General features: G+C 38.4%; 1 protein-coding gene across 1 annotated transcript; it reads right to left on the reverse strand.

Moving 5' to 3' along the window:
* Positions 1-22,001: 22,001 nt before the first annotated feature.
* FAM199X (family with sequence similarity 199, X-linked) lies at positions 22,002-52,201 on the reverse strand. The gene is made up of 6 exons (XM_008704534.2): positions 51,705-52,201; positions 42,574-42,793; positions 33,211-33,360; positions 32,807-32,968; positions 29,560-29,826; positions 22,002-28,253 (listed from the first exon to the last, which is right to left on the reverse strand). The coding sequence occupies exons 1-6, from the start codon at positions 51,899-51,901 to the stop codon at positions 28,083-28,085; spliced, it is 1,167 nt and encodes a 388-aa protein (XP_008702756.1). The 5' UTR covers positions 51,902-52,201; the 3' UTR covers positions 22,002-28,082.
* Between the last annotated feature and the right edge of the window lie 19,888 nt (positions 52,202-72,089).

Here is a 72,089-nt window from a genome sequence, read left to right on the forward strand (position 1 = left end):
GCAGCAACATGGACAGGACTGGAGGACATTATGCTAAGTGAAATAAGTCAAGCAGAGAAAGACAATTCTCATATGGTTTCACTCATTTATGGAATATAAGAAATAGCAGGAAGATCAGTAGGAGAAGGAAGGGAAGATTGATGGTGGGGTAAACAGAAGGAGGAATGAACCATGAGAGACTGTGGACTTTGGGAATCAAACTGAGGGGTTCAGAGGGGATGGAAGTGGGGGATTGGGATAGGCCGGTGATGGGTATAAAGGAGAGCACGTATTGCATGGTGCACTGGGTGTTATACGCAAGTAGTGAATCATGGAACACTACATCAAAAAGTAAGGATATACTGTATGGTGACTAACATAACATAATAAAAAATTATTATTAATAAAAAAAAAGAATAGGATCTACTGGATACCAAACCCTGAATTGGCGATGCTGTATTTGTACTCTGCTCTGACATGAAGCAATCTAAAGGATTAGGAAATACTCTGTATTCTACATGTATTATGAGGTGCATCACAAGTGTATTATGATGTAGTGTTAAGAGCAAGGGCTTTAAGAATTGGAGACACCTAAATTTGAATCACAGCTTGAGTACCTCCCTGGGGTATGATCTTGAACAGGTTACTGCACCCCTCTGAGCTTCAGCTGCCTCATCTATAAAATGAGGATGGCATTAGCACTGAGGTAATGATGATGTAGTAAAGATTAAGCAAGCCAACAAAGGTAATCTGCCACTGCAGAGAACAAAAATACCAGCTTTAGAATAAGATAGATCTGGGTGCAAAACTAGCCCATCAATCTAGTAGCTGTGTGACCTTGGGCAGGATACTTCACCTTTCTAAGTAGTGGTTTTCGTATGTGTAAAATGGGAAAGATAATATTTACCACTCATTCTTTCAACAAATATGTATTTTTTAAAGATTTTTATTTCTTTATTTCAGAGAGATTGAGCACACAAGCGGGGGCGGGGATGCGAGGCAAGGAGCAGAGGGAGAGAGGAACTCAAGCAGACTCAGTGCGGAGCACAGAGTCCCACGCAGGGCTTGATCTCATGACCCATGAGATCACGACCTGAGCTGAAACCAAGAGTTGGGTGCTTAACCAACTGTGCCACCCAGGCACACTTCAACAAATATGTATTAAATGCCTGTGGTACTAGTTGCTCCACTCAGTCTGAACATCAAAAAATCAATAATATTTGCCCTTAAGGGGCTTACAACTTTGTAATAAGAGACAAAAAACACATAAGAGGGGCGCCTGGGTGGCACAACGGTTAAGCGTCTGCCTTCAGCTCAGGGCATGATCCCGGCATTCTGGGATCGAGCCCCACATCAGGCTCTTCCACTATGAGCCTGCTTCTTCCTCTCCCACTCCCCCTGCTTGTGTTCCCTCTCTCGCTGGCTGTCTCTATCTCTGTCGAATAAATAAATAAAATCTTAAAAAAAAAACACATAAGAATAATATATTATTATAAGTATTATGTTACAGTAAGGACCCAAATAAAGGAGTCTACAATTCTATGTGGAGGAGTTAGGAAAGACTTCATAGAGGAGATGAGCAAGTTGTGAGAGTTGAATAAGATATGTTCTACAGCATCAAAATGAACAATGAATGTGAGTAGGTTAGAAATGGAAAATGATGTATAGAGATTTAATTTTTTATTATGAGGTATAACACATACAGAAAAGCACACAGGAAGTAAATGTACAGCTCAATGTATTTTCACAAAGCCACTATAAACGTAAAAATACCACACAGGTCAAGAAATAGTACCCGGACGCTCCTCCATGCCCTCTCCCTATTACTACTTCCTCCTTCTCCAAAGGCTACCATCACCTTCACTTTTTTTTAAATAAAGATTTGATATACTTATTTGACAGAGAGAGCACAAGCAAGGGGAGTGTCAGGCAGAGGGAGAGGGAGAAGCAGGTTCCCCGCTGAGAAGAGAACCCAATGCAGGGCTCCATCCCAGGACCCTGGGATCACGACCTGAGCTGAAGGCAGACGCTTAACCCACTGAGCCACCCAGGTGCCCCCCATCACCTTCTCTTTTAACAGCAGATTCTTTTTGCCTGTTTTTGAACTTCATGTAAACAGAACCATACAATAGGTGCTCTTTTTGTGTCTAATTCTTTTGTTCCACATTGTAAATGTGAGATTGATCCATGTAGTTATGTGCCTATGACATGCTATAGTATACTATTATCTGAAGATAACACATTTGTAATTTTTCCATTCTGCTGTCAATGAAGATTTAGACTGTGTTCAATTGGGGATGTTGCAAATAATGTGGCTCTGAATATTCTTGGTGCACATATGCAAATATATCTGTTGGTATATACCTACAGGTAAAGTTGCTGTATCACAGGGCATGTATATGTTCACCCTAAATAGATAATGCCAAGCTCTTCTCTAAAATAGTGGCACCAAAATACCCTTTCACAAGCAGTGTGTGGGAGTTCCTTTTGCTCCACATCCTTCACCAACACTTAGTTTTGTCAGTTTTTTAGTTTTACCTATTTGGAAGTGTACATAGTGTATCTCATCATTTTAATTTACACTTTCCTAATTACAGATGAAGTAGAGCACCTTTTCATATGCTCATGGACCATGTGGAGATCTTGTGAAGCACCTGTTCAAGCCTCTTGCTCAATTTCTAAAGTCTTCTTTCTAAATTCTGAGTTTTGCCACTCATCTCCTTTAACATATTAAGGACGGTTATTTTTTAAAAGATTTTATTTTTAAGTAATCTCTATACCCAGAGTGGGGCTTGAACTCACAACCCCTAGATCAAGAGTCTCATGTTCCACGACTGAGCCAGACAGGTGCCCCAAGGATAGTTATTTTAAAGTCTGTGCTTGGTAATTCCATTTTTGAGTATTTGTGAGGCTGTTTCTATTGTCTGTTGCTTTTCTTGGTTTATGTTCACAATATTTTGTTTTCTCTTATACGTGGTTATTTTTCAATGAATGGTAAACACCATATGAACAATTACAAAAGAAAATTTGAGACCTAGAAGTTGTCCTACCAAGAGAGCCTTCTTGCAAGTGGCTAGAGTCTCTAGCCACCTGGTACTATCTTAATCCAATTTCAGGGACTGAGATTATTGGAACCTGTGCTTCAAATCGGGCAAAGGTCAGTCTATTTCTAGTTTTCTGTTATTCGTAGGATGTAGCCTTTTGAAGTGCCTGTTTTGGTAAGAGTTTTGGGTGGAGTTGCCAGGCCCTCTTCTGCTTGGTGAGCCCTGGACTGCAACTTTTGTACCCCCTTGTCCCTTGAAGTTATTAAAGCACTGCTTGGCTTCTCAGTCATTCGGCAGTATTTTCTGGAATCAACAGAAGCCTTATAGGAAAAACTGCCCCCAAATGCCAGACTTACCTCTCTGAGTTTCTGCCCTTTCTTGGCCCTTTAGATCTTGACTTCCAAAATTCTTCATTGCTTTGAAGCAAGAATATTACACACACGCGCGTGCACACGCATACACATACACACTTTTCATAATTTTCCTCAGTGGAAGGATTGTTCTAGTTCCTCATTGCCAGAGCAGAAATCCTGCTTAAAACTTTTTAAAAAATATTATCTCAAATAGTCCCCCACAATAATCAGATGATTTTCTCAGCATCACACAGCTAAAAAGTAGGAGAAACAACAATACTAACCCAGTCTCTCTGATTCCAGGGTATAAATAACAAAACAAAGGGCAATGTAGCAGCCTGCATGGTACACGATTAGAACTGACTAGTTAGTTTTATTAGTTTCATTCCATCCCTAAACATTTGGTGCTAATTCAAGTATCATAGGAAAAGATGAAAATCTCTAAATGAGTTATATATTTGAGAAAGAAATCCATCAAGATAAGGGTGGCTAATATATATATAAATCTTGGAAGAAATAAGTCAAGGTAACAATTCTACACAGTAAAGAATGCATTTGTCCCCCCTTTCTGTTCTCATTACCATTACCTTAGTTGAGACTGTAATTGTCACTTACCTGGATCTCTCCCTGTAAGTTCTATTCTGCAGCAGAAGATAAGGATGATCCGTCTCTTTAAAGCACTAATGGGATCACCACCCTGCTTAAGAACCTTCAAACAGGCTCTAGTATTTCCTTTGACCCCCACATCTCCTCCAACTAACCCCCATTTCTCTGCTCCCTTTCACAGTTAAGTGTCTCAAAACAGTTGTCTCTACACTGGCTATCTTTATTTCTTTACTTCCCATTCTCTCTCTTTTCTTTTTTTAATTTTTTTATTATATTATGTTAGTCACCATACAGTACATCCCTGGTTTCTGAGGTAAAGTTCGATGATTCATTAGTTGCGTATAACACCCAGTGCACCATGCAATACGTGCCCTCCTTACTACCCATCACCAGTCTATCCCATTCCCCCACCCCTCTCCCCTCTGAAGCCCTCAGTTTGTTTCTCAGAGTCCATAGTCTCTCATGTTTCATTCCCCCTTCTGATTACCCCCCTTTCTTTATACCCATTTTGTTCTAGTTTCTGCTCCTGAACATTAAAAAAAATCCTACTTATTTTTTAGGCCACCAGTGATCTCCATGTTGCCAAATTCAGTGGTCCATTTTCCTACCTCATCTTGGTCTCAGCAACATTCCACATGGTCGTCCACTGTCTGTTTGTAGAAACACTATACTAGAGTCCTCTTCTGACTTCTCTTCCTCTCCCCAACATCTAAATGTTAGTTTCTCAAGCCTTGGTTGTAAGAAACAGCTCTCTATATTCTTTCCCTATATGATTCCATCTAGTCCTAGCTTGAAATACTACCTAAATATTATTTCCCAAATTCCCGTCATCAACCAGACCATTTCTGAACTTTAGCTTCATTTATCTAACATTTTACTTGATATTTCCACTTAGATACCTCAAATTCAACATGTCAAAAGCAAAACTTTTTTTTAAATAGACATTTGATAATTTTTTAAAGATTTTATTTATTTATTTGACAGAGAGAGAGAGTACAAGCAGGGGGAGCAACAGAGGGAGAGGGAGAAGTAGACTTCCCGCCAAGCAGGGAGCCCGATGTAGGGCTCGATCCCAGGACCCTGGGATCATGACCTGAACTGAGCAGACTCTTAACCAACTGAGCCACCCAGGCACCCCAAAAGCAAAACTTTTGATTGTTACACTACTCGATTCCTCTCCAGTTTTCATCTCAGAAAATGTCATCTTTCCCTTTCTACCACTATCATTCTAGCCCAAACTACCATCATTTCTCACCTAGACTATACCAGTTGCTTTCTGGCAGGTATCCCTGCTTTTATCTTTACGTTTCTATAATACAGTCTACACAGAACAACCAGAATAAACCTTTAAAAGCCTAAATAACAACATAGAACTGCCCTTCTTAAATCCCTCCTCCTTCTACACACACAAAGTGTTTACATGTAGTATGAGGAATAGAAATTGTAAGACATCCCTAGCAAAAGTATTTATGCATATTTGTCTTACTCTTCCTGAAAGATGGCTAACTTATAAAACTTCAAAGACTCCATTGTGCCTTGCATATTACTAAATATATACTAAGTCAGGGGTCTGCGAACATTTTCTGTAAAGGGCTATTTGTTGGGCTTTATAGCCAATATAGTCTTATCATAACTACTCATCTTTGCCACTAGTATAAAAGCAGCCATGAACAAGAAATAAATGTATGTGATTAAGTTCCAATAAAACTTTATTTACAAAAGCAGGTGACAGACTCAATTTGGCCTGTGGGGCATGGTTTGCTGAGCCTTGTACTGTGTCCTAAATCTCATCCTGACACCATCAAAGAGAAATGGATACTGTGGTAGACATGAAAGCACACCACTCAAATCTCCCTTTCAGAGAGAATCTGCCTCAAGGACTGCAATTATCTGACAGGCTCCAGTTGCAGGATCCTTTAGAGCCTGCTGTTTTTGAATTGAGGCTATGTGCGTCCCAGGCAGCTTTCAGCCTATGACTGAGCACGTTATGGCCAGCACAGGATAATCTTTGCAGAACTCCCCATTCAGCTGGCCAAGATTTTTTCAAAGTTGCACTGCAATCTGAGACTCTTCCTCCCCAATCTTCCTTCCTTCCCTCTGTTCTTTCACAGATGTCAGACCTGCATCCTAGTTTAGATAAGTGATGTGACAGCAGCGTGCACCTCAGTAGTAGCAATGGCGGTGGTGAGAAGTGGTCAGATTTGTCTGGACAAATTTTGCAGGTAGAGCCAACAGAGTTCACAGATAGATTGAGTTGTAAGTTGTGAGCTAAAGAAAGGTCTCAGGGATGATGTCATAGATGATTCTGTCCAGTATATCTTTGTTTTCTAGTTCATCTATTTCTGTTATTTTATTATTACTTGCCTACTATGCTCTTTAGTGTTATTCTGTAGCTCTGTCTCTGAATTCTTTTTTGTCTTTTTCTCTTTTTTACTGAAGTAAAATTAACATACATTAGTTTCAGGTGTACAATATAATGATTCAACAATTCTATACATTACTCAGTGTTCATCAGGATAAGTGTACTCTTTATCCCCTTTATCTATTTCACCCATTCCCCTGCCCACCTCCCTGGAACCTCTTGCACATTGAAGGAAACAATCAACAAAATAAAAAGGCAACTAATGAATGGTAGAAGATATTTTCAAATGGTATCTCCAATGAGGGGTTAATCCCCAAAATATATAAAGAATTTATACAACTTAACACCAAAAAATAATCTAATTAAAAATGGGCAGAGAACCTGAATAGATGTTTTTCCAAAGACATAATAGATGGCCTAAGACCCATGAAAGATGCTCAACATCACTAATCATCAGGGAAATGCAAATCAAAACCACAATGAAATAATCACCCAAACACCTGTCAGAATGGCTAAAATCAAAAACAAGAAATAACAGGTGTTGACAAGGATGTTGAGAAAAAGGAACTCTGATGCACTGTTGGTAGGAATGCAAATGGTGCAGCCACTGTGGAAAATAGTATGGCAGTTCCTCTAAAAATTAAAAATTGAATTACCATATGACCCAGTAATTCCACTACTGGGTATTTATCCAAAGGAAACAAATACACTAATTCCAGAAGACATATGCAGCCCTATGTTTATTGCAGCATTATATAAAATAATCAAGATATTGAAGCAACCCAAGCATCCATTGATAGAGGAATGGATAAATAAGAATTGGTATATATATATATATATGACAATGTATATAGATGAATGGTTAAAGAAGAATTGGCATATATATATATAATGGAATATTACTCCACCGTAAAAAATGAATGAGATCTTGCCATTTGCAAGAACACGGATGGACCTAGAGGATATAATGCTTAAGTAAGAGAAAGAGAAATACCATATGATTTCACTCATGTGGAATTTAAGAAACAAAACAATGAAAAAAGAGATAAAAAGATTCTGTCTGTGAATTTTTGTACACTTAATGAATTAAGTTTTAAGTGTTTCTTCTTTTTTAATATAACCATTAAAAGCTATAAATTTCCCATGAGTAATAATTACCTTCATACCATGAGTCTTTTTTTTTTTTTTTTTAGAGACAGCCAGCGAGAGAGGGAACACAAGCAGGGGGAGTGGGAGAGGAAGAAGCAGGCTCCTAGTGGAGGAGCCTGATGTGGGGCTCGATCCCATAACGCAGGGATCACGCCCTGAGCCGAAGGCAGACGCTTAACCGCTGTGCCACCCAGGCGCCCCCATACCATGAGTGTTGATACATAGCATTAACATGTGGAAGGATAGATGGAGAATTTAAATTTTTTTGAAGATTTTATTTATTTATTTGATAGAATGAGAGAGAGAGCACAAGCAGGGGTAGGGGCAGAGGGAGAGGGAGAAGCAGACTCCCTGCTGAGCAGGGAGCCCAATGTGGGGCTTGATCCCAAGACCCTAGGATCATGACCTGAGCTGAAGGCAGATGCTTAACCAACTGAGCCACCCAGGCATCCCCAAGAATTTGAAACTGTTCACTGAAAAACATATTTCTTTCAAAAATTTAGGAAAAGTTAGGTGTCAAACTCCTTTGTTACAAATGATGATGTTTTAAATTTTATAATAATGTATTTACTCAATCCAAATTATTTTGGTAGGTTTTTAACTGGTCATACTCCCTGTGGAAATAAATCTTTTTCAATAACTGTCTTATTTAGATATACTCATAGTACACTGATGACAAGGCAATTTTCTGAATGTACACGAGATAAATGGAGTTAATACCACTAAGCAAACATGACATTCTTGTTGTACTGTGATCATAGATGAGTCATCAAGTAAAATGATTAATGACAAATCAATGTTACTAGGCTCTCTGAGTGACTATTATTCCCCCACAAGGCAGTTAGAAGCTCTAAATTTATTAGCTAATATTTTTATTCTGGCTATCAGCAGACACAAGCATCTGAGTATTCAGAAAATTTGTGTGAAATTACCTAAAACAATAACTACCTTATATTTTGGCTTTTTTTTTTACCACTCAGGGTATTGTACAAATATATAAAATGAAATCAATTACAGGTGAATTTTGGTTAATATAATACCAAGAGAATTAGTCATGAATCATCTTCATTTCATCAGCTTGTACATGGCTTTGCTTTATTTTACAATGACTAGAACTTGTAACCTTAATAAGTAGCATTATCACAATCTAAATCATTTTGAAAGGAATAAGGATTTACGAAGAAACAAACAGTATTTGTGCTGTCGATAAATACTCTCTTAAAACAGGAGAAAATGAAGAATACTGGTGCTTAGATTTTTAAAATAACTCTGTTTGAATGAAATCTCCATTAATCTCAGATTAACAAAGCTATTATTAATATGAAATTAACAAAGTTCTTCACACATGTGCAAGAAAACATGGAGTTGTAAAAATGAAGATGAGAACCAGTGGGGAAAACAAATAAACCTCCCTAATTGTAAGGCAGAATAGCATACAAGCAAAATGAAGTTACAATAAACATTTTAGTAGTGCTTAGAAAAAGCAATACACCCTACTTGGGAGGAATTATGGTTGACTTAAAATGCACTAGAACTAGGACTTCAGAAATGCCTGAATGTGACCTATACTAGCCCATAATGAAGTTTTAACCAGTCTATAGCAAAATGACAATGTAGAAAAGGTTTTCATAAAGCTTCTTTAGATATTTCCTTCCTACTTTCTTGGCATTAAAAATAGCTTTCCTTTGGGGCACCTGGGTGGCTCAGTCAGTCAGACGGCCGGCTCTTGATCTCAGCTCATGTCTTGATCTCCGGGTCGTGAGTTCAAGCCCTGCATTAGGCTCCATCCTGGGCCTGGAGCCTACATTAAAAAAAAATAATGGCTTTCCATTAAAAAAATAATAGATTTCCTTTAATGAAATGCATCTTGTTCTCTTTTTTAAAAAAAGATTTTATTTATTTATTTATTTATTTATTTATTTATTTATTTATTTATGTGGGAGAGAGAGAAAGTATGAATTGGGGAGGGGCAGAGGGAGAGGGAGAAGCAGGCTCCCTGCTGAGCAGGGAACCCACATGGGGCTCCATCCCAGGACCCTGAGATCATGACCTGAGCCAAAGGCAGACGTTTAACTGACTGAGCCACCCAGGCACCCCTTGGTCTCCTCTTTTGTGAGACTTTGAAAATCAAAGCAAAAGAATGCAAGCGATGTAAGGGCAGAGACTGTGCCTGCTTATTTACCACTTATCCTTTAGTGCTTAACACAGAGCATAGCATATAGTAGGCATCCAGCAAATATTATTGAATAAATGAATGAGGAAGGAGTGTCTGAGGATGAGAAGGATGCAACAGGAAGTTATATCATTGCACATTAAGTAAGTAATGTATTAGTTATCTATTGCTGCTTAACAAATTACCCCAAAATTTATCAGCTGAAAACAACACATTTATTATCTCCCCATTTCTGTGGGCAGTAATCTGGGCATGACTTAGCTGGATGCTTGAGCTCAGCCTTGGATCTGTCACAAGGCTGCAGTCATCTCAAGGCTCCACTGGGAAGGAACCCCTTCCCAGCTCACTCACAGTTGTTGACAGAATTCAGTTCCCCATGGGCTGTTATACAAAGGCCTCAGTCCCTCTGTTCCTTGCCTGTGGGCCTCTTCACAGAGCATGTCACAGCCTGGCATCTTGCTTCATCAGAGTGAGCAACCGAGAGGACAAGAGTTCGAGACAGACGTCACAGTCTTTTGTAATGTAATCACAGGAGTGACATCCCATCACTTTCGCTCTATTCGATCAGAAACAAGTCTCTAGGTCCATCCTGCACCCAAGGGAAAGGAATTAAAGAAGTGAATCACCACAACCTTTGGAGGCCACATCAGAAGATGACTACCACAAATGCTGAGTAGACTGGTTGGTTTGAGTGTAAGGCAAATGGAAAAATGCACGGAAGATTAAGCTGAAAAGTAGACTGGGGTCAGGCAGACCATGGGGGCTCTTGAAACGTCCTAAGTTTTCTGCATTTTGTTCTGACACTCGCTACTCAAAATGTAGTTCATGGATCAGCGGTGTTCATATCACCTGGGGACCTGCTAGAAATACAAAAACTTGAGCCTCTACCCCAGACCAGTTGAATCAGAATCTGCATTTAAACAAGACCCTATGTACATTAAAGTTTAAAAAGTGCTGCTCTGGTTGCTGAGGAGACAACCGCTTTGGTGAAAAGATTGGACATGAAAAGAAAAGGAGGAGGAATGAATCAAAGATGAAAAACAAGGAGAGACTGAGAAACTGTCACAGACCAGAGGAGGCTAAGGAGACATGATGATGAAATACAATAAGGAATCTTGGACTGGATTCTGGAATAGAAAAAAGGGCATTAGTGGTAAAATTAGTGAAATCTGAATAAAGAATAAGTTAGGAAATCCGAATAAATCTGCAGTTAATAGTAATGTGACAATATTAATTTCTTAGGTTTGACAAATGTACCATAGTTATGAAAGACATAACATTAGAGGACTAAGTAACAAGTACACTGGAACTCTCTATACTATCTTTACAATTTTTCTATAAACCTAGCATTATTTCAAAATTCATTGTTTATTACAAAACAATAGATGCCCTGGCCTCACCTCTGAGATTGATTTGTCTGGGTGAGTAAGGAAGGTAGAAATGGTTAAGGGCCATTATTTTCTAGAAGTTCCCCCAGATAATTCTGATGTTCAGCCAGAGTACAGAATCATTACTCTATACTAGTGGTTCTCAAACTTAAGTGTGTATCAGAATCCTCTGGGGGAGCTTGTTAAAACACAGATTGCCAGGCTTCACCCCCGGAGTTTCTGATCCCATAGGTCTGGGGTGGGGCCTTGAAATTTGCACCTCTTACAAGTTCTCAGGTGATGCTGATTTTGCTGGTGTGGGGTCCACACTTTAACCCACTGCTCTATACCAAAATCTTAAGGTGTTTTTCCTTAAACACTGTGAAAAAATAGCATGATATGAAGCAGTATAGATATAGTGGGAAAAGCACTAGTCTACAGCTCAAGAGATTTGGATTCTAGTCCTTAATGTGTCATCATTCAGCTATAGGACCTGAATGAATCACTTCACTTCTCTTGGCCTCAAGCTTCTCACTTGCAAAATAAAGAGACCGGTTTAATGACCATTCTGTCAAAAAGTCTATACCTCTTTCAAGTTTTCAGATTACCATCTAATTCTGTTATCTAAGATTTGATGAACAAGTCTATGAAATCTAACCTGATATTTCTAAAACATCAGTGGAAGATTTTTCTCTAGAATGCAAATTATGATTATGAGAAAATGACTATTTAATCAACAAGCCAGAGCTAATACATCCAAATTAATAACATCCCCATTCCATGTTATCACCATACACCTAATCCAATGATGCTGTCATTGCCCAAAATATTTCTAGAACTCTTTTCTTTAATATACATCAAAGCCCTAGTTTTTAGGCCACATGAGAAAAACCAGTCCTTACTTTTAAAATCATACCTCATTGACCAAATGGAGCAATTTCCAGGTTTTTCACACACAATAAACCACCAGATAGTGTCCCAAATGACTCTTGGTTATTTCCAAAAACCAAAATTGCCTTAAAAGGACAGAATCTTAGCCATTAAAGGGAAGAAAACTCATTTGAGAACTTGATAAAAGATATGGAGCCCTCCTCAGAAAAATGCATTGGCATGTAAAAAAGAATTGCCAACAATTTTTTTAAAAGATTTTATTTATTTGCTAGAGAGAGAGACAGCCAGTGAGGGAGGGAACACAAGCAGGGGGAGTGGGAGAGGAAGAAGCAGGCTCCAGTGGAGCAGGGAGCCCGATGCGGGTCTCAATCCCAGGACCCTAGGATCATGACCCCAGCCGAAGGCAGACAGAGCCACCCAGGCGCCCCAGAATTTCCAACAATTTTAATCCTGACACCAAATGAGAAACTCCTGATCTAGGGAGATAAAGATTTACCAGTATCAAGAAAAGCCAAATGTTCAGAAAAGACTTGGAAGGAAACATTTGGAGGCAATTACTATGAAGGAAACAAATACACAATAGGAAAAGCACTGGACTTTTCCAGTATGAATAAGGCACATCAAGATTTGAATTCTGATTTGGCCATGTCACTAACCAGTTTTGGACAAAGAAGTCACTTTCTATTTGGTGTAAATTTCCTCATTTGCAAAAAAAGAGATAAGAGAAAAAGGGATTGAGCTACATCAATGGTTTTCCGTGTGTTCATTGGACCAGAAGCATTAGCATCACCTAGGAACTCATTAAAAATGCAAATTCTCAGGCCCACTTGAGACTTACTGAATCAGAAACTCTGGGAATGGGGCCTGGCAATCTGTGTTTTAACAAGCCTTCCAGGGGATTCGGATGAGCACTCAAGTTTAAGAACCACCAAGCTAAATGATCTCCAAAGTCCCTTCAAGCTCTGAAATTCTACAATTTGGAAAGTCTAAACTTCAGTAAATTAAAATGGAAAACCAAAACCAATAGCCTCAGTCACAGCGATTAAAAAAGATATTTTTAATATCTAAGGGGTAAAATAAGAATATATCTAAGGGGTAAAATAAGAATCTCTATTTTTCCTTATGTCCCCCAGAGCATCCTTGCAAAACTCTTAATAAATAAATAGTGGGGGGGGGGGAGATGGAGGAAGAGTAGGGGACCTTGTTTCATCTGGTCCCTCGAATTTAGCTAGATATCTATCAAATCATTCTGAACACCTGTGATTTCAACGAGAGATGTAAGAAAAGAATTGCTGGAATTCTACAAATAGAAAAAAAAGAAAAAGAAAAAAGAAAATCGATGACCACTTTTTGCAAGGTAGGAGGTGCAGAGAAGTGAATCTAAGGGGATATATCGGAAGATAAACGGGGGGGGGGGGTCTGCCTAAGCTAGCTACTGGAAAATGATATAGCCCCGGAGGGCAAAATCAGAACTTTTACAAGTCTGCTCCAGTGAGAATGTCCCTTCCTGAAAGGTGCTCCGGTGGCAAAGCAGGGCAGAATCTTAGGTGGGACAGTGTGGTCTCAGGATCCCCAGGGTCACAGAAAAAAGGGGGTGCCTGAGATGGCAGAGTTCCCAAGCATTGGAGAGGGGGAACCGACTATAGTAAGTGAGCTGGGAGGGGCTCTCATCTTGGTTTGCCATAAACCAGGAATCCTGGCACAATGGGTGACTGTTCTCCATGTGGGGGCCCCACAAAGGGCAGAAACATGGCAACCCTCCTCCCTCCCCCAGGAGGGGCCCCGCGGTTGCACACCACAGAAGTCTTCAGAGTTTGGCTCACACACAAGTGAAGATTGCTTTTCCCTGAGGGTTTACCGAAGAGAGGGGGCCTGTGATCTTTCAGCTCTGGGGCTGGAAATGGGGGTGCCACCATTTTTATTTTCATCCTCTGATGTGGTGCAGAAAGCCTTCAGGGAACAAAAGCCACATAGAGCAATCCCAAGCAGCTTACACTGAGTCCGGCCCCCTGGCAAAGGGCAGTGTAACTCTGCCCAGGCAAAGACCCCTGACAATCAGGGCAGCAGGCCCCTCCCCCAGAAGACCAGCAGGAACACAAGGGGAATACCACGTTTACCAAGCACACAGAACTGCAAAACTCCAGTGCTAGGGGAAAATAGTATATAAAAATCAAACTTCTTTTCATGATTCTTTTATCTTTCGGTTGAAAATCTTCCTCTTCTTTTTTTCTTTTTTTCCTTTTCAACTAGTTTCTTATTTTATCAACTCTTTAAGTCTTTTTTTAACTTTCATTTTTACTTTTACATTTTATAGATATATTCTTCATTTTTGGCTTCCTTTCACTGTATTCAATTGTATTTTTGTATATATATAAGTTTTTCTTTCTTTACAATTGTGGGATCAAGTGTCTTCTAACAAACAGACCAAAATACACCCAGGACCAAGTGAATCACCCTGTTCTACCAGTTTGATTATATTCTTTTTTCCATTTTTTTTTCTGTAGGTGGCAGGTTTTATTTTTTTAATTTTCTTTTGTTATGTCCAACTAGCCAACATATAATACATCATTAGTTTTTGATGTAGTGTTCAACAATTCATTAGTTGTGTATAATACCCACTGCCCATCACCACGTGTGCCCTCCTTCATACCTGGCTACCATTTCCTCCCATCCCCCTCCCTTCTGTAACACTCAGTTTGGTTCCTAGAGCCCAGGGTGTCTCATGGTTTGTCTCCCCCTCTGATTTCTTCCCCTTCAGTTTTCCCTCCCTTCCCCTGGGGTCCTCCACTCTATTGCTTATGTTCCACATGTAAGTGAAACCATATGATAATTATCTTTCTCTGATTGACTTATTTCACTTAGCATAATCCCCTCCAGTTGCATCCATGTCAAAGCAAATGTTGAGTATTCATCCTTTCTGATGGCTGAGTAATAGTCCGTTGTACATATATACCACATCTTCTTTATCCATTCATCAGTTGAAGGGCATCTCAGCTCCTTCCATAGTTTGGCTATTGTGGACATTGCTGCTACGAATATTGGGGTACATGTGCCACTTTTTTTCTTTTTTGGTTTCTGATCTCTTCTATTTGTCTAGTGTATATTTCACTGGGGTCGTGGTTGATAGTTTTATGTTTTATTTCTTTTTTTATTCTATTGTTTATTCTTTTCTGAAAAATGACTAGAAAGAGGAATTCACCACAGAGGAAAGAACCAGAGGTAATATTCTGCCATAGATTTAATCAATATGGATATAAGTAAAATGTCGGACCTGGAATTCAGAAAATAAATATACTAGCTGGGCTTGCAAAAAGCATAAAAGACACTAGAGAATCCCTTAGTAAAAATAAAAGAACTAAAATCTAATCAGGCCAAAATTAAAAATGCATTAACTGAGATGCAGTCTAAAATGAGTACTCTAAAAGCTAGGGTAAATGAGGCAGAAGAGAGTCAGTGACATAGAAGATAAAATGTTGGAAAGTAAAGAAGCTGAGGAAGAGAGAAAAACAACTAAGGGATCATGATGGGAGGCTTTAAGAAATCAGCGATACCATGATGTGAAATAATATTAGATTGACTAGGATCCCAGAGGAAGAGGAAAGAGAGAGAGGGACAGAAGGTATATTTGAGCAAATCATAGCTGAGAACTGCACTAATCTGTGGAAGGAAACAAGCATTCAAGTCCACGAGGCACAGAGAACCCCCATCAAAATCAACAAGATCAACACCCTGACATATAATAGTGAAGCTTGCAAATTCAGAGATAAAGAGAAAATCCTAAAAGCAGCTCAAGACAAGAAGTCCTTAACCTAAAAGGGTAGAAACATTATACTGGCAGCAGACCTATCCACAGAAACATGGCAAGCCAGAAATGGCTGGCATGATATATTCAGCATAGTAAATGAGAAAAACATGCAGCGAAGAATATTTTTTCCAGCTAGGATGTTATTCAAAATGGAAGGAGAGATAAAGAGATTCCGGGACAAACAGAAACTTAAGGAATTTGTGATCACTAAACCAGCCCTGCAAGAAATATTAAAGGGGACCCGGGAAGCGAAGAGAGACCCCAAAAGTAACATAGACCAGAAAGGAACAGAGACAATATACAGAAACAGTGACTTTACAGGTAATACAATGGCACTAAATTCATATGTTTCATTAGTTACTCTGAATGTAAATGGGCTTAAATGATCTAATCAAAAGACACAGGGTATCAGACTGGATAAAAAAGCAAGACCCATCCATATGCTGTCTACAAGAGACTCATTTTAGACCCAAAGACACCTCCAGATTGAAAGTGAGGGATGGAGAACCATGTATCATGTTAAGGGACATAAAAAAAAAGCTAGAGTAGCAATCCTTATATCTGACAAATTAGATTTTAAACCAAGGACTGTAGTAAGAGATGAAGAGGGACATTATATAATACTTAAAGGGCTTATCCAACAAGATCTAACAATTGTAAATATTTATGCTCCTAACTTGGGAGCAGCCAGTTATATAAACCAATTAATAACAAAATTTAAGAGACACATTGATAATATTACAATAATAGGAGGGGACTTTAACACCCCACCCACAGCAATGGACAGACCATCTAAGCAGAAGATCAACAAGGGAACAAGGGCTTTGAATGACACACTGGACCAGATGGACTTCATAGATATATACAGAGTATTCCATCCTAAAGCAACAGACTACACATTCTTCTTGAGTGCATATGGAATGCATTCCAGAATAGATCGCTTACTGGGTCACAAATCAGGTCTCAACCAGTACCAAAAGACTGGGATTATTCCCTGCGTATTTTCAGACCACAATGCTTTGAAATTGGAACTCAATCATAAGAGGAAATTTGGAAGGAATTCAAATACTTGGAGGCTAAACAGCATCCTACTAAAGAATGAATGGGTCAACCATGAAATTAAAGAAGAATTTTTAAAAAGTCATGAAAACAAATGAAAATGAAAACACAACTGTTCAAAACGTTTGGGATGCAGCAAAGGTGGTCCTAAGAGGGAAGTACAGAGCAATACAAGCTTTTCTCAAGAAACTAGAAAAGTCTCAAATACACAAGCGAACCTTACACTTAAAGGAGCTGGAGAAAGAACAGCAAATAGAGCCTAAACTAAACAGGATATGAGAACTAATAAAGATTAGAGCAGAAATCAATGAAATGGAAACCAAAGAACACTAGAACAGATCAATGAAACTAGAAGCTGGTTCTCTGAAAGAATTAATAAGATCGATAAACCCCTAGCCAGGCTTATCAAAAAGAAACGAGAAAGGACCCAAATTAATAAAATCATGAATGAAAAGGGAGAGATTATGACTGACACCAAGGAAATACAATTTTAAGAACATATTATGAGCAACTATATGCCAACAAATTAAGCGACCTGGAAGGAATGGATGCATTCCTTGAAACTTACAAACTACCAAAACTGAAACAGGGAGAAATAGAAAACCTGAACAGACCCATAACCAGCAAGGAAATTGAAGCAGTAGTCAAAAACCTTCCAACAAACAAGCGTGCAGGGCCGGATGGCTTCCCAGAAGAATCCTACCAAACATTTAAAGAAGAACTAATATCTATTCTTCTGAAGCTGTTTCAGAAAATAGAAATGGAAGGAACACTTCCAAACTCATTCCATGAGGCCAGCATTACCTTGATCCCAAAACCAGACAAAGATCCCACCAAAAAGGAGAATTACAGACCAATATCCCTGATGAACATGGATGCCAAAATTCTCACCAAGATACTATCCAATAGGACCCAACAGTACATTGAAAGGATTATTCACCATGACCAGGTGAGATTTATTCCTGGGCTGTAAGGGTGGTTCAACATCCACAAATCAATCAACGTGATACATCACATTAACAAAAGAAAGGACAAGAACCATATGATTCTCTTGATTGATGCAGAGAAAGCATTTGACAAAGTACAGCATCCTTTCTTGATTAAAACTCTTCACAGTGTAGGGATAGAGAGAACATACCTCAATATCATAAAAGCCACATATGAAAAGCCCACAGGGAATATCATTCTTAATGGGGAAAAACTGAGAGCTTTCCCCCTAAGATCAAGAACATGACAGGGATGTCCACTCTCACCACTGTTGTTCAACATAGTAGTAGAAGTCCTAGCCTCAGCAATCAGACAACAAAAAGAAATAAAAGGCATTCAAATTGGCAAAGAAGTCAAACTCTCATTCTTCACAGATGACATGATACCCTGTGGAAAACCCAAGACTCCACCCTAAAATCACTAGAACTCACACAGGAATTCAGCCACATGGCAGGTTATAATCAATGCACAGAAATTGGCTGCACTTCTATACATTAACAATGAGATAGAAGAAAGAGAAATTAAGGAACTGATCCCATTTACAACTGCACAAAAAAAAAAAAAAAAAAAAACAGAAGATACCTAGATATAAACATAACCAAAGAGGTAAAGGATCTGTACTCTAAAAACTACAGAACACTCATGAAGGAAATTGAGGAAGACACAAAGAAATGGAAAAACATCCCATGTTCTTGGATTGGAAGACTAAATATTGTTAAAACATCTACGCTACCCAGAGCAATCTACACATTCAATGAAATCCCTATCAAAATACCATCGATATTTTTCACAGAGCTGGAACAAATAATCCTAAACTTTTCAGGGAACCAGAAGACCCCAAATAGCCAGAGGAATGTTAAAAAAGACAACCAAAGCTGGGGGCATCACAATGTCAAACTTCAAGCTATTATTACAAAGCTATAATCATCAAGACAGTATGGTACTGGCACAAAAACAGACACATAAATCAATGGAACAGAATAGAGAACCCAGAAATGGACCCTCAACTCTATGGTCAACTGATCTTCAACAAAGCAGGAAGGACTACCCAATGGAAAAAAGACAGTCTCTTCAACAAATGGTGTTGGGAAAATTGAACAGCCACATGTAGAAGAATGAAACTGGACCATTGTCTTATACCATACACAAAGATAAATTCAATATGGATGAAAGTCCTAAATGTGAGACAGGAATCTATCAAAATTCTAGAAGAGAACAGAGGCAGCAACCTCTTTAATCTTGGCTGCAGCAACTTCTTGCTAGACACGTCTCCAAAGGCAAGGGAAACAAAAGCAAAAATGAACTATTGGGACTTCAGCAAGATAAAAGGCTTCTGCACAGCAAAGGAAATAATCAACAAACTAAAAGACAACCTACAGAATGGGAGAAGATATTTGCAAATGACATATCAGATAAAGGGCTAGTATCCAAGATCTATAAAGAACTTATCAAACTCAACACCCAAAAAAACAAAAATCCAGTCAAGAAATGGGCAGAAGACATATACAGACATCTCTCCAAAGACGTACAAATGGCCAACAGACACATGAAAAATGCTCAACACCACTTGTCATCAGGAAAATACAAATCAAAACCACAGTAAGATACCACCTCACATCAGTCAGAGTGGCAACAATTAACAACTCAGGAAACAACAGATGTTGGCAAAGATGTGGAGAAAGAGAAACCCTCTTACACTGCTGGTGGGAATGAAAACTGGTACAGCCACTCTGGAAAACAGGATGGAGTTTCCTCAAAAAGTTAAAAATAGAGCTTCCCTACAATCGAACAACTGCACTACCAGGTATTTACCCCAGATACAAATGCAGTGATACGAAGGGGCACATGTACCCCAATGTTTATAGCAGCAATGTCCACAATAGCCAAACTATCAAAGAGCCAAGACGTCCATCAACAGATGAATGGATAAAGATGTGGTATGGGTGTCTGGGTGTTTCAGTCAGTTAAGCATCTGCCTTCAGCTCAGTTCATGATCCCAGGTCCTGGGATCGAGTCCCACATCAGGCTCCCTGCTTCTCCCTCTGCCCCCACCCCCCAGCTTGTGCTCTTTCAAAAATAAAATAAAAAGGTGTGAGATATATATATATATACATATATATATATGATGGAATATTACTCGAACATTAGAAAGAATGAATACTTACTATTTACATCGACATAGATGTTACTGGAGGGTATTATGCTGAGCGAAGTAAGTCAATCAGATAAAGACAATTATATGGTTTCACTCATAAGTGGAATATAAGAAACAGTGCAGAGGATCATAGGGGAAGGGAAGGAAAACTGAATGGGAAGAAATCAGAGAGGGAGACAAACCACGAGAGACTCTTGGGAAACAAACTGAGGGTTGCTGGATGGGAGGTGGGTGGAGGGATGGAGTAATTGTGTGATGGGCATCAAGGAGGGTACGTGATATGATGAGCACTGGGTTATATATGCAACTGATGAATTACTGAACTCTACATCTGAAACTAATAATGTACTATATGTTGGCTAATTGAATTTAAATAAAAAATAAGATTTATTAAATTAAAAAAAATTTTAATTAAAAAAATAAAAAATAGTGGGTATTTAGATCTTTACCATGTGTGCCAATTTTGGCTAACAAAGAGCATTCTTGAACTCAAAGGTAGGTGAGACAGAAAATAAGTGTTCAACTCATCTTTAACAGTTATTTTCCCTTCCTTCCTGCTACCCAAATTATTTCACGGCTTAACAAAATAGTAAGGAAAACAGCTGGATTTTCTTTTTATCTAAAAGCAATAGATATCTCACTTTCAATAAAAATGTGCTCAAGACATACTATCAGGACTTACCCAAACAATAATAAAAATTATTCTTATACCTTAGTACTAATAAAATGCAGAATGATTTTGAAATTAAAAAGACTAATGGTTATGGTTTTGATTTCAAGCAACTAAACCAGGTATTTGATATTAAGGAATTATTTTTATTTATGGAGGTATATGGTCATATTTATATATAAAATAGCAGTGTTATTTTAAAAATCTGATACTGAAACATTTAAAAATGAAATATCACCTAGGGTTAGCCTGAGTATCACTGGGAGTTCAGGTAAGGTGTCTGGGGGTGGAGGTTAAAGAAACAAGATAGGCCACGAGAGAAGAGTGGAAGTAGATATGGATATGAGGGGATTCATTTTACTGTGTTACTTGACAATCTTTAAAGACAAACCTGAAAATATATAAATTCAGTTATCTGTTGTTTTTAAAAGAAAAAAGCATATAATGAAATCCTGGCAACTGAATGAACTGAAATGTTAAAAATGTTATTTACCCATTACAAAAGGAAATAACATTGCACCTAAATCTAGTATCCATCAACCTATTACTAGGAAACACAGATAATGTAATATAAAAAATGCCACTTAACCATGAGATTCAAACTTATTGGGAGAGGGCAGAGGATTGTCAGTCCCAGGTAACAGTGCCCCTATTAAGGCTCTCACATCACAAGAATAAAGAAACACTCCAAGCAGTTTTGAAAAGATTTCTTTTAAGAAATCTTATTCACAGTCAAGTGAAATACTCAGTATTGGAGAAATTTCTCCATTAAACCACCAAGTCCCAACTTTGATAGTGGCTTTAATAAAGTAGAAAAATGAAACCCAGCTTGCTCCCCCCTCTCACACCAATCACCTACAACAGTTAACTGTGGGCAGCAGTTTTGAATCACTGATTACTGTTCACTGGTAAGATGATGACAGTGGTCACTACATAAACCATCAAATCTCTAGATTGTACTGTCCAGAACGTCCTGTGATGGTGGAGGTGTTCTGTATCCCAGGGTTTCCAATATAGTAGCCTTTTGCCATATGCAGCTACTGGACACTTGATGTATTGCTAATGGGACCAAGGAACTAAATTTTAAATTTTATTTAATTCATTTAAATAGCCACATGTGGCTAGTGGCTACCACAGCAGATAGTACAATTTTAAAGTACCTAAGAGAGGGGCACCTGGGTGGCTCAGTCGTTGAGTGTTTGCCTTCGGCTCAGGGCATGATCCCGGAGTCCTGGGATCAAGCCCCACATCGGGCTCCCTGCTCCACTGGGAGTTTGCTTCTTCCTCCCCCACTCTCCCTGCTTGTGTTCCCTCTCTCGCTGGCTGTCTCTCTGTCAAATAAATAAATAAAATCTTAAAAAAAAATAAAGTACCTAAGAGAAGAAAAACACATACACAAGTTTCACTTAATAGCTAACTCAAATTTATTAAAAATTGAAGATCACAGAAAAGCATGAATAAGATTTGCTTTATTAAACAAGCTCAATTAACTTACCTTCCACTAATCAATGAAAGTATTTAGTATCACAAAAGGAATTTTGAAAATGAGGTTGATTTCAACCTCTGAAATTAAAAACAAAAGAAAAGCAGCCAAGACATTTTCAGAAGAGCAACCACAGACCTCCCTCTAGTGGCAAGAGATAAAGTTTCTGTTGAAAGTTGAATTGCTTTTGAAACTATATAAAACTGCTCACAGACATTTATATAACCTAAAAAGAATCTAGATTAATATATAAGGAAAACAGACATAATTTTTTGTAAACAAAAGTTAGACCTAATTTTCACTTACTATGAATGCTAATCTCTAAGAATCTGATCTCTCCAGAAAAAATGATTTGCCAACGACATTTGGGAAATTGCAGCTTTCAACAAAACAAAAGTTTACGGAGCCTTACCCAAACTGTGAGCAAAACAGAGGAGACCTAATTCTTCTCTGTTGATAAACGTTCTGGGATGGAACATGTAAAGGAGTGAGTAGCACTCACTAGTAGTAAGCAGCAGTGGGGTTTGTAAAAACTCACCATACATCAAAAGAAACAAAAATATTACAAGAGATTTTAATATGCAAAACAACACTGTTCCGTCTGATAGTCAGCTTCAAAAGACAGCTCTGCCACATTGCCAGTTTTAATTACAACCATACATACACATTTAGATTTAACTACAGAACTACTACTTTCAAGTACAAGAAGGAACTCAAAATAGAAACGACTTGTGTTACAGCCATTGTCTTTTCCTTACAGCTTTCAGGAAAAACAGCTTTTATATACACTGTAGTAAGTACAGAATGTACAGAAGACAGTTATATATACAAAAGTGCATTAATATAGCAATACATTTAGCAGAAATACAGGAAAAAAATCCTGGTTAACAATCTGATACGTTACAGTATTTAAGACTACTTGAAGATTCTCCAAACCAGTCAGTCAACTTCCTACTTGCTTTGGTTATGATATTGATGCTACATAACTAACGTTTGAAAAAAAGTGAAATTTTTAACCAACCGTGAAATGAAATGTTTTACATATACTTGTGTTTATCTTTAATAGCTTTTGACAATAGTCCTATTAAACTCCCAACACAAAGATTTAGAGTGGATGAGAACTATACCTAAAGCAGAATACTCAAGGAGGAAATTAAATTGATCCCCTACAGGAACAGACATAGTCTTATCCATTCCTAAAAGCCTCAGCTAGATAACCTAACCCCAAAGTCCAAACTTAAATCCAATTGGTCAGCTACTATCGAAGAGCAAGCAGCTCCAGAAAACAAGCCATGGCTTCAGGCCACTGTTCCTTAGAACAAGTCAGAGTAGGTAATGTTAACTTGTCATTTATACATATTAATTCTACAACTACCTTTATATAGTCAAAATGCATATGTATAATTAGAGCAATTCTCTTTTCTACCCCTATCCCTCACCACAAAAAGAACACAGATTTCCACAGATGACCACAAAGATGTAATAAACTTGACAATAAAGAAAAAATACTATATTGAAATCAGAGAAGACTAAACCAGTTTTTCAGAGTTCAGTAGGAATGTCAAATTAAAAATTAACTTACCATCATGTGGTCTAGATTAAAACATGAATAACTTTAATTTAAAATAAAATTGTGAGGGGGGCTTAAAATAAATAATTTCAATATTAGAAAAATATGAAAATAAAATTTTAGTGAGTCAACTCAGATCTGCAGCTATAGCATGCAACTTCTGCACTCTATTAATAGCCAGTAAATTAGAAGAATTTTCAGAGTTCCTTCTAAGCCTTTGGAATAAGTAAATTATTTTCCAAATGAGAATTAAGCTAGAATTCTAAGGAGCTCTGTTCCAGATACAGAGATGCCTACGTCTAAATATCTCTCAGATGTTTCTCACCCATTTAGCATAATTTCATTGTAAAGATAGAATTTATCTTACTTTGTCAGACTTAAAATGAATCCAAAGTTACCACAATACATGTGTATACAAATACTTATTTTCTAACTAATAGTCCTTTTAAGGATTAGAGTTACCTCTAAGTTTAGATATGTTGAATGTCAGTGTGCTCAACATCAATACCATATTTGAATACAACTGGGAATTTTCCTATCAACGGTCTCAAAATATAAACTGACTTTAAGTAACCCCCTCCCAATTCTAAGCAAGTATTTCTTGAAGACAGAAGAGCTAAAAGGTAATTTGTTAAAGGGGAGGGGAGTGTTCTACCTATTACACAAATGAATGCAAAGAATCCCTAAAATTATAGCAAGAGAATCAAGCTGCTATATAATCTCTGTTCTTGAAGTACTTTTGTCTTGAAAATTATCTTCCCAGATACTAAGAATTACCTGGCTTTAAAAAAGCATTCTGGCTTATGACCTTTTTCAGGGGAAAAATGAGAGAATACCTTAAGCTCTACGTTCAATAACTTTCAGTGTTCTTCAATGACCTAGCTGGGCCAAAAATAAAGTTATGTAATGAAATTTAAGATCTGAAAGGTCATTGTTTTGTTATATACTATTACCACTGATTGGTTCAATTTAATGTTTTTGCTTAGTGATATCCAGCAGCATGGGGATTTTATAAAACAAATTACAATATTATTTTTGAGTTTGAAAAAGCCTGATATTGAGAAAAAGTACAGAGTTCACCTTTAAGGCACATGAGGCTATAAAGTAAGCCATGAACAAAAATCTCTGCTAGAGAATCTGGAAACAAAATTTCTATATTTGTCATGTACTAACATTTTTGGCTTAAATATGAAGATATTTGATAAATTTCACAATTTTTAAAGCTCATCAGAATCTGGATACCTTTATACAGTAGTCTCTAGGAATTTTTCCTTTAAGAGGGAATTAGCACTTTTAGGAGCTAAATAAAATGAGATGTCCACCCAATCCATAGTCATTAAATTACAAGTCAGTTTTTGGGATTAATTCAGCAATATCTATCTACAGTTAACCCAAAGGGCTAAGGAAATGTACAAAACTGCCCCAGCCTAAGAAAAAATGAGACAAGTCTCTCTCATGAAAAAAGTGTTATTTTATTCTACGTTCTTGTTAGGGCAGAATGAATTAGCCCTTTATAGTCCACTAAACATTATACTACATTGCCTTACTTTAATTCATTATAAAACTGTAGAAAAAAACATGCCATTTTGTTTAACTCCAAGTTCATACCTGTGGTGAGGACTGACAGACTTCTACAGGAGCTCTTTTTTTCCAGTTTTATTGAGATACAATTAAACATACATACAAGATCTCTAATAAAATGTTTTTCGAAAAATCTGAGGGAACGTTATCATGCCTGAAGTTAATGAAGCTTATGCTTAAAGGGGGGGCAGAAACTTATTTGCTCCAGTGTCAATTCTCTACAGATGACAACTGACACTGGAGCAAATAAGTCTCACATTTTTATTAATTGGTTAGTTTAGATGTATATTTAAAAAGAAAAAATATTGAGTTGGATTCGTCTTAAACTCAGAGATATACCAGACTGAATAAATTATTACTTATTCCAAGAAAGAAAGAATTTCAACTTGAATTATCTACATGAGATATTAAAGCAGAAAAAACACAGTGCAGCACATTAACAAAAACAAGAGAACTTTTTGTCTTTTACTGCTGGGTTTTTTTTTTTTTTTACGGGGGGAGAGATGGAGAAAGACTTTGAAATCTCCCTCTTCCACATCACAAGCAAACCCAAGTTGTTTTAATTTTTTTCTTTTAATCAGAGGAATTACTTTCAATCTCCTCTAAAACAACTTTATGGTCAATCTCTAATTTATAGTACTGTAAAGACAGTGCATCCAGATTTACACAAAATTTCATGGCATACTTTACTATAAACACTCAAATCTTTATAAACTTTTAAAATTGGCTTTGTGGTGCTTTGGTAAACTTGTTTAATAGTGACTTAAGTTAAATCTAAGGTAATAAAACTATGTGACTGTTGGGAGAATGGAAAAATTGGTCTTAGTATATCATGACCCTGTTATATCATGATCCTTTTACTGGTCATTGTCAATTGTTTCCAAGTATTTAACAGATAAATGCTGCTCTATGGTCTCCAAAAGTGGCCTGTTTCCCTGGAAGAGTAGGTAAAGAGAACAGACAAGTCATTCTCTGAGATTTTGCTTTTGCTAAGAGCAGGCAGAAAATTCGGCTGTATTTGCTCTTCTCTCCTTTTACTGCTCCTATACTTGGAAGGGAAAACACAATGAGGTTGACCCTTTCCACCTTCCTCAAAGTATTCTGGGGTCTAACCCCAAGCTCTCTTTGGGTCTTCTAAGGCTGGTTAGGAGCATCAAAGAAAGGGTAAGAGGAAAGTCAGAGGGAGTACTCCGACTGCTAACTATATACACATACTTTCATTTTAGTAAAATTTTTAAGTATGAATTTAGTAGTCTTCAAAATCTACCATACCACAGACCTCAGCAAAGCTGCAATACATCAATTTTTATCTTCAGTTTCAATTCTTTAACCTTCAAGGAACTAAAGTAAAATCAAGTTTTCAAAACACATGATTGTAAGCAAAGGTTAAAAGCCTTTGTATCAACTGAGAATTAAGAATTTAAGTCCATCTCTTTCTTAATGAGTCACTTGATATGATAAAGTTAAAAAAAGTAAAAATCCTATCAACCTCTGACTCTAGAGTTTAAAAAAATATTGATTACAACTCCTTCTACAGAATCATGATTACCTCCCAAGTTATCCACAATAAAAACAAAATTACAAAGTCAGAAAGCAGCTTGATTGTCAGTAGTATCAGTTCCCATCTTCTTTAACCCATATGAATGTTTAAAGACGTGGGGTAGAAGAAGAGGAATCACACTACATCTAATGTTCATGATAACAAACTCTCCATGAAAACATTTAAAGAAACTCCATGATTTCACATCTAAAATTAGATTTCTATTAATAGCCAACAAGCTACGGATTTTTCCTATATCTCACTGCTCTGCATATTTCTAGTGATTTATAGAGAAGTTTAGGAGAACTGTAAGGGTTTTCTTTAGTTAACTTTGAACATTAACCTGTTCACATGCCAGAAGCTGTTATACCAAATATTTAAAAATTAGAGCTGTGCTGGAAAAAAAATGACCTACAAAAAGAACTTAAGACACAGTTTCTGCCTTTGAAACAGTTTCACAGCCTAAAATTTCAAAAAGCAGTGGAAAAGCAGAATTGGTTGTTTTGCTTAATTGCTTTCTCCATTTGAATATTAATCAATATAGCATCAAGTCTAAAGTTCAGCTACTAGTACCATTATTTCCTCAGTAGTCATCACTTACAAAGGATTCTGAATTTACATAAAGTGAAAAACAAACCTAACAGGAAAGACATTAGGGCCTGTTATCACACCTTTAAGTTAATAACAAATGAAAACAAAACTAAACCTAATGAAGGCACTATTGTAAACAGCAATCCACAACCCACCCCCACAACCTCAAAAAAAAGATTTTCACTAGGAATTGAGAATGATACTATGGCCCTTTAGAAAAAGCAAACTAAGGAACTGTAACATTAAAAAGGAAACTGAATTATGATCACTACGTATGTACCTATACTGACATAATAAACTACTTGTCAGCAGTACCTTGAAATCCTCTAAACCGTAAAAGTACTAGTTCCTGAAAAAGCCCACTTAAACCACCGTAAAGTCTAAACAGTCAAAACATTTACTAAATCAGTGGTTCTTAAAACGCGAGCTGTGTGCAGCAGAATAACCTGGTGCTTGTTAAAACACAATGCTGGGCCCCTCCCCCAGGGTTTCTGATTCACTGCATCTGGAACGGGGCCTGATAGTATGCAATTCTAACAACTTCTCAGGTGATGCTGAAGCTGCTGGTCTGGGGACCACCTGCTGAGAACCACTGGCCTAAATTATTAATGATACATCAGCACAGCCCTAACCAAAAGTTTGGTCAAGATGCATGTAAACAAATAAAAGGATAGAATACTTAAAAGCTTAGAAAGAACGCTGATAAATTCACCCTTATTACATCAAAACATCTACATCTGCTTCGTGGTCTTCCTCAGTCACTTTCAAGGATAGCACTTCTTCATTAAGGAAGAGCCCACTGAGCCTCTCCTTCCGAGCCTGCCTTTGCTCTTTCAGCTGCCTCTTGCGTAAAGCCTTTTGTTGTAACTTCCGCTGCTTGGATCGCTTCTGTCAAAATAAAAATTTCTAAATCAGTAAGGTTCAGTTCTGGTATATCCACCCCAGAATATTTTATGGATTAAGTTCTGTATTTTCAGAGTTTTTGGAGATGTTCAAATTCCTCTGCAGTATGATCCTGGTTCCAGTAAGTGAGCCACTGGCTTAGACTTGAAAATGATTCTTCAAGATTCTATTTTTATGGTATTTGACCAGTGACTCTTAGGAAGAACTGAAACCTGATCATTTTGACTAATCAATATCCATTGATTATGGATAATCAATCATTTCAAAGCTTTTTTTTTAACCAAATTAAGGTACATTGGTGTCATTGCGGAGTGAACACATAATACTGAATACCAATGTAGAGAACATGGCCAAAATCTCTAATGCTTATGCTTTTAAGGTGTCTTTCATCCAAAAGCACTAGCAATTTTACAATGGCTGGGAAAGAATCATGTCTTCTCCATATTAGGCAAATACCATCTTACAAGCCCATTAGAAACCCAGTGGGTACTCCATTCCTTGTCACTGGTGAACTGATGCAAAAAAGGAATGACCACATATCCAGAGGAATCCCCTGGCAACCAAGAAAGCTGGCTATGTTTCTGCTACTTTGTTAAGAGCCAGGGAAGGAATCACTGTGTATCTTCTAGTCACCCACTGGGTTCCCAAAGAGTTATAGAGATACCCTTTTCATCCTTAAGTTGGCTCCAAACTGTCACCACCGCAAGGAACCGAACTTACCTAAGCATCACAAAACCATTCTAAAAACACTTCCACCTCCCTATTTTTTTATGTGCCCAAAAGTATTACAAAGAATTCTTCAACTGTGAATAGACAGAAATTAGAGAAGGTGTTATTATATTTTTAAAAGATCTAAGAACATTCAAGATCAAAACATTAAGAAAACATTTAATACACACACACACACACACACACACACAAACACACAGAAAAGACATGCAGAATATTCTCAGGAGCTAATAGACAGCAACATCAGCAACATAGTGAGATCCGCTCAGCTGCAGTCAATACTGCAATCTTGAGACTCACTATTTCCATCAATTTATCTTACTTAAAACAGACACAAAAATCAGATAAAATTGAATGTGATATGGCTGTGGGTCAAAACGGTATTTCAAAGCACTCAGCCTAAAGGGCTTTACTCAACAGCAGAATGTCCTGCTTGTTCAATTAAAGCCAAAACCCACAGGCATCTAGAGAGCAAGATAATTTTAACTCTTCAAGAAATTTATATGAAGGAGTACTAATGTTAATATTGAAAGGTAAGTTTTGTATTGATTAGACATTTTACTTTTGAATCCCGAATCCGCTCTGCTGCACTTGCAGACAAGTTGCTGTCACTGTGTGCTCGACTCATGTTGGCACTGGAGTTTGAAGCAGAGTTTCCAACACTGGACCCACTGCTGCTTGCAGAACTGACCATGCTGGCACTGCTGCTGCTGGCACTGGCACTGGCCCCGCTCACTCCACTGGTGCTTGCACAACTAAAGTTGCTTCTCTTCCAGGCCTCTCTTGCGGGCCGTTGGCGAGGGCTATGCTCCTTGATATAGTTTCTGACCTTGGAACACACAGACAAAAACCGCTCAGTGTTGTTCCTTGACATTCTTCCTCAAAACACTGGCAAAAAGAATATTGTACATAATGTAAGACATTATCAAAAGTGCTACAGATATACTTGTCATCAGGGAAATGCAAATCAAAACTACAATGAGGGGTGCCTGGGTGGCTTAGTCGATTAAGTGTCTGCCTTCGGCTCAGGTCATGATCCTGGAGTCTTGGGATTGAGCCCCATGTTGGGCTCTCTGCTCAGCGGGGAGTCTGCTTCTCCCTCTGCTCCTCCCCCATGCTCATGTTCTCTCTCCTTTGCTCAGTCTCTCCCTCAAATAAATAAAAATCTTAAAAAAAACTACAATGAGGTACCACCTCACACCTGTCAGAATGGCTAAAAGCAGCAACACAAGAAACACCAAGTGTTGGCAAGGATGGGAAGGAAGGGGAACCCTCCTGCACTGTTGGTGGGAATGCAAACTGATGCAGCCACTCTGGAAAACACTACAGAGGCTCCGCAAAAAGCTGAAAATAGAGCTACCCCACAATTCAGCAACGGCGCTACTAGGTATTTACCCAAAGATAGAAAAATACTAATTCGAAGAGATACATGCTCCCCTCATGTTTATAGCAGCATTATCAACAACAGCCAAATTATGGAAAGAGCCCAAATGTCCATCAACTGACGAACAGATAAAGAAGATGGGGTATGTATATATATAATAGAATATTATTCAGTCATAAAAAAGAATGAAATCTTGCCATTTGCAATGATGTGGATGGAGCTAGAGAGTATTATGCTAAGCTAAATAAGTCACCCAGTCAGAGGAAGACAAACACCACATGATTTCACTCATATGTGGACTTTAAGAAACAAAACAAATGAGCACAGGGAATAAAAGAGTGAGAGAGACAAACCAAGAAACAGACCCTTATCTACAGAGAATACACTGATGGTTACCAGAGGGGAGGAGGGTGAGGGGATGGGTTAAACAGGTGACAGAGATTAAGGAGGACACTTGTGAGAAGCACCAGGCATTGTACCTAAGTGCTGAATCACTAAATCGTATACCTGAAACTAATATTACACTATATGTTAACTAACTAGAATTTAAATAAAAACTTTAAAAAAAGGTTGTATTGGATCCCGGGATAAAACAAGACATTAGTTGAAAAACTGGTGTAACCTGAATACAGTCTGTAGATTATTTAATAGTACTGTATCTATGTTAATTTCTTGCTTTTGATGAATGTACCAAAAAAAGAACTTGGGACTGTAATAGATGCTTAACAAATAGTGAGAATAAAAGACAGTAATTATAAAGAAATAAAAATAACATTTACTGAATACATATTTGTGAACTTGGATTATAATCTAGGTTGATTTGTTTGGCTCTTTCTTGAGTTGTAGGCTTTGTGAAGACAAGGATCATTTTTAAACTGTTTTGTATCTTAATATTTAATAAACACTTAATATTGTTAAATAAATAAATAAAAAAAGAAAGTGCTACAGATGTATGTAAGTAGACTACAAGGATGAAAGAAAACTCTAAATGTAGAAACAAGTACCAGAAAAATTGACAATGTTCAAAATTCTAGAATATATATTATGGAGCTATATTTTAAAAACATATAAAATATAATCAGCAAATGGAAAGCTACAGGCCTCCAATCGCTTCTTGGCCTTTTGGCTAAGATCATGTGTGGAAAGCTACAGGCCNAATTTAGGATTATAAGAAAATAACACTCAAGGGCGCCTGGGTGGCATAGTCAGTTAAATGTCCAACTCTTGGTTTCAGCTCAGTTCGTATCAATCTCAGGGTCATGAGATCGAGCCCCAAGCTGGGCTCTGCACTGAGTGTGCAGTCTGCTGGTTTCTCTTTCTCCTTCTTCCACTGCCCCTCCCACTGATTGCTCTCTCTCTCTCTCAAACAAATAAATAAATCTTAAATAAAAAAGAAAACACTCAGAGAAATTAACAATAAAATAAATCAGATTAGGCATTTTTTAAAGGTCTCCATAGGATTTAAGTAAATTGCTGATTCTATCTAAGATTAGGGTGTTTCTTAAATCTTAGCTAGGGACCCATGGTACCTGTTTTCAAATGCAAGGTACAATTTCATTACTAATGAAAAATGAGCTGGAATGTAGAAAATTATAGTATGTCTGTTGAGAGAAATACTGAAATTAAAAAAATTTTATAAGAGATGATAAATGCAAAAAAAACTTTTAAAAAATGAAGAGAGAACATAAGTATTCATTCAAATATGTACCCCCAAAAAAGAGCAGTATGGACTCTTTAAAAGGTACTAGAAATGTGTATTTCAGAATAGAAGGAAAATTACATTTTACCCTAGCCAGGCTCAATTACTCCACAAGACTACTCAAATCCCCCAATTCAGATGTTCACTCAAATATAGATAGCCCTCAATAATCATTATTTTGATTCTGTCGATCATTCTTTTTTAAGGTGGGTTAGAATAAATAAACAGCATAACCACCCCTTAAGTGGTAAAATAAAGTTGCAAAGCCTACACAACTAAGCAGGAGGTTCTAGATCCACATGATCCCAGAAAGGCAGTGCCAGGTGAGACGCACCTAAAACCTTACAACCATGTGCTCTCAAATACTGCCATCATTTTTTCTTTTTTTTTTTAAGATTTTATTTATTTATTTGACAGAGATAGAGACAGTCAGTGAGAGAGGGAACACAAGCAGGGGGAGTGGGAGAGGAAGAAGCAGGCCCATAGCATAGGAGCCTGATGTGGGGCTCGATCCCATAACGCCGGGATCACGCCCTGAGCCAAAGGCAGACGCTTAACCGCTGTGCCACCCAGGCGCCCCTGCCATCATTTTTTCTAATATTACATTTCACAGCACTGATTTGGACCTTAATTACCTGTGTATTTTAAAACATGATTATTCAAGTCTACATATTATAAAATAATGGTTTTCTTAATAGCTGTACAATCTGTATTTTCTTTACATACCTGCTTCAGTTTTTCATCTGTGAGACAGTTAAGTTCAATAATAAACTCACTGTCTGTCGGGGAAATTTGAGCAGAAGGATCAATTATTTTTATAATATCAAGTTGCTCCCGAAGACCCATCTCCGTACTGACTTTACGACTCAGATACTCAATATATTCTACCTATGTGATGAAAAATTATAATAAACAAGATCAATGCCAAAACCTCTGATATTTTAGTGTGTCATTTATAATATGTCTCAAATATCAAAAGCACTTAACATATTTGTTCCCTGCAAAAGTTAAAGCCCCCACTCAGATTTTACTAAGCAATCCACATTTACCCAGTAGCCTTAAATAGGTAATACACTGAGCTTTACATAGTCTCTACATGTGCTTTCAATTAAGAACGTCAAGATCCCTACCTGTTCATCGTTTGTCATTGCACTCCAAGGAAGTTCATCTAAATTCCGGTGCTTATTTTTCTTTTTAGGAAGCAGGCACGGTGAACTCGGAATACTGGGTATGACATCAGAAAGCACATCACTCCCACTGGCAATGTCACTGCCTGGTAACTTTATAAAAATAAGAAGGGGGTAGGAAAAGCAAATTTTTTCAAAAATACATTTTAAATACCACAACATATTTCATATTGAAAATTACTTTTTAATGACAAATACAGAATGAGAAGACATGAATTGATTCACTCCTGTTTTAGACAAAGCAGCAACATCAACATATTCCTTGTATACAGTTACTTATTGAATGAGATACGTTTCAAAAGCTGAAAATCATAATCAAGACTTGTTAATAAAATGCTAACTTAAGAGTCAATCATCATGGCTTTTTAATTCACAGTGTGAATGTAGGCTAGGGCTCACACAGAATAAGGAACACTGGTCTCCATCTCAGGAGACGGGAGTGATCTACCATGACCTGGCTCTTTGCCCAACACTATGCTGGACATATGTCAATATAAAGACAAATAAGCCACAGTCCTTGTGCTCAAGTCAGTATTAACCTCAAGGAATTAAAATAATTTAAAATACGGTGTTACCACAGAGCAAAACACTTTAGACATCAGAAGTATTATAAAAGAAAAATTAGAAAAACGCCGAGACAATGTACAAAGGAGAAAAGCAAGCCTAATACACAGAAAATCAATTTAAAGTGAGAGGCACACGAAAAATGTGCTATAATTTTATATTGTCTAATAAAAATCAGTTAGAATGGATTTCATTTTTTAACAGCTATCTTGAGTCATATGTGTTACAAAAAATAGTACATATCTAATGTATATAATCTGAGGACTTTGGACATATGCATGTACCCATGAAATCATCACCACAATCAGGGTAATAAACGTATCTATCACCTCCAAAAGTCAGAATGGATTTAATTTTAAATAAATGTGTTTAGGGACACCTGGATGTCTCAGTTGGAGGAACATGCAATACTTGATCTAGGGGTCGTGAGTCTGAGCCCCACACTGGGTGTAGAGTAAATAAATAAACTTTTAAATAAATAAGCTTTTAAAAATAAATAAGTTTAAGTCATTCATGAGAAAGATAATTTCTTCTACAAGGAATACATAATTTTCAAAGATAATGCTTTCATTTTTACAAGGTACAAAATACCACCTTTTTGTTGTTGTTGTCCTTTGCAATTGCATATGAACTCTGGATGATTACTAGGCTTGTCAAGTTACCAAAAGAGAAAAGCTACTTTAGCCATGAAGATTACTGTAATCACACACATCTGGCCTCCTACTATACCTGCAGCACTCTAATAGGTACAGAGGATTCAAAGGATTTTAAGTCCTGGTCCTTATACAAAAACTTTATACTCTACTGAGGAAGATAATACTATAATACAAACATACAATTATACAAAATAGCAAATGACAAATGCTAGGTGTGAAACGACAGGTCATCGATAGAAATATCTAGCAGTGAGTTAAAGCTTCAGGATTAAAGCTGAGGAGAGCTACAAGTGGACAGGCAATGGGGAATCAATTGCATAGAAGAGACTAATGAAGATACAAAAATGGGGTTAATCACCATGCAAGGTGACCATGATGCTTAGAATGAAATTGTCTAAGTTAGCTTAACTTTAACTGGTTAAAAACCACATTTTCATTTTAACAGTCACTGATGAATCCAAGTACATGAATGACTACCAACAATTTGTATGATTTCCATTAAAACCTCATTAACTAACGCAACTTGAATTGTTCATTCACCCTTAGCCTTGATGTTATCTAGTCAGTGTCATGAAAGAATGATCGCTGAATGCACAGATGAAGGCCATCTTTCTGTTTTTAACATCAAAAAATAAAATGTTTTGCTATTTTCCCTTTGAAAGACTTCAAATCACAACACTACTACATTAAAGATCTCCCTGGGGTTCCTAAAACAAAATGAAACAGCCCTTACCAGATGAAAGGCCTCACCTACTTCAAGCTCCTTTGATATATATTAGGTAAAGGAACTATCAAAATACATATACTCTCAAAATCTAAGAACAATTTCCATCTAAATCTTTAGTGAACATCTGCTAGGTAACAGACTATATGTTAAGCGCTTAAATCTGTACCTCTGGATCTGTTTATGTGTTTGCTGAGGGTGGGGGGTGGAGTAAAGAAGGCAACTAGTGGTTCTCTGGCTATTTTTTTTCAGGGAGAAGTAAAAAGATGTCAGAGTTCAAATCTCAGTTCTGCTGATCACTAGCCATGTGATCTTGTGGAGGTTAGTTTGCTTCTTTGAGCCCCAGAGTTATGGTTAATGCCACCCATCTCAAAGGACTGTTGAGAAATTTAAATGAGATGATAGGCCTGGCACAAGGCAACACTCAATAAACATATGTGTCTTCCTTTTTCCATCTCTTTCCATGGTTTTGTACCCTTATAAAAGGTAGCATAAGTCATCAGAGAACGCCACATGTTGCTAAAGTGGGTAAAGTTTCACAAGGTACTCTCAGAATCACAGAATGGGGAAAAGGGGAAGGCATTCAAGTAAGGAGAGGAACTTGGTAAAACTAAAGATTTTAAAAAAACAGGATGAGGATAAGGAGACCAAATATAATTAAAACAGAAAATCAGTGCTAGGGATTTGAAAGCTCAATGGATGAACAAGCTGTTATATGCAGAAGTAGGCGAGTAACATTTTCTAAGTAGAACTTGATGAAACTAGTCTTGAGGGAAGATGCGTTAAAAAGGACAAAATAGGGGTGCCTGGGTGGCGCAGTCTTTAAGTATTATCTGGTGACAGACGGTAGCTACACTTGCGGTGAGTGCAGCATAATGTATAGAAAAGTTGAATCCATGGGGCGCCTGGGTGGCTCAGTCATTAGGTGTCTGCCTTTGGCTCAAGGCGTGATCCCGGCGTTCTGGGATCGAGCCCCACATCAGGCTCCTCCACTGGAAGCCTGCTTCTTCCTCTCCCACTCCCCCTGCTTGTGTTCCCTCTCTCGCTGGCTGTCTCTCTTTCCGTCAAATAAATAAATCTTTAAAAAAAAAAGACAAAATAGAGTGAGGAAAGACTGGAATCAGACAGGAAGTTCTTACTTGATCTAGGCTTGGACTAAGATAAAAATGCAAAGAAAAATAGGAATAAATAGGGAGAATTTCAAGTAAAAACAATTTACAAGGCTTTTTTTTAAAGATTTTATTTTTAAGTTATCTCTACACACAACATGGTGCTCAAACTCACAACCCTGAGATCAAGAGTCTCATGCTCTTCTGACTGAGACAGCCAGATGCCCCTACAAGGCGGTTTGATAACTGCATGGATGATAGTCAGATGACCATTTGTTGAAACCAGAAGAAAACTGGCCGCATTTCACAGTCATACAAACCATCCAGGGTAATGCACTTAAAAGACGTCAATTTTTAGAGCAAGAGATCTGAGGCAATGTTATAGATCTTCTAGTCCAACACCCTCATTTTACAAATAAGGAAAAATGATGTCTAGGGAGGGTCATATGGCTAGTGCCAGTATCCAAAGTGGGACATAAGTCCAGTGCTTTCAACTATGCTGGGATGTCTTGCCTTGCAGGTAGTCAGGAATGAGAGAAGAATGCAATGTGGAAAATGTAAAGTTTGTAGTGACAATGAAAGAAGCAAGTACAAATGTCTTTCGAATGACAAATGTCATTTTTCACTACACTATAAGGCATGTCACAAAGTGGAGTCTATTTTTTTTTCCATGGAAACACTGTAATTGGAAGTTACATTACTGATCAAGGACTCGGCATCAGATAATAGGTACATTAAATAATAAGGTCATCCAAGTGGAAATGTCAAGTAGTCAATTGGAGATATGGAATTAGAGCTACAGATGTACATCAGGATTAACTGTATGAGCTCCTGTATATTTATTAGATGAGCAATTTTCCATTTTATATCTCAAGCTAAAAATGCTTAATAATTCTTAGTCCATGTTTTTCATAGACAACAATATTTAGTATATTTATATTATAATCAGTAATTGTGACAAGAAGGGAGAATTAAATCAAACCTCTGCCATATTTTCTGCAGGATGCAGCAAAATTTTATGAGTAAGCTCATTTCTGTTAACAACTGATGTGTAATTTCAAATTGCACCTTTAGGTTTCAAGTGTGACAGCTGAATTACTCACTCTTTAAATTTTCCATGGTTCCCTGCTCAACAGTAAAATAATTTCTCAAGCCCTAACACTAATCAAATATAGCTTTAATAATAAAAGGACTGCAAGCAAAGATGACTATGAGAAAAGCAAAATGCTTTGATACTACTTCATTATCAGGTTAAAACCCTGCCTTATCAAGTAGTTAGTATTTCTCTTCCCAGAGAATCTATGAATCCTTTACATTTACTTCAGTAGTAACTGAAACATCTGTTAAAAAGATTTAAACAGATATAGTTTAGATATAGTTTTTAATAACAACAGAGGTAATAGGAATTTTTAAGTTATAGTTAACGATTTTAATCTATATTAATCCTAACACATAATTTGTAATTATCTTCTTGGATAGCTTACTGCTCATTATAAGGTCCCACAAAGAAAAGAGAGAATTTTAAACCTTTCAGAATATTTAAATAGCAAATATCCATGGTAACAGAGTACTCACACTCCTATTTCAGAAGTGGGGAAACACATTACTAAGGCAGGCCTTATTTTTGTTCCAGTGTTCTAGTCAGCCATGTACATTAATAGTGAGTGGCTGTGGATAGTTCTCCACTCTACTCATGAAATGAGTAAAGAAGTCAGCAATTAAAATTAAAAAATGCCTGCCACTTTGCAACATTATGATAAGAACTCTAAATCAAATAAAATAACCAGAAAAAAATAATTCCCAGAACTATCAGAACTCCACCCAATTATACCTTAAGAATCCTTGTAATAGTCTGATTTTAAATACACAGTGTGCATGTAAAAAATGAGGCACAGAATAAAAAGGTACCCACACAAAGATGTTTACTGCTGTGCTACCAATAGTAGACAAAATTTTGAAACAGATGTAAAAGGGGAATGGTCTCACAAGTACTGGCACCAGGAATATTATAGTACCAGCAATAGTACCAGAAATATTATAGGGGCACCTGGGTGGCTCAGTCGTTAAGCGTCTGCCTTCAGCTCAGGGCGTGATCCCAGGGTCCTGGGATCAAGCCCCGCATCAGGCTCCCTGCTCTGCTGGGAGCCTGCTTCTTCCTCTCCCACTCCCCCTGCTTGTGTTCCCTCTCTCACTGGCTGTCTCTCTCTCTGCCAAATTAAAAAAAAAAAGGAATATTATATAGTATTAAAGATCATCAAAAAGTTTGTATGTTAAATGAGAAAATTGCATCACAGTACGTATTCCAGAAGAGAAGGGAATACTTCCTAACCCATTCTATGAGGCCAAAGCAATACAAAGATATCACAAGAAAACTACAGACCAATATCCCTTATGAATGCAGATGCAAAAATTCTCAACAAAATACTAACAAATTAAATCCAGCAGCATATTAAAAGGAATATATACCATGACCAATTCAGATTTATTCCAGGAACGCAAGGGTGGGTCAACACACAAAAATGAATTTAGTACATCATACTCATAGAATGAAGGCGAAAAAAACTGCATTATCATCTCAATAAATGCAGAAAAAGCATTTTGACAAAATCTAAATCGTTCTTTCAGAAAAAAACACCGAACAAACTAGGAATAGGAGAGAAATTCCTCAATATGATAAAGGGCATTTATGAAAAACCTACAGCTATCATTATACTCAATGGTGAAAGACAAGGATGCCCATTTTTGCAACTTCTCTTCAACATTGCATTGGTGATCTAGCCAGGGCAATTAAGAAGAATAAAAAGAGCTACCCAGACTAGAAAGGAAGAAGAAAACATATCTCCATTCACAGATGACAAGATTTTAAACATAGAAACTCAAAAGAATCCACACAGAGAAAAAAAATCATTTAACCTAACAAATGAGTTCAGCAAAGTGGTAGGATACAAAATCAATATAAAAAATCAGTTTTATTTCTATACACTAGCAACGAACAATGCACAAATGAAATTAAGAAAATTAAGAAAACAATTCCATTTACAACAGGATCAAAGGAATAAAATATGTAGGAATAAACTGAACCAAGGAAGTACAAGGTTTGGACACTAAAAATAACAGATTCAATGCAATCCCTACCAAAATTCCAACTGCCCTTTTTGCAGAAATGGACAACCTGATCCTAAAATTCATGTCGAATTGCAGAAGGGATCCCCAATAGCCAAAACAACCTTAAAAAGAAGAACAAAGAACCTCAAGCTTCCTGATTTCAAACTTTACTACAAAGCTAGAGCAATTAAAACAGTGTGTTACTGGCATAAGGATAGACATACATATTAATGTAATAGAATCGACAGTCCAGAAATAAACCTACACACCTATGACCAATTCATTTCCCCGAGCGTACCAAGGCCATACGATAAGCAAAGAATATAGTCTTCTCAACAAATGGTGTTGGGACAACTGAATATCTATCTACGTGCAAAAGAATGAATCTGTACCCCTATCTTATCCCATATACAAAAGTAACTCTAAATGGATCAAAGACCTAGATGTAAAAACTAAAACTGTAAAACTCTAAGAAGGAAACAGGTGAAAATCTGTATGACCTTGGATTAAGCAATGGTTTTTTAAAATATGACATCATAAGCACAGAATTCAAAGAAAAAATAAATAGAACTTTACTAAAATTAAAACCTTTTGTGTGTCAAAGGACAGTATCAAATAAAAAGACAACCCACAGGAAGGGAAAGATCTTTGATAAATCATCTATAAAGGTCTAGTAGCCATAACATATAAAGAACTCTTACAATTCAACAGTAAAAGACAACACAATTTAAAAATGGGCAAAGGATTTGAACAGACATTTTTCCAAACAAGAATACCAATCGCCAGTAAGCACATGAAAAGTAAGCACATGAAAAGACGTTCAACATCATTAGTCATTAGGGAAATGCAAATTACAACCAAAATGAAATACCCCTTTACACACAGGAGGATGGTTGTAATCAAAAAGACAGACAATACCAAGTTTTGGCAAGGATAAGGAGAAATTAGAAGTTTCATATATTGCTGGTGGAAATGTAAAATGGTACACCCACTTTGGAAAACATTTTGGCAGTTCCTCAAAAAGTTAAACACAAAGTTATCACATGACCCAGCAATTCCACTCCTAAGTGTATGTCCAAGAGAATTACAAATATACATCCATAGTATGTCAACTATATTTCAATAATAAAAAAGATACATCTATATAAAAACTTACGTCTGAATGTTCACAGCAGTATATTCATAATAGCCCCAAACTGGAAACCACCCATCAGCAGATGAATGGATAAACAAAATGTGAGGTGTCCATATCTATTCAGCAACAAAAAGGAATTGGTGTGGACTGAATGTGTGCACCCTCCCTTCACCACCACCACCAAATCCTTATCTTGAAGCCCTAATCCCCAGTGTGATATTTGGAGGTAGGGCTTTGGGTGATAATTACATTTACATGAGGGTAGAGCCCCCATGATGGGACTGGTGACCATAATTCTAAGGGGATGAAGAGACCACAGCTCGCTCTCTCTCCCCTCCCCATGTGAAGATAAAGCAAAAGGCAACAATATGCAAACCACGAAGAGGATCCTCACCAGAACCCGACCATGATGGCATTCTGACCTTGGGACTTTCAGCCTCCAGAACCGTGAGAAATAAATGTTTGTTGTTTAAGCCACCCTGTCTATGGTATCTGTTACAGCAATTTGAGCTAAGATAGGAATAAAGTACTGTCACACACCAGAACATGGATGAACCTTGAAAACATTCCAAGTTAAAGAAGCCAGATACAAAGGCCACATATTATAGGAGTACACATATATGAAATGTCCAGGAAGGCACATCCATACAGAAAGTAGATTAGTGGATGCCAGGTGATGGGGGCAGGGAGGAATTGGGAGTATCTGCTAACAGGTATGGATTTCTTTTTAGTGATAGGAATGTCCCTGAATTAGATAGTTGTGATGGCTGTACGACACTGCGAATATATTAAAAATCACTGAATTATACACTTAAAAATTATTAAAATGGTGAATTTAATCTCAATTTTTTAAAAGCTAAAAATATTTTATAATTTTTATGCAATCATATTTATAACTGCACATAAAATAGAAACATCTGAAATAATATAAAATATAAAAATAGAGGGGTTTTAGATTTTTTTCCTCTTTAAAAACTCTTAATTTTCAGTGTCACATTTTTATAACAAGAAAAAACTGAAACCAATCTAAATATCCAGTATTAGGGAATAGATTAAATAAATTATGATACAGCTATCAAAAAGAATGAGATATTAGTTGAAAAAAAAAAAGGACCAAATAGTGGCTGAAGTACGATCCCATTTGTGTGTTTTTAACACTGTGCAAACATACTTGTATCTGCACAAGCTCATAACAGTGGTAATCACAGCAGAGTGGGACTTGGAGAATTATTTTTAACTTCATGCCAGTCTGTTTTCTTATTTTAATAAGAAAATGTTTGAAATAAAATAATATTTGATTCCTCTTTTGGAATATAACTTCAAAGTTTTGGATGGCTTTCAAACATAGCAGGCATTCAAGTATCTGTTGAATATTAACATTTGCTATATGCAAAGAAAGCTTCCTCAAATGTTACTATCTTTTACAATCAGAAAATGGATGTTGCAATAACATGATTTACATTTTCTGATAGACTGCACTCATTATAAGGCAGAATTTCCAAACAATTTGCCACAAAACCATTTTACATGGTATATATGCCACACACACACACACACACACAAAACCACTGTAGGGCAAACAACATCTCTACATATAAAGAGATTACAAAATGAGAAATTGTATTTCTGACAACAGAACCAACAATTATGTTTTTATAACAGTGGTTTGTGATCTTAAATATATAGAACATAACCCTGATGTAAGGATATTGGGCCTATAAGGACACAAAAGCTATTTACTATAATGTAGGAAGAATACATTTGCTTGGATTCATGCGTAGAAAAGTACCGATGATATATAATAATGGGAACATTACACAAGTATTAAATTACATGAAAATCCACAAAAGGGTATCTGTAGCATCAGAAGCCTAAATGCTACATTAGCAAAAATAAAGAGACATATTCTATCTAATTCTTAATATTGTCAGAGATGAAAATATCAAAATAGAAATTCATTATTCTATTTATGGAGTAATGATGGTAATACAAGGGGAAAAAAAACAAACCTACCTGCCATTCAAACTCACTATCTGACCAATCCCAGTATGTGCTAATAGAAGAAGAGACATCACTGCAGACACTCCCCTCAGGGAATAAATCAAAAGAAGTGAAGTCTTGATCATCTAACAGTGAATAGCAATCATCTTGATCTCCAACAGAAACTGATGAAAATAGCTCCTCACTGCATTCTGAGCTGGCAACACTTGTTCCACAAGACGTTAAATTCCACCTTAAAAATACAACACAAAAGAAATCACAACAGGAACTCCAGAATCCACACAATTTTAAGATATTAATAGGAGATACATTCAAGACACTTATGAAGAATGTAAATATATTTTTAGGTATGACAATTGATATTTTGATTATTTCCTAAAGATGTATACTAAAACATTTATGAATGAAATACATTTGGGTTTTTCACAAAACAATAAGGGTTTGAGGAATCATTAGTGCTATAAAACACATTGCCATATGTGAATAATTGCTGAAGCTGGGTGATGGATATATGAGGTTCATTACACCATTCCCTTTACTCTTGTATTTGTCTGAAAATTTTTATAATAAAATATTTTAAAAGAAAATTGTATCTAGGGATGCCTGGGTGGCTCAGTCGGTTAAGCATCTGCCTTTGGCTCAGGTCATGATCACAGGATCCTAGGATCGAGTCCTGCATCGGGCTCCCTGCTCAGTGGGGAGTCTGCTTCTCCCTCTGCCTGCCTCTCCCCCCTGCTTGTGCTCTCTCTCTCTGACAAATAAATAAAATCTTAAAAAAAGAAAACTGTATCTAAATTAAGAATAAATTAAAACCTTCATCTATAAACAAATCATATAGCATAGTGATTATGAATACACTGAAGTCAGACTGATTTCAAATTCTTGCTCTGTCATTTGACTGCTGCTTGATCTTAAGCAAAACACACCCTCTTCAAGCCTGTGTTCTCATATTCAAGGAGTTATTATGAAGATTACACAAGAATGCATATAGAACTCTTAGACATAAAAAGTGCTCAATACATGGTAGCTATTATTATTATTATTATTATTATTATTATTATTATTAAAGGAAAAGGGTAGNNNNGATTAGCTATTGCAGGGCAGAGAAAAGCAAAAAGTATACAGAAGTTCAAAAAGTGTTAAATAACTTTTATTATCAATGCTATACAAGATCATTGCAAAGATATTGGAATAAGAAAGGTGTGATAAAGAACATTAAAATGACCAATAATTCCATTACCCAACAATAACTAATCCATAATATTTTGGTACATGCATATATATTTTTTTACAGACTCAGCATTCTGCACATGCACACACACACATATGTATACATGTTAGTAACCTGCCTTCTTCACTTAACATTATATATTAAACATTTCCCTATGAATATTACTTGAAAACATTTTGATGCCTATATAATAATATACTAATTAAAAGGTCTCATGATCTATTTAACCTTAGTCCTTCAATAATACTTAGGCTGATTCCAATTTTTTTTTTGGTATTACAAATAATACTGAGATGAACCTTTTTGTTTATAATTATTCATCAAAATATATAATCTTTCAGGATAGATTACTTGAAAGGAAAGTACTGAGTCAAAGAATATGAACACTTCTAAAGGTCATATCATACTTGGTCAAATGACTTTCTGAAAGGCTGTACCAATTTACACTCCCCAAAGCAGTCTATAAAACATGCTCATTTCACCACAACCTTAACAGCACTGGAATTTTCATTTTTAAAGTTTTACCCATCTGATGGGGGAAAAACCACATTTTTAAAAAAGATTTATCTTTTTGTCAGAGAGAGAGTGAGCACAAGCAGGGGGAGCGGCAGACAGAGGGAGAAGCAGGCTCTCTGCTGAGCAAGGAGCCCAAGGCAGGACTTGATCCCAGGACCCTGGATCATGACTTGAGCTGAAGGCAGATGCTTAACCGACTGAGCCACCCAGGCGTCTGGAAAAAAAAAATTTTTATATCAATTTTTATTTCTTCAATTACTGGCAAGATCAAATTTTAAAATATGTATTAGCTATTTTGCTCTAGTGATTTTCTATGTGTTAATGTTTTCCTTACTGATTTTATGAGTTCTTGATGCATTAAGACTATTAACATTTTGCCTGTGGTATTCGTTGCAGGGTTACTTTTATCTACAAATCTATTTTCTTTTGTAAATTTCCACTTGCTTCATAATATTAACAAGATAAGCTTCATTGCTTAGGCAGTAGCTTAGGGAATTAATCCTTCAAATAATGATTTAGTATATCCGATACTAATAAGATACTGCAATAATGAATTCCTGAAGAAGAGCCTGTTACTTACCTATTAATTAGGTTGTTTCTCATCCTTCAGTAAATTCATTTGTTTCTTGAACTGTGTTTTTCATTTTTTAACTCCCCCCTTATTTTGTATTATTAATCTTAATTTCCAAGTTCTTCATTTATAAAATTTGGGCAATCTGACAATTTTATGGCACTTTTTCTTTGAGGCAAATGTAGAATATTTTAAAGGGTCAAAACATACACAGACACACACCCTCTAAACTATTATCATTCAGTAACTATCAATATGGACGTCAACAAGCTTTTATAAATAGGCAAAAATGTAAAATTCATCTAACATCTTAGAATACCTTGTAATACTACCTAGTTTCATCACATGCTTCCTAGGCAGGCAGTATCCTCATTTTTTAAAAAATCAACAAACCTAGTAGAATTAGCCAAATCGTTCAGGGTGTACAATAAGACAATATAAAAGCTAAAAAAATGGCAATCACTCTCCTAGACCTAGTAAACCATTATCTATGCGTATTCTGGGAAAATTTTCTTTTCTTTTATGTCTTCAAATTGCATGTGAGCTTTTTCAATCTTTATTCATTTACCCACTCAACAAACATTTGGTTAGTATCTTCTATGGGCCAAGTACTGTGTTAAGTGGTAGGAAAAGCTGTTAGGTAATTTTTTTTTAAATGAGAATTTTTTTTCCGAGCTTGCAAAAATTCAGTAGAAATGTGTTTCCTTCAGTGAATAATAATGACTTTCCTTTTCAAAAAACTATGCTAGATGTAATAACCTAATGGTTAGATCACTGACAAGACAGGAATTTGCTTGGTTTTGTGCTCTTAATGTATGGCAAAATCAGTATGTTTCTCAGTTTTCTAGGTCCATGACTTTATAACAGATTTAACAGGATTCTGGGTATTCTTAGAAGCTTTTGCTCTTTTTTCCTTTTTTAAAAAATTAACAGTGGTAAAAATACTGGGTTCATACTTGAAAACAATCATTTACAAAATAGAAAAATAATATTTTTACTACTAGAGATTTTTTTAAAAATTCTATTATCTTCTAATTTCCAAATATTATTATTATTACTTTCAGGCAGTGTGAACAAAAACAAAGTAGGCAGTACTTTTATCCACTGCTGGTGAGAGTGTTAAATTGGCATAATCTTCCTGAAAAGTAATTTGGTACTGTAAGAGTTTCAAAAGAGTTCATTCCTTTGGACTCAATAATTGCCCTTTCAGGAATCCATCACTTCCCCAAATAGAAATTGGGAAAAAGATGCATGTCCAAACAACATCATTTATAATAGCCAACAAAGGGAAAAGAAATGCCCCCCAAATATGGGGAATAATTAAATAACATATCTAAATAATGGTGTTTTTTAATCATTAAAAATTATATTTTCAGGGGGCACCTGCGTGGCTCAGTGGGTTGGGCGCTTGACTCTTGATTTCAGCTCAGGCCACGATCTCAGGGTTGTGAGATGGAGGATGCCCCCCAATCCCATGGGGCTCTGTGCAGTCACTCCCTGTGGTGTCTGCTTGAGATTTTCTCTCTCTCCCTCTGCCCCTCCCTCCACTCGCGCATCTCTCACATTCTCTCTCTCTCTCTCATAAATAAAATCTTTTTTTAAAAAAATTGTATTTTCAGGGGCGCCTGGGTGGCTCAGTTAAGTATCTGCCTTCAGCTCAGGTCATGATCCCAGGGTCCTGGGATCAAGCCCCGCATCAGGAGACCTGTTTGTTGAGGAGCCTGCTTCTCCCTCTCTCCCACCCCCACTCATTCTCTCTCTTTCTCTTACAAATAAATAAATAAAATCTTTAAAATTTTTTAAAAAATGAAAAAAAATAAAAAATAATTATTTTCAGACTATTTTTTGAAAACAAAAACACTCATAATGTAAGTGTAAAAACCTGGTCACAAATTATATATAACCTGATCCTGAATTTTAGAATTATATATATGAACATAAAAAGAACATTAACAGTAACAACATCAAAATGCTGACAGTTGTTATCTTTACTAAAAGGGATCACGAGCGATCTTTACAGTTTTGTATATGCCAATTTTCTAAAATGAGCTTTTGTAATAAAAATTTGAGTGTGACGGGGCGCCTGGGTGGCACAGCGGTTAAGCGTCTGCCTTCGGCTCAGGGCGTGATCCCGGCGTTATGGGATCGAGTCCCACATCAGGCTCCTCCGCTATGAGCCTGCTTCTTCCTCTCCCACTCCCCCTGCTTGTGTTCCCTCTCTCACTGGCTGTCTCTATCTCTGTCAAATAAATAAATAAATAAAATCTTTAAAAAAAAAAATTTGAGTGTGATTCTTTTAGACTGTTCTGTTGGTTTCAAATATGTCACGAATGACCACTGTGTACATGTGCTCAGCACTGAACTATTCAAATCTGCGAAGCCCTTACATCTTATTCCAGCAGGAGAAAGCTACCTAATGCCAAGTAAGATCCTAGCTACAACCATAAAATTATTCACAAAAGAGACTTTCTACCTTAAAAGAAAAATGTTGAAAAGAATCCTAATGAAATGGAGTTTAATGCAATATCTAGGCTTGCTGCCCAAATTTTCATTAAAAAAAAGTAAAGCCAAGAACATTTATCTGCAAAGCTTATCTGCCAGAACACCCATATAGCCACCCCTGACCTCTGCTACAACTTTGGAGCACAGCAGGCCATCAAGGTCCCAAGTTAGAGCAGACGACACAACCCCCCACCCAACTCTACTCCAATTCCCAAACCTCTTCCTAGCGATCTCAATTCTCTTGGTATCATTATCTATCCTTCTTACCCTCTCTATAGTCTTGGAAGTAAAAAACATTCCATCTCATTTCTAAGAATAAATATTCCATTCGTGCTCTGAGTTCATCCCAGCTATCTCCTGTCATCCCACACTCTCTCATATTTTCAATTTCTCCCTTTCCTGTGGGCTGCTTCTAAGGAGCTAAAAATATTCTTGGAAAAGAAAAATTAAACAAGGCAAACAAACAAACAACAACAATGAAACCTTCACCTTTTTTTTCAAATTATTACCACACTATTACCTCCTTCCTTTCCCTGCTAAATTTATTGAAAAGTTTCTTCTCTCAACTCTTGTAACCCACAGTTCTACTCCTAACACATTATTGTTCTACTGTTCTTTCTATTCTGAATGCTCCCAAATCCACATTTCTAGCCTGGATATCTCTCCCAAGCCTGATCCCCATTCTCAATTTGTCTCAACAAGTCCCCAAACCAAATTCCTCCTGCCTCTATAATCTGTTACTTCCTGGAGCATGGTTCTCCCACCTGCAACTCACAGCTCTGCTACAACTGTTAATTCTATACTGAGATAGGAAAACTGTGGGTAGTACAAAAGGTACACAGTAGTCTTGAGGTTCTTCACAATAGTCTTAGGGTTCTTCTAGTTAACAATGATTGAAATAGGGTTCTAAAATCACATAACCAAGTCACTGCTTTATACAAGAGTTCATTTTCTATCCTGCCAATAGGGTGTACAAAAGTGAGGCACTCTCCTCTCACATACGTTTCATAATTGTTCAGTGTCAAATTACTAATGCATTACTAAAAGATGAAGAGAATAACACATCAAGTAGTTCATATTAACCTCCTTCATTTCACAATTACAGAACTTACCAATACCACTATAATTTTTTCAATTTGGTAAATGACTTCCCTTTTTGATAATGGTGGAGGGTGCCATGGACAAATGCTAAAAGAAAACCCACAATTACATCAGAAACATCCTGTCCCAAAATCAAAGAAAAATGTCTTAAACACCACATATATTCCGTATTAACATTTAAATTAAAAAATAATTGGGGCACCTGGGTGGCTCAGTCAGTTTAGTGTCCGACTCTTCGTTTTGGCTCAGATCATGATCTCAGGTTGAGATCAAGTCCTGCATAGGGTTCAGCGCACAGTCTGCTTGAGATTCTCTCTCTTCTCTCTCCTTCTGCCCCTTCCCCCTCTCGCACATGCACGCGCTTTCTCAAATAAATACATCTTTAAAAAAAATAATTAAGTTTCTTGGTTTATCGAAATTTATTTTATTCTACCAAACTTCCAGACAAACTGAACTCGGTCATAAAATCCTAAAAGATACTCCTAGGAATGTGTGAATTCTTAGGAAAGTGGCTGTGTTCATGTAATTTTCCACGGAACCTAGAGTAGTAACATGCCAACCTAAGTCACGGGTGACTTTAATATGAACACTATAAACATTCAAACTTAGGGATCATAAATTAATAGTGCCCTGAAGACCTTGCTTAATGAAGATTACAAATATAGCCCAGAGTCCAGTAATTGAGCAGGCACAAAACTGCCATCATCATAAGCCTCTTATCAATGGCATTAAATAATCTCCATAGTTTTCATATTATCAGGCAACAAGGAAGAAGCAAAATAAAGGTAAACCAAGTCTCTACCAACTACAAGCTTTTTATTTCCAATAAAATGTGTTTTATAATGACTAAACCCAAAGCAGAACATCAAAACTCAACTATGGAGATCTGATTTTTGAATTGCTGCTTGAACTGGTGATGTGAAGAAAAGATGTGACACAGGCAAATCCAAAGTAAGAGAATTCTGTAAACTAAACTTTGACCACATACATGACTTTGCTGTTTGCTTCTCCCTGAAAAGAACTGACTGGAAGTATATGGTCCTCCCAAATGCCATCTTGAGGAGGGGTAGGAAGAACATTCTAGAATGAGAAAAAATTTAAAAAGCAAGGTAGCCTAGGACAGAAACATCATCTGATGTAAATATTGCTACTTCTGCTTGCCCTAACCTCTGTTGAAAACAGGGTACAAAGCAAAATACATTAGACCTCCTAGTGCCATTCCAAGCCTTCAGAAAACTAGAGTAGGAGATGGAGGTTTTTAAAAAGCAGGCAAAATGTTTGACTTGGGAAAACTGGAGCTGAACAGGAACTTCTTCCTCTATCTTAACTGCCCCATTGTGGAAAACAACCTTGGCCTTACCTCAGTCTCTAAGAAAAGGAATAGAAAAACACAAGAAAAAAATGGGAAGGAGAAAAAAGAACAGAACAAGCTGTAAGAAATGTATTCTTCTCCTTTTGCTTCACTCTTCATCACCTCACCAGTTCTGGCAGTGCTTACCCTTAGCCTCTTTCCCCACTCCCTTGCCCTCATCATCAGAGCAGGCTAATTCTGAAATCATTTCACTTTCCTGTGTATAGGACTTGCTCCAATGCTGCAAAACTTAAATACCAAATATGTGCAAAAGTATTCTTTTATATTCTTTTCCAATGCAAACAATCCTAAGCACACTTGATTTCATAAATATATTACACTCATGTTATAATCACATCATGGGTTAAGTAAGCTTCTGTGAGTCAGTCTAAGAAACTATAACAACCATTTATAACATTTGAGCCATTAGTTCTGTTCCAAGTTTCATCACTGGTTCCAAAGAAGTAATCTTGGCTTTGCCTAACTCAGTTTTATGACCTTGAACTTAGTCTTTCCTCTCTAGGCCTCAGTTTCCTCATTTTTGCAATGAAGATTTGGAAAAGTCGTAACAAATTTACTACTGCTTCCTTTTCAAATGTGTTATACTGACGTTCTGTCTGTTTAACTATAACACCTCCTTTCCAGACTTTTTCTTTTAGGTAAAAATCCTGTTTTATACACTCCTTGTAACTGGTAGAAGCTCAGTAAATCTGTAGACTGATTTAAGAGGTAGGGGAGGGCATGCAAAAGACATTAATATATGGAAGGATTTGTTCATGCTCATATTGTGGACCAGAAATCAGAACTAGACTCCTTAATTCAATGCCAATATTTTCCATTGCTGAACCCATCTCCTCCCTTGTTCTCCACACACCCTCCCAGGCCCTAATATATATCTCTCAAATAGCCACCTATATTATAGGTTGGGGCTATGTCTACAACATCTTCACATCCCCTGCACTTGGTAGAACACTCAAATACTTGCATGAAAGAATTCTCCAGAACACTCTAGCTTCCAATAAAATCAGTTAGGAGATGCACCCTCTGAGTAAATTTGTATAAGCAAGCCCATCCTAAGCTTAGCTCCATCCCTCCACTGGGGGAGCAAACCAAGGGATAAGCTACATGAAGGAACCTTCCAGATCTAAGCTTATACATTTTGGCAGGGCCTAAAGCAGTAAAGCAAAGAGTTCATAAGGGCGGGGGGGGGGGGAGGGACCGTTTGGTTTCCTAGAGCTTCACCAAAAAAAAAAAAAAATTGCGGTGGGAGTGGAAATTGGATTGTGAGGCAGATTAAAAATCGGGGAAAAGGAGATAGATTCTAGCTTTAAAAGTGCCATCTTTCAAAAGAACCATACATTGGTTTTGAGTCATCCGAAATCTACTTCAGAGCGTATGGAAAATGGGGAAAGGCAGATTCTAGCTTTATAAGTGCCATCTTTCAAAAGAACCATAGATTGGTTTGAGTCATACGAAATCTACTCTAGAGCGTATGGAAAATGGAAGGGGTTAAACTTTTTCGGGTGGATGGAAACAGGGATGCATCTTAAAATTGAGGGTGAGGATCTGGGATTCTCCGTGCACAGATGAGGCAGGAGGGGAAAGGGAGGCGTCGCTATGGTCAGAAGATGAATGGGGAAAAGGGAGCAAGTAAAATGCCGGCCGAAAAGAAAATCGGAACGCAGGGGTGAAAACAGGGAGGGGGACAGGGAAGGAGCCAGGGAAGGAGGGCTGGTCGCAGGAAGGTGGGGGAGGGGACGAATGGAAGCGCAGACCTGAGGCGGAGCGCCAGGTTCGGGAGCGACCCAGCGTTCTCCCGTTTGAGGCAGGGGTGTGGGCAGCTCGCCCCTGCCCTCAGCGGCGGTTCATACCTGTTGGTGTGGAAGCGATGGAGTGGATCCGTGCGATGACAAGAGGACAGCTGGCAGCCGAAGTCGCTGATGTCCAGGCAGCCTGGCTCCTCGCTGGGGCAGGTGCCCACCCCGCGAGGGGGTCCCAGAAGCGGGAAGGGCTCCTCGGGGGTTAGAAACTTCTCGTACGAAGTGGTGGCCGATGTCTCGTCGGACATGGCTGGAGACGGCCTGGCTTTGGGCTCCCTCTCTGGCCCCGGGCTGCTTCCGCGCCTGCCCCTTCCCCCACTCTAACCTGTCCGCCGCCGCCGCTGAGCCGGGGTGTGCCCACAGCAGCTCACGAGCAGGCTGAGCGCCGCGGCCAGATTCCGCCCAGGGAATGCCGGCCGCGCCAAGAGGCTGCTAGAGGCCACAGCAGCGGACTGACCACCCGGTCAGCGCCTCGCTGGCCTCCGCAGCCGTCTCCGTCGCCGCCGCTGCCCGGCCCAGCCCAGTCGGCGCACCGCAGCGCCGCCGCCGCCGCCGCCGCCGCCCGGCCCGCCCACCGAGCTCGCCACTCGGCCAGCCCACCGCGCTCGCCACTCGCGACTGCTGCAATCCGCCGGCGCCCGCCGGGAGGAGAAAGGCAGTGGGAAGCCGCTCCCTGTGCCCCCTGCTGGAGCGGAGGAGGAACTGAACCTCCGCCCGCCCGCCCTCCACGCGTCGGATTTGGGATTCCTGGCGCTGCAAAGGCCCTGCGCTTCAGGCCAACCACCTCTGTTTTTTTACCCACCGCTGATTAATAAGCAGCAAGAGGCAGCCCTGAGAAAAGGGACTTGGCCAAGGTCACACTGCGAGTGCGTGAGAAAGAATCCAGATGCCCTGGTTCCCAGCGTACTCGACCACCCCGTCCCAGTACACTGAGTATTTATATTGAGCAGGGCCCTGCAGTGTGTGTGCCCAGCACTGTGCAATGAGCTGTGGGGGAAATGGGCCAAGTAAGAAAAAAAATAGTCCCTGCCTCACCCTTGATCTTCTAACCCTGAGAACTCTACATAACAGCCACCAGGCTACTCAGAGCTGCTGGACACGTAGTGCTCTTTTGTGCTCTGTGCTCTTGCTCACATTATGCATTCCGCTTGGAATGCCCTGCCGGTTCCTCCCTGCTAATCCTTAAAGCCCCAGCTCAAATGTTACCTCCTCTGTGAAGCCTTCCCTGACTCCCAAACGAGTCTTACGTATTCCTGCCAGTGCTCCAGTAGAAAGTATATCATGGCGCTTAACTTGTTCACCTTAAGTCAACTTACTAGGTGTCACATACCATTCTATCCTCCTGTTTCTCTCTTTTCTCTGCTTTTTCAGACAAGTGGTTGCAGATCTTGGATGTGTAAAAATTTTAATATTTGGAGGAAAACACAAGATTTCCAATTTCTTATTTTGCCAAATAAAGACAATTTTTAAACTGCTACTACTTTATAAAAGGAAGCACATTTTCATATAAAATAATAAGGGCATAATCTCTTAATAAGACATTAAATATTTTTAGCTGTATGGAAAAACTCATTACACTGAACTTTGAAAGAAACATAAAACTAAAGTAGGTGCAAAAAAGAGGAAAGATAAAAGAACCCAGGAGGAAGGGAAGGAGAAAGGAGGCTGGGAGAAATGGGTAGTTGTCACACACAAGCCCCAAACAGTCTTAATCTCTGTGCCATGTCCTACCAATGCAACTTATAATGAAAACAACACAACCACTTCTTTAAAATGTATATATGGTCTTGCTTCAGTTATTTGGTTACCTGACTGTTGAGCGTGCCTGGCTTCTTTCATTTAATTTAAAAATCATGGATTGTGAGGGTGATGATGGTTTGACTTGTGGTCCCCAATGCACCATTCCCAGTGAGCCTGAATGGGCAATGCCTTAGTCCCCACTAACGAGAGTCAAGTGCTGCATAATAATGTAGGTACTCAGAGTCTGTGAGTTTTTTACAAGTATGTTTTACTTTAGCATTTAATTTTAAGCATATCCTGGAGTATCTGGATGGCAGTGGTAACTAACAGCTGCCACGTAATTAGGATATGTATTTGACAAGTTGGCAGCAATACTACTTTAATTGTCATGAGCTAGTAAGAAAATAAATTAGATGTACCTCCTACTTCATGGCTTACTATACAGATGAAGATTGTCTTGTAGTTTGGAAAAGGAAAGTGATGGGAAAGCAGGGTCCTCACAAGACTCACATACAAGCATGTTGAAAGCCAAGAACACACACTGGCCAGTCAGTAGGTTGTTCAGGTTTCTACTTTTTTTTTTTAAAGATTTTATTTATTCATTCAACAGAGAGAGAAACAGCCAGCGAGAGAGGGAACACAAGCAGGGGGAGTGGGAGAGGAAGAAGCAGGCTCCCAGTGGAGGAGCCTGACGTGGGGCTCGATCCCAGAACGCCAGGATCACGCCCTGAGCTGAAGGCAGACGCTTATCGACTAAGCCACCCAGGTGCCCCGAGCAGTTTGTTCAGGTTTCTAAGAGCAGTTTTGTCTCAGCAAACACCATATATCACATTAAATTAACATTTTTTTATTTGTGCACAATTGGTAAATTTACTTTGATGTTAAATTTGTATAAGAACTTTATGAACAGCAGGGTTTCCATTTAGTTTTATGTTTATTTACATTTAAGAACTATTATAAAAAGAATTTACATGCTTGAGTCTAATAGAATGTTTTTCCTTTAAAAGAGGTCCCTCTTTCTGGGAAACAAACTGAGGGCTTCAGAGGGGAGGGGGTGGGGGATTGGGATAGGCCAGTGATGGGTATTAAGGAGGGCACATATTGCACGGTGCACTGGGTGTTATACGCAAGTAGTGAATCATGGAACATTACATCAGAAACTAGGGATGTACTGTATGGTGACTAACATAATATAATAAAAATTATTATAAAAAAAGAGGTCCCTCCAATATATACCTCAATTGAGAAACACTAATTAGATACTGAGAGCAGGAAACAGGGTATGTGCACTGTGTGTAGAACGTTTACTTAAATATAAGGTAATAACATACTAATACATCTTTACCAAGCTCTTAGCCACTAGGAGTTGATAACTGCTGTGCATCCTTCCTCCTTGCCCCACTTTAATTTGTTTGATTTGTCCCTTGGGTGTACCTAGTCTGAATGCATTAGCCAGTTCATCCCTCCCTTCCATTCTCCACCAAGATCTTTCCTAATTTCTATTTCTCTGAAAACACGGATATAGTAGTTCCTTGCCTTCTCTGAGGGTCTGGGCCTGGAAAGAACCCCTGGGGTGATCTGCCTTCTTCAGATGTATAATTTACCTCCCAGGGAGCTGATGGGCTGCAAGGGGGTTGTGGAGAGACTGAACAAGATTGAGAATTGTCAAGCAGTCTTTATCATGTGGGTTACTATTGGATAGAAATAGATTAGACTTGACCCAATGATCTAACTCCTGTTAATTTTTTATGTGATTGATGTATATGTATGTGTATGTGTGTGTATGTATCTATATCTGTCTATATCTACATCTAGATATATGAAATTTTATATATAAAATACATATATATATATATAAAATTTTGTTTACTTTTTCAGCTGTCATATATTTTTAGGAATATGTGTTTGCCAAATACAGGTATAATTTATGCAAAAGAGAAGAGACAATTTCTGAAGGGGTATTAAAGATTCACAGAAATATATATATATATATATTGAGCTCACCAAAGATCACCAACACAACCTACTGATAAAACAAAGCTTGAGTGTATTACTTATCACAGTTTGTGGTCCACTTCTCAGCCAGGATCCAAGTGCCCATATTAAGGGAATAGATCTCAGCCCTAATCCAAAGAGTCTGTCAGACCAGGTATGAGGTTGTTCTCCAAATTACCCAGTCTCTGATTTATAAGGATACTTGTCTTTGGACTGAGGGCCCACCCAGATAATCCAGGATAAGGTCCTTCTCTCAAAATCCTTAATTTATTCACATTTTTCTGTTTGCCATATATAGTAACACTCACTCTTTGCCATATTAAGTAATAGTCACATGTTCCAGGGATGAGGAAGTGGAAATATCAATAGGGGACTGCCATTCAGCCTGTTGCTGTGGCATTGTCTAAACTGCTTGCTACGCTCTGAATCACAGCATGTAAGATTTGCTCTACTTTCTGCACTTTTAAAAAACATGAAATCAAGAGGGCTGAGGAGAGAAAAAAGAAATCCAGAATTCCTCTAGTTAGGGTTTCAGTTCTCAAATCAGAGACCCCTAACTTCTTTCTTTCTTGAATTAAATTATCTGCTGATCCTTTTTGCTAGAGGACAAACCAATGGGCCCAAATGTATGATATCAGAGACAATCCCAATAATAAAGCCAATTCCCAAAGTTTTAGACAAAATATCTGTAAGGATAATTACTGAGTCTATTTTCAGCAAAGATAGTGAATATTACCTCTTACGAAAAACTAATGAAAATAACTTTTATAAAGGAAAAAACTTGAGGCTCCTGGGTGGCACAGTTGGTTAAGGATCTGACTCTTGGTTTTGGCTCAGGTTGTAATCTCAGGGCTGTGGGACTGAGCCCCTGCATTGGGCTCCACACTCAGCGTAGAGTTTGCTTCAAATTCTCTCTCCCTCTCCCTCTGTCTCTCCCACTCATGCTCTCTCTCATTAAAATAAATAAATAAATATTTTTTAAAAAAGAAAGAACTTAAGATACAACATATAATAATACAGAGATATAATATACATTCTATACTATGAATATACCAAACATACAGGAGAATACATATTGGTAGAGTACGAACAATATCAAATAAAGAGCTTCAGTAAGTCTGGAGTAGGTACAAAAATCTATATTTTAATGGAACTCCATAATTAAGTCCAATGTGCATGCCCAATTAAAAACAACTGGCCTTGAAACGTGCCTAAGTGGCTCAGTCGGTGAAGCATCTGCCTTCAGCTCAGGTCATGATTCCAGGGTCCTGGGATGGGACCTCACGTTGTTGGGTTCCCTGCTCAGCGGGGAGCCTGCTTCTCTCTCTCCCTGTGCCCATCCCCCTACTCGTGCTCTGTCTCACACTCTCTCTCTCAAATAAATAAATAAAATCTTTAAAAAAACACTCGCCTTGAGATGCTAGATTCAAATTCATAAGATGAGGCCAAGTAAAAGTGTATAATATTACTGAAATTATAACTGATAACACTACATTGCTGTTACCTAATATTCTCAGGCAAAGCACTACCAGGACTCTGATAAATAGAAACATCATGGAGACTGAGGGCATTGAAAAATCTCTAGGTACTTCCCATATAGCATATAATTTCTGAAATTTTTATATTAATAACATTTTCTCCATACGAATTTAACTTGGGGAAGTCTGAGCCTCTCTTTTGATTGGAAAACTCTTCCCATGCAACTCATCAATAGTACCATTGAATAACCATAACAGTTTCTAGAGTCTCTCTTTTTATAAGGTGAAAGAACAAGTTTTTGATTGTCCAGGGACCCTCTTGAAAATGTCGAAGATAACTATAGGTGCAAAAGATATCCTGAAAGTTAAATTTTATTTCATTTTACATTTAGGATTCAATTTTAGGAAGGAAAAAATCTAAAGTTATCAGGAGATTTGAACACTTAAAATAGGATAGTTGGTACTAAGAAACAATATTTGGCTATTCATATGAAGGGAACAATAAGATATTTAAAGGTAAGTATAGAAGGTAACATGATTGTCAAGAATCTTGGCCCTTACATAAATAAGAAAGATTTGTTTTCTTAAAGAATTGAGGACATAAAGTCAATATAAAGAACAAAAAATTATTCTGGTAAAAAATGGAATCTTTTCTATCTTGGCAGATTACACAGAAAACCCTTCATATTGTAGGTGAAGGAAATAAACAGTAAACCACTGAGTGTCTTGTACTGTGCTAGGCTCTAGAAATACAAAATGAATGTGACATATTCTAAACATTCCAAGATTTTACAATCTAGGTAAAGAAACAGATATGGTTTTTAAAAAAGTGGGGAAATGTAGCAGAGATTGCTAGTTGTCTATCACATAACCTATCTCTTCATTCCAAGTGACAAAACCTGATTTTGTTGGGGCTGGCTATGTACTCAAATGGGGAAAAATGTAATTTCTCAGCCTTCCTTTCAGACAGGGATGGCCAGGTGACTATATATAGGAGAATGGTATGGAGGTTGAAGATGTCTATTGGGGCATTCTAGAAAGATTCATAATTTTGTCCTTGTGTATGTGTATGTGTGCATGCATGGACTGGGGTAGGGGAGGAAGAGAGATAGTGCTTATGAGGCTGCTAAGGTGGGAGGCCATTTTGTATCACTTTCTTACTCAACCTTCCCTAGGACATGGATGTGATGGCTGGAGATACAGCAATTATTTTGTTACATTGAGGAAACCTCAAGCTATGAAAGCAAACCTTGAGCTTGGAAAATAGAGCAGAAAGATGAAAGCAGCCACCATAACAATATTGAACTGCCTATCTTTGGATTTCTTTTATGGGATAGAAAAATAATGTGTTTCTTAATGACAGCCAAACACAATTCCTAACTGATGCAATATATAATACCTTGGGATGCAAGTCTGTATCTGTAAAGACCTATGAGTGCACATTTAAGGAAAGGATGAATTCTGTCTGGGAGAAAGGAGATTGGGAACGGCTTCGCAGAGGGAGTAACATTTGGCTTGGGCTTTTTGAATATGAGTAGTTTGGATGGAACTGGAGGGGATTATGCTAAGTGAAATAAGTCAAGCAGAGAAAGACAATTATCATATGGTTTCACTCACATGTGTAACATATGGAATTGCAAGGAGGACAAAGGGGGAAGGAAGGGAAAACTGAAGGGGAGGAAATCAGAGCGGGAGACAAACCATGAGAGACTATGGACTCAGTAAAAAAATCTGAGGGTTTCAGAGGAGAGGGGAGTGGGGAAATGGGGTAGCCGGGTGATGGGTATTAAGGAGGGCGTGTGTTGTGATGAGCACTGGGTGTTACATGCAACTAATGAATCTTTGAACACTACATCAAAAACTAATGATGTACTGTATGGCGGCTAACTTAACATAATAATAAAAAAAGAATATGAATAGCTGTCCGCTAGGCTACAAAAGATGGACATTTACTTTTTTAAAAAAAAGGATTTTATGTATTTATTTATTCATTCATTCATTCAGAGAGAGAGAAAGAGTCTGCAAGCAGGGAGAGGAGCAGAGGGAGAGGGAGAGAGAGAGAATCTCAGGTAGAATCTGTGTTAAGAGCAGAGCCCGACACGGGGCTCGATCCCACGACCCTGAGATCATGACCTGAGCCGAAACCAAGAGTCAGATGCCCAACCGAGCCACCAAGACACCCCAACATGGGCATTTTAGATAAAACAGTGTGACAATGAAATTCACTATCATTTCTGTGGTGAAACTGGTGAATTTGAAAGATAGATCATAGACTTAGAAAACATTTTTGATTAAAAATGGATCATGTAAGGGGCACTTGGGTGGCTCAGTTGGTTGAGCATCCAACTCTTGGTTTCCGCTCAGGTCATGATCTCAGGGTCGTGAGATTAAGCCCCCACATTGGGCTCTGTGCTCAGCGAGGAGTCTGCTTGAGATTCTCTGGCTCTTCCCACTCCCCACGCACTCTCTCTCTCTCTCTCAAATAAATAATTCTTAAAAAAATGGATGATGTAATATTAATCATATACAATCATGGAAACCCTTAAGGGTTGCTGGCTAGAAATACTTTGAGAAATACCAACAAAGGGGAATATTATAATAAAATTTACATAGTTGCCCTCATATAATTTTCTCCTTACTTTTGAAAAGGAAATAAGATATGATCTTCTATATAATTCTGTCCATCCTAATGTTCAAGTACTTTAAAAGTTTTAATGAGTGGATAATTCTCCATTCCTCAATTGCTCTTACCAAGGCTTCATTTAACCACTGTTACAGATAAGTTAGGAAAGTCATATCTCTTCAGTATACGTCTGTGTTAAGCAAGTATAGCACTCTTTCCTATGCTATATTGCAAATCTTGCACAAAACTAAAATACTATACAAGACCTATAAATACCAAGATTTATTTGACTAAGCAGAAAGTGCTTTTCAGAAACAACAAACATTTCTCAGATCAGCAGAAATTTTTAATTAATGATATTTTATTCTTATGAAATAGAGAATGTTTATTTCAGTTACTAAATCAAAAGAAACCATTTAAAAGAACCTCCATAATTTAAATTTTTTAGAGAGGAGAGATGATCAATATATTTTGCTAAATAACAAATGAAAAAGAATTAAAATAATAAATTATATATAGATACATGTAAATAAAAATAATAAATAAAAAGGAAACTAATTATGAGAAGTCACACCAAAAGGAATATATTCAAATATACACAGAAATAGGTTTTCAGATACATTTGGGTCCTAATTTTAGGTGGAAGTTAATTAAGATAATCCCAGTGAAAATTATTGTCTTGGCACTTTTGTTTTAAGCCAGTAGAGTGGATTTAGTCAACTGAGATGGGTATTGGCGGCTAGACAAGGGATATATAATAGGATATATATACTGGAGGAAAAAACTGAACAAGATGCCAGATGCTATAGAATTTGTATCTTTGCAAATGCAAATTTTAAAAATCTGGTCATTTTCGATCTGAACAGTTTTTCAACCTGAACATTACTCTTAAGTAATACCTGTACACTTCTACAATATTGAGGTTTATAATGATGACCCGGTATGTCTTCTGAATCACAGCAGAATTATTAAATTAGGACATATCTTTATTATTTGCAAACTGGTAATCTGGTTTGTCTTTTAATACTTCTACATTAATCGGCGCATCTTTATCTGGTATCCAAGCTTGGGCTCATTCTTTGGCCATCTTCTATAACAGTTTATAGTTAACAGAAATAAAACAGCCAACAGCTGATGAATATATTTAAGATTCACGCTATTACAGCAAGAATATCTATCACAAGAGAATTATAATCTAACTACATTTTTAAGCAATGCTATATAGCTCTAATAATTATAAGAAATTTTCATATTCTGTAGTGAGAAATAATTACAATGAAGCATGAATGAATGTACCTTTATTTCTGATTTGATAGAATGTGGTCTGTTCATGTCAGCAAGACAAAAGATATTAGGGGGGGCGCCTGGGTGGCTCAGTGGTTTAAGCATCCAACTCTTGATTTCCGCTTAGGTCACGATCTCCAGGTCCTTGAATCCAACCCCGCCTGGTGCTCGCTGCTCAGCGCGGAGTCTGCTTGTCCCTCTCCCTCTGCCCCTCCCCCCTCTCCTTCTCTCCTGTTCTTTCTCTCTCTCAAATAAATAAAATCTTAAAAAAAGATATTAGGAATAGGCTGGACCTCGTTTTCATCTGAATTAGGTCATAGGTCCAAGTTTGATTTGAGAGGCCCTGCATCTTAACTCACCACTGGCTTCCCCAGAGACGGATGCCAATAATGGGGGAAGGAAGGGAAGACTATAGAGGGCCTTCTCTACTTAGTCCTCTGATAAACCTAAGATAAGAATGAATCTTAGGGAGTGTTGTTTGAAGCACAGCCTGAGAGGAGGTGGTTCTTATGCAAGTCATTTATTGAGGAAGTGCTCTCAGGTAAAAAGGAAGCAGGACAGGGCAAGGGGGAAAACAACTAAGCCAACTGGAGACTAGCTTTAGCCTAACCCCACAAGGAACACTGGAGTAGGATTTGCCCCCACAGAATTGGTTTACCTTGAGGCAACGTGGCTGGCATTATGTACCCTCATCGTCATTCAGTCATTGACTGCAGGTTGCAGGGGTGTGTAAGGAGAGGAGGTGTTGCAGAGTACTGAAGCTCTTATTTTGCAGACTGCAATTTTCCAGAGAAGGAAGCAGCTGGAGTTAGCAGCTAAAACGCAGAGCTGCAGGGGATGGGTCCACCTGCCCTATAAAGGGGGCCTGAACTGGTCACCAGCAGTGTACATGCACTACAATACAGAAACACTGTCATTTGTGTGTTAGGACCCCAGATTGGCCCTTAAGAAACATGTAACCGAAACATACTACGGAAAGCATTACAGAACTTGCACACTTAAACTATGTATGATGGTGTTTCTAAAAATATGTTATGAGAACAACTAGGGATGCTGGGAACACATCTCCCTTTCTAGTACTGGGTTTAGGAATATCCTCCCCCCTCACCTATTCTCTCTGCTAAGCAGTCGCAGCTGGTGGTGGCTTCAGTGATCAGAGCAAGATGCCCAGCAGTGAAAGCACCAGGGTGGTTAGGATTTAATGCAGATGAAGTCTCTGGAATGGTGATATGGAGTCTAGGGTGAAAGGAGCTGTAAAGGCAAAGTCTCTTGTCTGTATCTGATATCTGTACCCCAACATCTCCCCTTTCTTTATTGCTACTGGCCCTAGAGACACCTTTGTTTGCTTGTCTGTCTTCTGTCAACACTTTTGCCTTGCACAAAGACGTCTACCTTTCCTAGCCTCTGGAACTGAACTTCTGGCAGCTTTACCCATACGCTGACATTTTCTAATAGTTTGATAGCTAGAAATAATGAAGATTAAGTAAAATGCCTTCCCCTGTTAGCTCTCTTCTTTTTCTTTTTAAATTTAGCCTCTTTAAGTAGAAGACCAAGCCTGATCATGTATGCTATTATGGGCATTGGGGGGGAAAAAAAACCAAAAAGTTGATTCTTCTACAATTCAAGCCCAGACGTTTTCTGGGTGTGCAGAATAACGGATTCCAAAGCGCCAAGAGGGAGTGAAGAAGGTTGGGGATCTGCAGAGGTGGTAGAGGGTGGGGACAAGGCAGTGTTTGGTTTACCTTCAGCAAAATCGGGGATTTACCTTCTCCTTCCCCAGTCTCTTTACCATCACCAGTCCTTCTGCTGGAAAAACCATTACAAACTGTCTGAAGATACATTGGGAAGTGGTAGTAGGTGGGTGTGAAGCAAGAATAACAAGACCCTGAGTACCGTAGGCTCTGAAAGAAAGGGGGAATTCCTTTTTTTGTTTTAATCTTGGGGGGGGGGAGGAAATTTCTCTGTGCTCTTGGGCTGAGGTAGAAATACCTGATTCTATGAACTGCAAATGTGAAAATTACTACCACTTTGATAATATCCAAGCTTTACAGGATGATCAGGTGAGGTGGGGATCCTGCATCTTTATCTCTGGTGGCCTTAGGCAGCAATGGGGCCTGTGTAGCACAGTGGGGCACGATAAATGAGCTGATTATGACCATTGCTATTTTGCTCATCTCCTTTGCTGCCAGCCTTCAAGAGCGAGACCCTTGCTTTATTGCCTGCTGCCCTTCTACCTCTGAAGAAAACACAGCCTTCCTCACCTGCACACATATTGAGGCAACTCTTGGGGGGGGGAAGGGCACTCAAAAATAATTTATTGCCATTTTCTCAGTGATATTTGAGAGGGACAAAGATATATTTGAGTTTATCTGAGTTTAAGTCTTGGCTCTATTTGTTACCGACTCTGCGACCATCAAAAAGTTACAGAGTTATCAAAAATTCACTGACCTGAATTTTCTTAGCTGCTTTAGAAAAACAAAGAGGAGGAAAGGGAAGTGTAACTACCTACCAATAATTTTGTGTAACTACCACCAATAATTTTGAGGATTAAACAACAACAACACAAAACCCCAACAAAATGGGTTTAAAGCAATTAATATAGTACTTGGTCCGTAGATACCCACATGTTAACCATTATTATCATTTTTTATTTATTAGCTATAAGGCCTTAGCTGAGAAGACATCACCCTCAAAGTCAATCATTAACATTTCTATTCCAATACACGCTTAATTCTGTGCCAGGCAATGTTCTAGATGCTACTCACATGTGAACTTATAAAATTGTCACTACAGGGGCGCCTGGGTGGCTCAGTCGTTAAGTGTCTGCCTTCAGCTCAGGGCGTGATCCCCGGTTCTGCGATCGAGCCCCACATAAGGCTCCTCTGCTGGGAGCCTGCTTCTTCCTCTCCCACTTCCCCTGCTTGTGTTCCCTGTCTCGCTGGCTGTCTCTCTCTCTCAAATAAATAAATAAATAAAATCTTTAAAAAAATAAAAAATAAAATAAAATTGTCACTACAACTCTAGAGGTAGGTACTACTCTTATACCAATTCTACAGATTCGGAAGCCAAGGAATAGCGTGCTTAAATCGCTTGCCCAAGATTCTGCGGTTGTATAGTGGTAGAGTGCAGAGATTCAAACCAAGAAAGCCAGGTTTAGAAAGTACCTGCTCTTAACCATTGAGATAAGCAGTTAAATAGTCAAACCAAAAGGCGATGGGGAATGTAGGATTAGAAAGGGCACAGATTCAAGGTGAACAATCATAAACTACAAGGTTACAGTTTGGGTTGGTCCGGAAGCTTAAAGGAGTCATTATGAACTAACTATTCAGGTTGTGAACAAGTAAGTTAAGCTCCTATTTAAAAATGATTGGTAAACTTACAGGTCAATTTACAAGCAAATTGAGAAAACGTTCAATAGATGACTATGACTAAGAGGACAGGCCTGTTCTTTTATTTCTTTTACCTGATAAGTTACCTGTATCTCCCAATAAAGCAATCCGCGCACAAGAAGGCATCCATGGGACAATGCGCTCAGACACGAAAGGGTTAATGTCCCTTTTTGCGCACGGGGGGGCGAATGAAGGGGGAAGAGCGGATGATGGGGGAGGAAGGCGAAGAGGATTGTGGGAACCCCGTTTTACGTCGCCCCGTGGGCACCTGGGAAATATCCTGTGTGTGTTTCTCTATTATGACCGACTCTTAGTGAAGGCCACGGCAAGCTGGGGTCAGGTCAATGTCGCCGCAGTTGCTCTCCGGAACCGCAAGGCAGGGGCCGTCGGCCGCTGTCTGGAGAGTGGATGAGGCGGAGGTTTGTAAGCATTTCTTTTGGGCTGAAGGCATAGGCACATCCTGCCTCCAGCCGCGCAGGGAGATGGGAACGGAACTGAGGGGATGAGGAGTAAGGGGAACTGACAGACTGACGGACCAGCGGCGAGAATTGATTGCGTTGCTGTCGCAGAGGGGAGTGTAATGTGTCGCGTAGGTGCTGTTGTTGAGACGCTTGAATATTCTGGTTACTTGGAGAAGGGGGAGGCGGCGAACAGAGGAATGGAGCGTAAAAGCTGGGCACCAGCATCTATGAATCGTACCTATACGGGATGATTTTATGGCGTGATTTTAATGGATCCCTGATTTCAGATTCTACTTTTGATGGGTTGATTCCCTTTAACAAATTACCAAGTACCCAGTCTGTGCTGGGTCCTGTACTAAATAAAGGCTCTGGATGAGGAAAGGAGTTAGCCATTATTTTCGACATTTAAAGTCTGCTAGTTACGACATGCATTTGGAGATGGTCAATTAAAATATGAGAAGACAGATAGATGCATCAAGTGTTTTGAAAACCTACTGGGGGCCACCAAACTTACCTGAGGGAGCAATCTGGGACAGTCTTGGATGTGATGATTTGACATATACTTGGAAGATAATATAGGTAGGGCAAAAATATAAAATTTTCCAGGCCTGTTTAGTTCAGGAGCAGTAGCTACCTGGAGAACTGAGGAGCACTTAAGGCCCAAACTAGTTCCTTCCTGGTGAAAGCAGTTGTCCATCACAATGGCATTTCCAGGGCCCCTGCTGGAGAATCAGTCTTACCTGAGAACAAGGCTTCCCTTTGCACATGTAGCCTGCAAGCTCTGGGTAGAACTACAGTGCAGGACACAAGACCTCTCTGCCCTAAGTCTTTGAAACATCTCTGTGCCAGTTCTTTGGTTTTCCAGCAAATTCAGTTCACAGAATTGTGCATCTGCCTGGAATCCTAAGCAATGTTTTAAGACTTCCAAATCATTAAACCTGCGGCTTTTTTACCAGAGAAACAAAAAGTGTAGCGGACAGTCTAAGTCAATGGTTCCCAAACTTTCCCTGTGCATCCGAATCAGCTGGAGGGCTTGTTAAAACACAGATTGCTGTGTCCTACCCACAGAGTTGCTGATTCAGTGGGTCTTGGGTTGGGCCCCCAAATTTACATTTCTAACAAAAATCCCAGGAGATGCTGATGCTACTAGTTCTGGGACCACACTTGAAGAACTAGTGGTCTAAACGGAACAGCCATTAAACTGTAAAGGACATCTCTAGGGAAAACCAGACACCTAACGGTTAGACGTGTCTGAGTTAACTCACAGTAGATATGAAATGGATTTGTTCTTGTTCATTTGTATACTTTGAATGGAAGAACAAATGAATCTTCCTGAACTAAACAAAGCAAGGTTTTGTTTTTTCTTCCCAAATAAATTTTCTTCCCAGTTTTTTCTTCCCAAATAAGTATCAGATTTCCTCGTACCATAAATTGTTCAAAAAACAAAGTAGCTATTTCCTTTTCAGATGCCTTGCTCAGTCATATTCAAGTAGCTAGGTATTTACAATGGAACTCACACCCCAACTTGTATCATCCCCCAAAAAAACTGGTGTTCCTAATTTCTCATAATAAATTATGTTTGAGTTTAAAGGTAAAAAAAGTGACAATCTAATCAACAGCAATTAGTATAAGGAGCTAGAATTGAGGTATGATGAATAGTTTTTGTTTTCATCCTCAATGAAACCCCACCATTCTCAGAAGAAACAATCACTTTATTCACTGTAGAGCACCGGTGGAACCAGAAATCTTACTGTGCCAAAGCTTAATCTGAAACTTTCCTTTAGGGAGTGGCCTAGACAGTCTCTTGGAGGGAGACAGTCCACATTTCTACCTAATCTCCAAACCTCTCCCACAAGCCTAACAAAAGGCTAAGACACATTTTTAGGAATGACAGTAATCATTCTAGACCCCTATCGATGTTGGATCCCAAATCTCTCCCCAGGCCAGTTATGAAACCTGCGAAACCAAACACGCACACATAAAACACAAAAAACGTCCAAACACACTGGCCTGAGTCTATTATGAATCTTTGTAGGGACCAGCAAGATGCTAGGATGATCAGTTCTCTGGATGTTTCCGAGATTTAAGGATCTGTCCTAGCCGTATCCTAAGGGAGTCAGCTGGACATTGTATGGGAGGAAAAAACTTTCCTCAACCCTCTTAGGGTTCCTGATTGGGTCTTAAAATTAAACTGATACAGATAGATTAACAGGAGAGAAGCATACAAATGTATTTAATATAAGTTTTACATGACACAGGAGCCTTTATTAGGAAATGAAGACCCTAAGAAACAGATCGAAGTATTTTATGCTAGGTTTGATGAAGAAGTCTGACTACCCCGAGGCTGCCATGCTGTGAGAAAGTCCAGGCCCGTGTTGGGGCCACCTGTAGGTCCCCCAGTCAGCAGGCCCAGCTCATGTTCCACCTCATAGCCAACATTCACCAGGAGACCTGTGAATAAAGATACCCCTAGATGATTAAAGCTCCCAGCAATTGAGTCTCCCAGCTGAGGCCCCAGACATCATGGAGCAGAATCAAGCTATGCCTGCTGCACTCTGTCTGAGTTCCTGAACCACAGAATCATGGAGCAGATTGTTTTAATGCCACTGTTTTGAATTGGTTTATCGCAAAGCAATAGTAATCCAATCAGAGGTAGAAAATTTGGTTAAAACAAAAGGGATGGAGTAAAAAGAGCAGAGAAGGTAGTTGGTAGAGGAAACCCAGGCTAGTAACAAAGCATTTAGCTTTGCTGCTGCTACTGGGCTCTTTGGTCCCGGAGACCAGGAGTGGACAGAGGTAGACAGAAGGAAGCGTGGAAAGAGAAGTTATCCAATATGCTAAAAGAAACTTCTGCAGATAATTTGTACCTTCTTTTAAAATAAGATCTTTTTTTTTTAAGATTATTTATTTATTTATTTATCTGTCAGAGAGAGACAGAGAGCACGCAAGCAGAGGGAGCAGCAGGAAGAGGGAGAGGGAGAAGCAGGCTCCCCGCTGAGCAACAAGCTGGATGCGGGACTTGATCCCAGGACCCTGGGATCATGACCTGAGCCGAAGGCAGATGCTTAACTGACTGAGCCACCCAGGCATCCCTTAAAGATCTTGAACTATTTATTTAACTGAAAATTTTGACTAAAATTAACAAAGTGTGTGTGGGTTTTTTCCCTAAGGAATTAAAAGCAGTAATATTAACACTAGCAATGTTATTCAATGAATAACAAAATTTAGTATTGTAGTTTCCCGTGGTAACAATCCTTTGAGAAAACCCTACTAATCATTTTCAGTCAGTCATGAGTTATTTATAAAAATAATTTCAACTTGACTGCGGTTGTATGAAGGTTTGCCTCAGTATACTTTATTTGAGGTATTTATGTAAGACAATTTGATGGCATTAATGTTGAAACTGTCCATGAAGACTGTTAGCTCTTTAATCTTCCTTGGTAACAGTACGTAGTAACCAAGGGGTAAGGGACATTTGCTCTTCTCTATCTCATTGTGTGAGGTCAGATGAAAACACGATATTGTTTCCAGTGATATATATAGGAGTTTTATTCTTTTAATCTGGTAGAATCTGGTTCACTTTTAAAGCCTCCATATGTGTCTATATGCTACACACACGAATAGCTCTTGCTGGGTAAGTCAGTCTATCTGTAAGTTAGAATAGAAGTCCTAGTACTATACTAGAATTATGTAATCAGTGAGCACTCAAAGATACCGGTTATAAATGTTGAATACAGTCATCAACTGACCTCATGGTTATAGGCCAAATACAAAACATCGCAGCCTCTTGTTTCATTGTAAAAATGCTTGTGAATTTGGTGTTTGGCTCTTTCAGTGTGTCCTAGACACGCTGGACTACTCTCCGCTCCCCCATGGGAGCCTTGATTGTCCGTTTCCTGCTACTGGATCTGCTTATGCCCTCTGTGCATTCTACCTTGAAAAGTACTTCTGTCCATTCACACGTACCTGAATCTTATCTAACCCTCAAGACCCAAAGTCAGCAGCACTTCTTTGGAAACCTAAATCTCTTGTTCCTCTCTTCATTCTCTTCCTCTGTTTCTCTTTTCTGTCACCTTCAATCTTTAGTTTTGCATAATCGTTATCTGGGTCCATGTCTGGCCTTTCTGCTGGTCTGTGAACTCTTGGAAAACAGAATCTGTATTTGATTGATCTGTGGGTTCACCATATCTCCATAATGGGTGTTTTTATCTTCAGGATCTGTAGAGAGGGCACCTAAGCCTGGAGATGCTTGTGAAGATACATGATCTTCACATTAGTGGCAGAGCTAGGTACCAGAACTCAGATCTCTGAATTCACAGCCCGATGTTCTCCACTAGATGAAGGAGAAAAAGGAGCAAAAAGGGGAAGAAGAAAAGCAGGAGGAAGTAGTATGCTTCATGAGGGCAAAACTTTGTGTCCGTTTTGTTCACTGCTGCATCCCCAGTGCCTGGAACAGTGCCTGGCACATAATAGGCACTCGATACGTATTTACTGAAATAATAAGTGATGGATGTAAGCAGGCATTCATGTACCCGGATGATAACAACAGTCTTTAGGGGTGTGGGTATTGTTTACTTATCACAAGTTTTTTCTCCTGCATTGCCTTGTTGCAGAAAGAAAGGAGAAACTCATACCCAGAAAACCCAAGCTTTTCCTGCGCTTGGATTTTTTCACTGCTCTCTCGTACCCCCTTGTCTTTCCCTGGATTGCAATTGTGAGGCCCATGAGGCAGCTTCCACTGAACTCTTGCATTAGTGTTCTGATAACAAAAAGTATTCTTGCCTTTGCTTACTGGGCTGAGACGAAGATATTCTTTCCTTAGCTCTACTCTAATCTTTCCTCTTTCTGACTCCCGCCGGTGCCCCAGGGCCGAAGTGATTTGAACAAATTTATATAGGAAAATGATCCCCTCTGTTGTCTGTGGTGCCTGAAGATACAGTTTCTAATATTTAAAACCTAGGGCTGGGGTGACCAGCCGGCTCAGTTGGTAGACTACATGACTCTTGATCTCAGAGTCATGAATTTGAGCCCCATGTTGGGCAGAGAGATTACTTAAAAAATAATAAAATACTGTTTAAAAAATAAAACATGTGGCAGAGGGAGTGGGAGTAAGAATCCTACTTTGGCCTCAGTCTAGTCCTAAGCCACATGGTTTATAAGAACCACTCCATCTGAGGAGTTAAGGGGGCTTGCCCAGATTAAGAGCACAGATTCTGGAGCAAGACTTCCTGTGTTGGAATCTGAGCTCCATACTCTACAGGCTTTGATGACCCAGGGCAAGTTGTTTAATCTATCTATGCTGCAGCTTCCTCACCTGTAAAATAGAGGAGAGGGTTCTTAGGAGGATTTGCAGAGTTAATATGGGTAAAGCACTTAGGATGGTGCTTGGTAAATAGTAAATGCTGTTTAAATGTTAGGTATTGGGGCCCCTGGGTGGCTCAGTTGGTTCAGCATCTGCCTTTGGCTCAGGCCCAGCCCCACGTCAGGCTCCCTGCTCAGTGGGGAGCCTGCTTCTCCCTCTCCCTCTCCCTTTCCCTCTGCCGCTTCCCCTGCTTGTGCTCTCTCTCTCTCTCTCAAATAAATAAAATCTTTTTAAAAAATTATTGTTAAGTATTATTACATCTGTCATTATTATCATTAAAATTATTAAACCAGATCCTTGCGTGTATGTACCATCAGAAGGCTAGAAGGGAGATGTGAGTGGTACCCCACATATGTAACAAATAAGTGTTAGAGAAGCAAAACATGAGCAATTAAGGAATTACAACCACGAGTGTTTTCAGGGGTTTTATTTTGGTTACTTTAATCGTTTACTAAAAACAAATCTCAGTTACATGTTGTTGCTTGTGCTTTTGGAGTCATATCTAAGACCCATTGCCTAATCTAGGATTACAAAGATTTACATCTGTATTCTCTTCTAGTTTTATGTTTTTATCTCTTACATTTAGGTCTTCAATCCATTTTGAGTTAACTTTTGCATATGGTGTGAAGTAGGAGTCCAACTTCATTCTTTTGCATGTGAATATCTAGGTATCCCAGCACCATTTGTTGAAAAGACTATTTTTTTTCCCTATTGAATGGTCTTGGCACCCTTGTTGAAAATCAACGGCCATGAAAGTTTGAGTTTATTTCTGGGTTCTCAGTTCTGTTCCACCGATCAGTATATTTATCCTCTGCCAGTACCAGTCTTAATTACCATAGCTTTGGAGTAATTTTGGAAATCATGAGCTGTGAGTCCTCCCACTTTATTATTTTTTTCCAAGATTGTTTTGACCATTCTGGCTTCTTTGCATTTCCATGTGAAGTGTAGGATCATCTCATCAAGTTCTGTAATAAAAGACTGCTGGGAATTTTGATACAGATTGCATTGAATATGTAGATCCATTTGTGAAATATTATATTAACAATATTAAATCTTCTGATCCATGGGCATGGAATATCTGCACACTTATTTCAACTTTATTTTGCTTCAGTATACAACTTCTGCACTTCTTTTGTTAAACTAATTCCTAATTATTTTATGCTATTGTAAATGGAATTGTTTTATTAATTTAATTTCCTGTTTGGAGTGTTATTGTTAGTGTATAGAAATGCAGTTGATTTTTGTATGTTGACCTTGTATCCTGCAACCTTGCTGAATTTATTAGTTATAATAGTAATATTAGTATTTTTGTGGATTTCTTAAGATTTCCTATATACAAGATCATGCCACCTATAAATAGAGGTAGTTTTACTTCTTCCTTTCCAATATGGATCCTTTTTTTTAAATGTTTTTTTATTATATTATGTTAGTCACCATACAGTACATCCCTGGTTTCTGACGTAAAGTTCGATGATTCATTAGTTGTGTATAACACCCAGTGCACCATGCAATACGTGCCCTCCTTACTACCCATCACCAGTCTATCCCATTCCCCCACCCCCCTCCCCTCTGAAGCCCCCAGTTTGTTTCTCAGAGTCCCAATATGGGTGCTTTTTATTTCTTTTTCTCTCTTCATTGCCCTGCCTTGCGTAGAGTAAGTGCTCACCAAAAGGCAGCCATATTTTTACCTCTGAGTCCAGCCACAAATCCAGATACTGAAATGCACAAAGCCTGGAAACCATGTAGGTGTGGTCAGAATCTAAACTGTTTTTGAATGCTCTCTACAATTGCTCTGTTTATTTCTGTTCTTTTTTTTTTTTTAAAGATTTTATTTATTTATTCGACAGAGATAGAGACAGCCAGCGAGAGAGGGAACACAAGCAGGGGGAGTGGGAGAGGAAGAGGCAGGCTCCCAGCAGAGGAGCCCGATGTGGGACTCGATCCCGGAACGCCAGGATCACGCCCTGAGCCGAAGGCAGACGCTTTAACCGCTGTGCCACCCAGGCGCCCCTATTTCTGTTCTTTTTTTTTGAGAGAGAGAGAGCGTGTACCAGAATATGAGCAGGAGGAGGGGCAGAGGGAGAGGGAGAGCGAGAGAATCTTA

This window comes from Ursus maritimus (genome assembly GCF_017311325.1).
Source record: "Ursus maritimus isolate PB19 chromosome X unlocalized genomic scaffold, ASM1731132v1 scaffold_X1, whole genome shotgun sequence".
NCBI classification, from domain to species: domain Eukaryota; kingdom Metazoa; phylum Chordata; class Mammalia; order Carnivora; family Ursidae; genus Ursus; species Ursus maritimus.

Coding starts and splice junctions, on each gene's coding strand:
- FAM199X (XM_008704534.2), bottom strand. CDS start 51,901: ATGTCCGACGAGACATCGGCCACCACTTCGTACGAGAAGTTTCTAACC. Junction 29,827..32,806: donor CAGATGAAAAACTGAAGCAG/GTATGTAAAGAA, acceptor GTGTGTTCCAAG/GTCAGAAACTATATCAAGGA. Junction 28,254..29,559: donor AGCGGATTCGGGATTCAAAA/GTAAAATGTCTA, acceptor TTATTTTGACAG/AAGCGATCCAAGCAGCGGAA.